This window comes from Lactuca virosa, chromosome 4, assembly GCF_052849685.1.
Source record: "Lactuca virosa cultivar CGN04683 chromosome 4, Lactuca_virosa_CGN04683_v6, whole genome shotgun sequence".
Lineage (NCBI taxonomy): Eukaryota > Viridiplantae > Streptophyta > Magnoliopsida > Asterales > Asteraceae > Lactuca > Lactuca virosa.
Window position 1 is genome coordinate 57,629,756 of NC_136429.1, and position 72,089 is coordinate 57,701,844.

The 72,089-nt window shown below is 36.9% G+C and overlaps 3 protein-coding genes across 4 annotated transcripts; all 3 read left to right on the forward strand.

Moving 5' to 3' along the window:
- The first annotated feature begins 1,035 nt into the window (after positions 1-1,035).
- On the forward strand, positions 1,036-36,336 carry LOC145104496 (uncharacterized). Its single transcript, XM_079041731.1, has 2 exons — positions 1,036-1,134; positions 35,617-36,336. Exons 1-2 carry the CDS (start codon positions 1,036-1,038, stop codon positions 36,334-36,336), a joined length of 819 nt encoding a protein of 272 aa, XP_078897857.1.
- Positions 36,337-56,376: 20,040 nt separating this feature from the next.
- Positions 56,377-60,019, forward strand: LOC145104534 (uncharacterized). Its single transcript, XM_079041762.1, has 11 exons — positions 56,377-56,534; positions 56,611-56,992; positions 57,223-57,400; positions 57,476-57,525; positions 57,625-57,717; positions 57,818-57,906; positions 57,994-58,072; positions 58,162-58,244; positions 58,318-58,396; positions 58,494-59,533; positions 59,617-60,019. The coding sequence occupies exons 1-11, from the start codon at positions 56,503-56,505 to the stop codon at positions 59,750-59,752; spliced, it is 2,241 nt and encodes a 746-aa protein (XP_078897888.1). The 5' UTR covers positions 56,377-56,502; the 3' UTR covers positions 59,753-60,019.
- A 6,925-nt stretch (positions 60,020-66,944) lies between these two features.
- Positions 66,945-70,791, forward strand: CCD1 (carotenoid cleavage dioxygenase 1). Of its 2 annotated transcripts, XM_079041764.1 has the most exons (14): positions 66,949-67,277; positions 67,972-68,042; positions 68,143-68,157; positions 68,391-68,502; positions 68,586-68,685; positions 68,797-68,859; positions 68,944-69,054; positions 69,132-69,316; positions 69,397-69,535; positions 69,622-69,739; positions 69,820-69,921; positions 70,003-70,254; positions 70,355-70,466; positions 70,570-70,791. In XM_079041764.1, the coding sequence occupies exons 1-14, from the start codon at positions 67,062-67,064 to the stop codon at positions 70,597-70,599; spliced, it is 1,626 nt and encodes a 541-aa protein (XP_078897890.1). In that variant the 5' UTR covers positions 66,949-67,061; the 3' UTR covers positions 70,600-70,791. The 2 variants fall into 2 exon arrangements, with proteins under 2 accessions (XP_078897889.1, XP_078897890.1); XM_079041763.1 differs by having other exon boundaries at positions 66,945-67,277; positions 69,820-70,254.
- The last annotated feature ends 1,298 nt before the right edge of the window (positions 70,792-72,089 follow it).

Consider the following 72,089-nt stretch of genomic DNA (forward strand, 5'->3'; position numbering starts at 1 on the left):
CAACTATAAACTCCCCTTTAACTTTCCCTTTCAAGAAACATCCATCTAAATCAATCACCTTACGACAACCTTTCAACCATCCTTCTTTTAAAGCCTTCAAACAAATGTAAATTCTTTTGAAATATTTTGCATCCGGATTGACATCGACTCCAATTTCAACAGTGCTTCCTGGGTTTGATCTCAAAACTTCATGACCATAATCCCATATCCTAGCATAGTGATCAGTCAACTTGCCATCAATTAGTGTAAATGCTAATGCCCTTGCCCTTTCACACTGACCTCTGCTAAGCTTTAAAGAATAATCCTGTAAAAAATCAGCTTTCATTTCTTTGACTTTCGTTTTGGGGTTGCGAATTAGGTCATTAAGATAATGGTTAGCAATCCAACCCGGAGTTATCAATGACCCGAGGCTGTATTTTCGTGCACAAACATGTTTCTTTTCCAAAGATTTCACTTGCCAAGTTAGTTCATTCCCCATCCAAGATACCCAACATCTAAATGGACACTTATTCTCATCACTTTTTTTGCCACACCGTACTAATATCCTAGAACGATCACACTTGGCAAACCTCAATTGGTATCCATTAGCCACCACATAATTTGTTAGACAAAGCTTGAACTGTTCTGGGCTTTCGTATTTTTCCCCCAAGTGGGGTTCCATTTTATTTCAGGGTATCCTAGGGTTGTGTACAAGATATTGGTCCCCATATTTCTGACCTATATTATCTCCTTTGTCAGATTCTTCATTTGAAAAGGTCCATTCAGCATCATCAGATGATATGTCAGGCCATTCCACTTCTCCCTTACCAAATCATTCAAAAAAGGATCCCATATTGTCTTGTCCATTGTAGAAGCAACATATTCTTCTCCATCAGACTCATCATCTGTTTCATTCAAATCCTCCATATAAACTTCAACTTCCACATTTGAAGTTAAAGTCATAGCTGTTGGAAATCAGCCTCTTAAGACCCAGAAGCACACGCTGAACACCTATAAAAACAACTATTTGTATTAACACTAGTATATTACTTTCAAATGGGAAACTTCTTCTGTTATTTCTTCTCATCTAAAACCAACGATTACATCGAATATGAACGTAAGAGGTTAGAAAGATGTAGCCCTATGTATGTTTGGGTTTGTTCACATGGATGTTCCAACAATAGTTGTTGGTTAAGATTCCTTAAAGAATCAATGCAGACAAAAAAAAGTAAATAAAACATGCTATCTATGGAGTTAAAGTCACAGTGAACGAGAATTTTAAGTCACAGCGAATCAATGCAGACAAAAAAAAAATAAGATTCCTTAAAGAATCAATGCAGACATTTGAAGTTAAAGTCAAAGTGAATGAGATTTTCAAGTCGATTACCTTTTTTCTTGTGATTAACCACTAATTTTATGGTTGATTCCAAGAAGTTTTCCCTAGACAAACCCTTTTTTTACAGAATGATCGATTGGAGGTAAAAAAATGTGACAACCCGAAACTTTGTCCGTTTCCGTTTCGTGATTTCCGTTAATAAAATTCAAATTCGTTAACTTTTCCGTCAAACTTCTTGGTTTAGAAAATAATCTAGTTATATTTAATTAAATTATTTACGAGTCGGAACCAAAAATCGCACGGAAACCCGATTATTTCGAAAAAATCAAGCATTTGCGGTCTAAATGAGATTACGACCGTAAACGTGTTTACGGCCGTAAACTCGTTTACGACCGTAAACCTGTTTACGGTCAGTAACGAGTGGACCCCCCACAACACCCCTATAAATACGATGCCTCCACCTTCATTAGAACATTTCTGGCCAAAAACTCTCTTCTTCTCTCTCTAAGAACCTTAACCGTAAACACTCAAAACGCCTTCAAATTTCGGAAATCATCGAGAAAACCACGTTTGGGTCGCTTTGGAACGTCTCAGGGCACTCATCTCTTCGAAATCAGCATTCAACTCTAGTGTTCTTGAGTTTACGGTCAGCCTTCAGAAACCGTGAGTTCATACCCCTACATTTTTCCATATTTTCAATGTTTTCAGGGGGGGGGGAAGTACAAGCTAAACATAAATGTTTTCAAAACTTATGCAAATCTCATACTTTAACCCTTTTGTACTGTGTTGAGCATAAGGGACGTTTTCACAAAAATTTGCATAGTTTTCCGGACACGCTATTCACTATACATGCAAACTATAATCGGTATAGTTTGGGATTTTCTAAACATAACGAGTACAAAAACTTTCACTACTAAACATATGCACTAAGACAGAAATAGTTTACAGTTACATCACCACTTTATCATGGTTTTTCATAACTGTAATTATCATTACATACGGTATACATACGGATTTTCACTACGATAGAACGCTACTACACTACATGTAAACTAGATTGTACGATACTGTGAGGCGCTACTTCACTATTGTACCCTTAGGTGTACAGGGATAAATCCTACCACTATATAACCAGAGTCTCCTGGAGGGAGACCGTGAGATTTGTGAATAGATCTATTCGGGACTGACAATCCCACATCTGGACTGCTAGCAACAGTTAGGCGGGCACGCCTGAGATGTACACATGTCATTTAACTCGACGCCTGAAGAACGTTGGAAAGGTCTCTAGTCATATCAAGCATGGTTATACGACTCACAATATGTATAAATCACCTTTAGTTTACAACTTAACACTCTTCAACAGTTCTACTTTTACTAAATAGAACTGATACACACTACGCATTCTGGCTAAAGCCAGGGTTTTTCAAACAGAACCGATTATGCAATGGGTTCACATATAAAATACTTACACTTCATGATTAGTTTTAGCTAGTCACATGAGGTAGTATTTTCGCATATCACTACAGTTTTCAGTAACGAACATTCATGGTTTTATACGAAATCGATAACGCTACCTTTTCACTAAAGAAAATATCGGATTTTCTTGGAAATATACAGATATTCATGGTTTATTACAGAACTGATAACACTACATTTTCACTAAGGAAAATATCAGATTTTCTTGAAACTATACAAATATTTTCCGAGCTCATCAATGATTTTCACTACAAACCATCGCTTATGAACTCACCAGCTTTATGCTGATACTCTTTTAAACTGCTTGTATTATCAGGAAATCAGTAGACAGGTACTTGCTGGATTTTCGAGGAACGGGAGCAATAAGAGTTTTAAGTTTATACTATACAAAGCTATTGAATGTAATTCAAACAACGTTTCAAACTGATGTAAACATTTTTATTTTAGTATGCACTGTACTGGTTGTGTTGCTATGATTGCTATTATTCATTGGTTGTGATGCTACACATGACGGCCTCCGCCCCAGAACATTTCCGCCATCGGTTTCGGGGTGTGACAAAGAAGGGGTCGATGTATTGGAGTCGTATGCCACGTACACTAAAAAGAACGGGTAACCTAGGTTTACCGAATAAAATAGATATATTACATGGTTTGGGAAACAATAGTGGTTAAATCGAACAAAGAAATAATATAATGGTTTTTTTAAGCATTGACCTATAATATATAGGGTTTTTTCTGGGATTTTCCCTATTTTATAAAAGCTTATAATTATAAACTTTATTTTTTATGTATCTAGTTCAAGTATAATATTTATTTATAAGTGTGTTATAAATATAATCTAATTTATTTAACATTGTTGTAATGTAAAAAAATAGATTATATATTTGTTAAAAACTAATTAGTAGAAGGAGTGTATTTAATAATTTATGTAAGTTGCAAAATGGAATATACTAGGAATATTCTTTTTAGGATAAAAAAATAGGGTAAAAGATGGATTAGAGTTGGAGATGAAACACTGTTTACTCCATTAATTCCTCCATAATTGGGGGAAAAATGGAAATGGATTGGAGATGGTCTAAGATTGCAATTTGGCCTGTAGCATTCACTCGGGTTGAAATAAACCCATTAACTGAAATAGTCTGTTGCAGGAGTGATTGTAAGACTATGATTTTTCCCAAAGCATATCACTTGGGATAAAATAAGCCTACTGGCTAATATAGGTCGTATTGTTATGTATATGGTAATGTATGTGTTAGGATGTGAAGCTTTATTTGACATTGCGGAAATGTAGAAGTGCATAATCGAAAAGAACGAATTAACGTTTAAGCATAATTGTAAAGATAAAACGGAGTAGAACAAAACTTGTAGTAGAATGTGCTTGATCCTACAATATTATCTCTCAAACTAATCTACTCATCCATACAAAATGGGAGCTCTCTCAACCTACAAAGAACAATGAACTACTATATATAAGGAAGCACTACCTATAAGTCACAAGGCTTCAATTTCCACACATTTCATAAAAGGGGTGAAGTCTTCAAGTCATCACCACCTAGAGAGTTTTGCACCCCCAACATTCTCCCCCACAAAGTTTGGAATGGATGACTCGACTTCTTGTTCCAAAAGAGCGACTAACAAATAAGACCTCAATCATGACAAGAATGAAGTAGTGATCAACAAATCTTCAAATCTTCTATATGTTGGATTAAGGTGTTTAAGCCAATAACTAAATTGGTATATTCTTGAATTTGAAGCGAAGTCATTTTTTGGTTGCCATCAAAACTAGTATTTGGATAAAATGACTTTTGGAAGAAAATGTTGAATTGCTAATTTATTATATGATTTATAAATTGGAATAAATAGTTTATTAAAATATTATATGATTAATATGTTGATAAGAAATAATAATAATTAATTTAGAGTTAATAAGAAATTAATTGAAATTAATTTTTGGATTAATTGAATTAATTAAAAGTGTAGGGACTGTTTGGTTATTTATTGAAAGTTGAAACAGGAAACTTCTAGAACCCCATGGGATGGGGTGAACAAAATTTGGCTAGGAATAACCTAGAAATTTCATTCATGAGGCTTAGGATAAGGAGATAAGGCAGTTTTATTATTATATTAATTAATCTTGTCCTTATCCCAAAAACCCTAGCTTTGGCCTCAAGTTTCCTTCAACTATATAAACTCCTCCCTGACTCTCATTATTTCGTCAACTTCTTTTTTGCCTTCATAGAGCCGAAATTTTTCTCAAGCCTCTTCTTGCTACTAAGGTTTGGGGTATAAGCCATTAGAGACATCTATTCCTTTGGTGCTAGTTTTCCAAGATCTAGAAGAAGGATTCTACTTTGATTATTTGCAATAATATCAAAAGTTATGTAACCCTAATTTTTTATGAATTTCGATTTTATATCCTCTCTCCTAGGGTTTCTTGATATTCATAGTTAGTTGCTATCAATAGAGAAAACATAGATCCTTTTTAGGTTGCATGTGAACTTAAGGGTTTAAGTGTTTTTTCCGCCACATGTAATTTTTGTTTATAACCTAGAAAACTCATCATTGGTATCAAAACCTTAGTTTTCTATTTGATTATACATTAAAATGGATTGATCAAAATCAGGGTTTATGGAAATTAAACCCTAAAGGCTTAAATTTCGACTTGGCTAGGGTTTTCTGAAACCCTAGCCACCACCCCCTTATTTTCGAAAATTGTATGTTTATCCCTAGGGTTTACAGTTTACTTAATTATTATTTTAATATGATTTAAAATTCGAATAATTAAAACATGATAAACCCTACCCCTTTTCGAAAATTAGAAGGATAAGGGATTAGGATTAAATTTGCATTATTTAAATTAATTGTTTAATTAGTAATAATTATTTAGTCCATGAAATTAAATTATTTAATTATTTGTTTAATTGGTAAATAATACAATTTAAATTTATTTAGTTAATTGTTTAATTAAGATAAAATATTAAATCATTATTTTAGTTTAAAATTAATTATTATTAATTGTTTAATTCGAAAGATTAATTTTAAACCCTAGTATTTTGAAAAGTTTAAAATACACTGATGTGCACAAATTATACCTATCAACTTTTAAATTTATAACCTAACAAACTTATACTAACTATACACCTATATGCAATGTACCTAGTCAAATTATAGTATAGCTTGAGTAAGTTGGGTGTCGAACACATGGAATAGTATTTAATTAATAAAATAATTACTAAAAGCTAAATTAAGAAAAACAACTAAAAGTGGGGGTTTTATCTGATTTTACAATTTCAGACAAACTTAATCACTTAAATATCAAATTCAATCAATTACTAAAAACACTTCTGTTTAGTTCGAATCCACATCTCCTCTATGGTTAGCTACTAATTATGGATTATTAGAATTGGTTACCAACTTTTATATTATTAGTAATTTAAGTCCAAATTTACTAATGTTTCACTAATTCATTTAAAACTATGTATGGTCACACACAATCAAACACATAATCAGTTATGAATTATGAATATTTATTAACAAACACAATTATGGTCATAATTTATGTTCTCCAGCACAGCTAAATTTAATTACTTCAATTACTTATCTAAGATTGAGTCGATCTTAGCTCTAGCAATTAAATGGTCACTAAATCACTAGGTGTCAAGTTCATGTAATTTAATAATCACTAAGCTACATAGAACATGAATTCAAGCAATTAAAGTATCACACCCCCAAACCAAGGATGGCGGAAACGTCCGGGGGTGGAGGACTTCATGTATAGTATCACAACAACGAGTATAATAGTGCTCAAAGTAATTACAACCATCATAAATATAATTGAAAAAGTTACACCATAATATATGTTTACATGTTTCAAAATCAATTACATTATGATGACAAAATGAACTGTTTGACGACTTAATGTCCCATCCTCAAAGTGCTGATGTTTTCCTGTTTCACTGATTTCCTGAGAATACAAGTAGTTTTGAAAAAGTGTCAACAATTAAGTTGGTGAGTTCATAAGAGTTTTGTTTGAGAAAGAAACCGTTTTCCTTGTAAAAGCGACAGGGTATGTTTCCAGAAAATCCAATATTTTATTTGTTAAGTATGAAATGAATGCTCCTATGTTATGCGATAATGAACCCTAGAAGGACCCATAGATTCCTTCTATAGTTGCCCAGCGTATATAAGTTATATAAAATTTAAGTTAAATAAACCGTTGAATATAATGGGTCTGCCCTAGGTCCACAACCAAACAAGGAACAGGAGATAAGGCGGGCCCACCAATTCTAAGTCGACTATGACTAGATTTTTATATAACTTTAGCATATACACTTAGCAATTATAGCTGAAGTCTAACAATTCTAGACGAAATGTAGTTTTAATAGAAATATGTTTCCAAAGAAAATCCAATATTTTCCTTATAAAAGTGATGTGTTGTCTTAAATCCCAAGACCGAAAGTGTACAGTACTTTATAAAAGTGATGTGTTGTCTTAAATCCCAAGACCGAAAGTGTACAGTACTTTATAAAAGTGATGTGTTGTCTTAAATCCCAAGACCGAAAGTGTACAGTACTATCCATACTTATTGATATAAAAGTGATTCTAAATCGACATAAAACCCTTTTTGATTTGAGAAAAATCCCGTAAACTTTATGTGTTGTTAACTCCCTATGTGAGTCGCTATAACCATACTATGACTATGAACCTGCCACGACGTTTCTCAGGCGTCGAAAAAGATAATGACACTTGTCACCTCAGACCTGCCGGTCTAGCTGTAGCTAGCAGCTCAGGTGTGGTTTGTCAAACCAATATAGATTTATACACAACTATCACGTTCTCCCTACAAGAGACTCTGGTTATAACTACCAGGAATTTTAACATGTACTCTAGGAGTACTAAGAGGAATATCTCATAATTTACGTTAACAAGTTTACGTGTGGTGTGCGTAAGTGTAAAACCTTTTTCTGTGGGCATAAAACCTTCCGAACTATGTTTGTTGTGTTAATGGAATCATAAACTATACCTATAATAGTTTATCATGTAATATTTGAAAAACCCATTTGTTTTTAGAGTAAAACATTTCTCATGTAGGTAAAAATCCATAAACTATGCTTATTATAGCTTATTATATGTGTTCGAAATGAATGAAGAATCCTTATCATGAATGACTAAATTTCAGTTTATGATGATAAACTAACAAGAAAATACATTCAATATTTAGAACTTATTGTTATACACTTTCCTCAACATAATACAAAGTGTTATGAAAGTTATAAGTTGTTGACTAGTTTTTAACCGTTCTGCACTGTTTTAGAAAAATCATACGAAGTCGAAAACTAAATCTGTAAATTCTGAGAGTTCTCAAAATGTGTTTAGTTTATTCATAATTTTTATTATGATTTTTAGAAGTCTTTAACATGGGTTAAATTGTTCATATTCACAGACTGGTCCGAATTCGTTTCTGAAATGATAGGCAGTTTTGTGAAAATCACCATAAATCGTAGAAAAATCGTATGGAGATTTGCAAGTAGTAATTTTAAAGGTATGAACCTGAAATATTTGCATATTAAACAGTTTTGAAAGATATTAAGTCTAAGTTGGTCAAAACAGTCCGTGAATAGGACTCAACTTTTCTGATGAAAGCTGTTGTTTGAGTTTAATTAAGTTGTTGGTGTTTTAACTTGTATGCCCCCCTAAAACTAGAATAAAACATGAAAATGTAGGGGTATGAACTCACCTTGAGTGATTTCATTGGATGGATGATGGAGAAAAGAAGTGTTCAACTCACGAACACTTGGGAGATGCTTGAAGATTTGAAGATCTAACAACAAATATGACGATATTTGTGTAAGCAATCTATGATTTGGATGAAGGATAGTAGAATATCTAAGTGTAGGAGGAAGATACTTACCAAATGTGGAGGAAAAACCCAAGACCAGCCTTTGAATCTCAAATTTTTAGAGAGAGAAAGTGAGAGAGAATGAAGTTTGTTCTTTGGTGGAAAATGAGAGAAATGTGAGGAGAGAGGAGGGCTTTCCAGCTCTTGACCAAGTGTGTGGCTGAACAATGGTGGGAAAAGTACTATGGAATGACTAGGTATGGGTGAATAGTGACTAGGGGTTGTACTATGAAGGTATGGGGAGATTGCTTGTGTCCTTGTCCAAAGGATAAGTCAACACTCCACCTAAATATCTCACCAAATAGATTTTATTCTTAGGCAAGGATTTTCCCCAAAATATAGATAAAATATGAATATTTAGGGTTTTATATGTCAAAATACGAGTTTGGGTGAAATCCCACGTTAAAATAATTAAAAACGGGCTTAAAATGCTAAAAATATTGAAAACCGGGTGGAATTTGCTGAAATCCGAAATTGGGGCCGAAGGTCGCGAAGGCTCGGTCTTAGCAGCACTAGAACCGAAGGTAGAAGAGGAACAGAGAGTAGGGTTCGGCTGCGCAGGATCGCCTCTCGGACCAAATGTGCAGTCTGTTGGATATAGTGTCTAAGTCCATAACTATATTTGGTATGTACTTGATCCGACCCGACATGGTCCATTTGGGTTGCACTTCACCCGAACAATTTACGGATAATCTTTTGAGAATAGTATAAGTTATGATTTATTAATATATTATAAGTTCTAATATATTAATATAAAATCATATTATTTAATTAGTGTTGATCTATAATTAATTTAGAGATCAAAAGTATGACTGATTAAATATGGGCTCTTGTATTTATATAGTGTGGACTAATGCTTATTTGGAATGGGCTAGGCTTGCATGGAAAGTCCATGGATACTCCATGGAGCTTTAACCCATGGATCTCATGGAAATGAAAAGACATGGGTATTAGGGTTTACATGGATGTAACCCTAATCCACCACACTATATAAAGGAGGCCTTGGTTCTTGAAATTGCACTAGTTGATGTGAGAAAACTAAGAGGGCCGATTTCAAGAAAGGTTGTGACTATTCTCTCAAGTTTCCAAGTTTGTGGTGATTTGTGACTTCCATTTGAGGCATCCACATTATTGGTGCTAGGCTCTCAAACTCCAAACAATCAACTACTACTACAAGGTAAGTAATTCTACTAGTTTTATTTGATTCAAGTACCCCATGCCATGCTAGTTAGGATAAGAACCTTGGAAAAATAATTATTTGCATTTATCTTAGTCAAACATAGATCCAAGGTTTCTAGGGTTGCATGTACACCATAGGAGTGTTAGAATGCTCAAAACCCATCAGTGGTATCAGAGCCAGGTTTGTTTATTTGATACTTGATGCAAAAAAAAAAAAAAAAAAAAAAAAAAAAAAACTTGAAAATCGAAGTTTTGTTCAAAAGCTCGTATCAAAATTTCAAATTTTGTATATGTACTTACGATTCTTGAAATTTTTGATATGAACATTCATAAACATATGAGTTTAGAAGATCATAGAAATTATGTGCTAATAATTGATTAGATTAATTCTTGATCTTTATGTGTTTTAATGGAGTCCATAACTAGTTCTTAAGTTATGGATAACCAAAAGTCACATTTATAAATAACCATTAAAAGAACACATAGGTTACAAAAAATGAAGAGTCTTCATTTTTAATAACCATTAACTCATAAGTTATGAGAAATGAAAAGTCTTGAAAGTTTACAAAACTTGCCCTCAAGTTTTGGAACATGTAAAGTCATATTAAAAACTTTAGTTCCAACCCCTAGAATTTTAAAAGTTAAAATTCAACCCTTATACTTTATAATATTATAAGTTTAATAATATTTATATATGTATAAGATCAAGTCGTCTTACCGCTAGTACGCCTCATTCACGAAGCCGGTCTATAAGGGGGGTATAAGGTTGTTGCCTATAAAATGGCAACTTAATGGGTGTCAACTCTCACTCACCGCTTCCTTGATCGGTGGAGGGTCGTTAGCCGAACGGGTAGGACAAGGACTTATAAATTCTCATTAAAAGTATAATGATAATACTAAAGTAACTAAACTTTATTGAATTCTCAATCTTAGTTATTTTAGGAAAATGTGAATAAGGTGCTAATCCATGAAATTACACTTTACACTTTGTTTAAGTCGTTAGTGGAGCGTGTGTGGTTAACCGGCACACTAACTTGAACTTAACAAGGTAGGTAAAGGGTGACTTAATGTTTATCATAGTATCGATGGAGCGTGTGTGGTTAACCGGCACATCGATTGAGGGGTAATACATTAAGGGTACCAAGTAATTTGCATGGTTACTTCACACCTTGTTTTGTGATCCTCGGCATCCCAGTCACAAAACTTGAAGGGCACACTCGAGATTCAAACATGCCATTGAAGAAAGTTCAATGAATCTCAAAGAATCTAGGAGTTTCTAAACCAATTAAAACCTAATTAAATATTTCGTTTTTCATGGTGGAAATTGGTGAATCGTCATTCACCTACCTTCAAATATCTTATAGCTTAGATTACGACATCCCTCTTCTAAGTTATAAAATATTGTGTTGGGTCCTAGCCTTAATATTACATTTGGGTGTTTTGTTAAGGACTATCTCTATATCTAATCTAATCTATTCCCTCTTCTTTTCAGATGTCTTCCAATAACAATGCTTCTGGCTCAAACCCTACTAGCTCCTTATCTCTCATGAATCTTTGTGGGAGAGTCATCTTTGATGGGTCCAACTTTACAGATTGGATCAGAAACATCAGGATGGTCACTCGGTATGAGAACAAAGAATATGTTCTCGACAAGGAGCTGAAGGTACCCGAGCCAACTGCTACTCCTGAAGAGCTTGCTGAATATGAGGTACATGAAAGAGATGCTACAAAAGTGGCATGCATCATGATGGCCACCATGACAGTCGAGCTCCAAAAGTCCTATGAGGACTATTATCCTTTTGAGATGCACCAGGACTTGATGGACCGCTACCATCAAAGTGCTCGTCAAGAGCGATATGAGATAATGTCCTCCATGATAACAACCCGAATGAAGGATGGTGAACCCATCACGGGCCACATACAGAAAATGCAAAGGTATGTGGACCGTTTACTGAAGCTGAATGTGAACTTCCCTGAGGAGTTAGCAATAGACATCATTTTGCAGTCCTTGCCATCGTGTTATGATCAATTCCGCATGACATATCACATGAACAAGGAAGAAGTCACCCTCAACAAACTTCAAGGACTCTTGAAGACCGCCGAAAGTGGTCTAAAGGGTAAGTCGGTTGTTACTACTCCTACTCCTACTCCAACTGCGGCCAATGTCTTGGCAATCGGGGTTGGCAAATGGAAGAAGAGAAAGAACCCTTCTAAGGGTACCAAGGGTAAGACCCTTGAAGGCTCCTCTTCAAGCAAAACCAAGAAAGGTTTTGTCACTCCTTCTGCTAACCCTAATGAGGCCGAATGCTTCTATTGCCATGAAAAGTCGCACTGGAAGCGAAACTGCCCAAAGTACCAGCAAGATTTGAAGGATGGGAAAGTAAAACCCAACCATGCAGGTATATACATTATATTGTCTAATAACTCACCTCATTCTAAGTCTTGGGTCCTTGATACAGGTTGTGGTATTCACATATGTTGTGATTTGCAGGGACTAAAAAGAAGTGAGAATGTGGAGCAGGGAAAGATAAACTTGATCATGGGAAACAGGAAAGCTTCACCTGTCACCAAGATAGGAGTTTATTCCTTAGTGCTAAATAGTGGGTTTACATTAGATTTGAATAAATGTTATTATTCGCCAGAAATGGCAAGAAATGTTATTTCCTTTCATGCATTGTATAAACAAGGTTTTACCTTTTATTTTGATAATAATAATGGTAGTATTGATGCTTTCTTTAATAATGTTCTTTATTTTAAAGCATTACCTTGTGATGGCGTGTATGAAACTGTATCTGTTGTAGATAATCTAGGAAATAATGTATTGTGTATTAACTCTTCCACTAGCTTAGATAAAGCATCCTTATGGCATTGTCGTCTTGGACATGTAAGCAAGAAACTCATAGGCCAACTCCAAAAGGATGGAGTCTTGGAGTCATTTGACCTAAAGTCAGATGATAGTTGTGAATCTTGTTTGCTTGGTAAAATGACAAAGTCACCTTTTACTGGCACTTGTGCTAGGGGTGAAGGTTTGTTGGACCTCATACACACGGATGTATGTGGACCCTTCAGAACCGCCACAAGAGATGCTAATCGGTTCTATGTGACTTTTACTGATGATTTTAGTAGATATGGATATGTCTACCTAATCAAGCATAACTCAGAAACCTTTGAGAAATTCAAAGAGTTTAAGCAAGAAGTGGAGAATCAGTTGGGCAGGAACATTAAGATGCTTCGATCCGATCGTGGTGGTGAGTATCTTAGTACTGAGTTCCTTGACCATCTTAAGGAATGTGGGATTGTCTCACAATTGACACCTCCTAGGACACCACAGTTGAATGGTGTAGCTGAGAGGCGCAATCGGACCTTGTTGGACATGGTTCGTTCCATGATGAGTCGAGCTTCGCTACCAATCTCATTTTGGGGGTATGCCTTAGAGACTGCCGCCCATATCCTTAATCTAGTCCCTACAAAGAAGGTTGCCAAAACACCTCACGAGGTGTGGACTGGAAAAGTTCCCAATCTAGACCACATCAAGATTTGGGGTTGCGAGGCTTTCGTGAGACGCGAGACTCACGATAAGCTCGAACCCCGAAGCGAAAGGTGTATTTTCATCGGCTACCCATAGAAATCCTTTGGTTACATCTTCTACAGACCCAGTGATAATGTGGTCTTTGTAGCAAGAAGAGGATTCTTTCGAGAGAGAGAATTCATGAGCCAAGGAGACAGTGGGAGGCAAATTGACCTTGAGGAAATTCAAGAGTCAAGTGGTGAAGGAACCTCAAACCCTAGCCCTCAACCTGAGGAGGAAACTCCTGTTGAGCCAACTGAAGAATCTATACCTCTGAGGCGTTCCACCAGAGTTAGGAATGCACCTGAGCATTATTATGGTTTTCATATTACTGCAGAAGGTGAGACACTTATCAATGATAACACACTGGTAAATCTGGATGAGCCTAACAGCTACACGGAAGCCATGGCAGGCCCTGAGGCTGCTAAATGGAAAGAGGCTATGGATAGCGAGATACAATCCATGTATGACAATCAAGTTTGGAACTTGGTTGACAATGTACCTGATCGTAAGATAGTTGGGTGCAAATGGATCTTCAAGAAGAAGACCGACATGGATGGTAATGTACACACTTATAAGGCACGACTGGTTGCAAAGGGTTATTCTCAAATTCCGGGAGTTGATTATGATGAGATCTTTTCACCAGTGGCCAAGATTAAGTCTATTAGGGTTCTGTTAGCCATTGCTGCATTTCATGATTATGAAATATGGCAAATGGATGTCAAAACTGCTTTCCTTAATGGAAAGTTGGCTGAAGATGTTTACATGGTTCAGCCAGAGGGTTTTGTCAGTACAGAGTACCCCAGTAGAGTGTGTAAGCTCGAGAAATCCATTTATGGATTAAAACAGGCACCTCGCAGATGAAATCTTTGCTTTGATGAGAAAGTCAAAGAATTTGGCTTTTCAAGGAGTGAAGATGAATCTTGTGTCTATATCAAGGCTAGTGGGAGTATAGTCAGCTTTTTGGTACTGTATGTGGATGACATACTACTCATAGGAAATGACATCCCAACCCTGCAGGAAGTAAAGTCCTGGCTTGGGAAGTGTTTCGCTATGAAGGACCTTGGAGAAGCTGCCTATATCCTAGGGATAAGGATTTTGAGAAACAGGAGTAAAAGACTAATTGGACTTAGTCAAAGCACCTATGTGGACAAAGTGTTGAAAAGGTTCAACATGCATAACTCCAAGAAAGGAGAGTTACCCATCCAGAGTAACGCCAGATTGAGTAAGACACAAAACCCTAGTACTGAGGCCGAGATAGCAGAAATGAGTCGAATACCTTATGCTTCAGCTGTAGGATCGATCATGTATGCTATGACGTGTACTCGACCTGATGTAGCCTTTGCTTTGAGCATGGTTAGCAGGTATCAGGGGAACCCTGGAAAGGCACACTGGAATGCGGTAAAGAATATCCTCAAGTACCTATGGAGGACTAAGGACTGGGTCCTTACCGTCGGTGGCAGTGAGGACTTGAGAGTTGTAGGGTACAGTGATGCTAGCTTTCAGACTGACAGGGATAATTTCCGCTCTCAGTCGGGCTGGGTCTTTACTCTAAACGGAAGGGCAATTACTTGGAAAAGTTCCAAGGAGGAGACAGTGGCTGATTCCACTTGTGAATCAGAGTATATAGCAGCAAGCGAGGCAGCAAAGGAGGCTATATGGCTAAAGAACTTCATCGGAGACCTTGGAGTTGTACCAGCTATAAAGGAGCCAATGGAGATTTTCTGTGACAACAATAGTGCGGTTGCCTTAGCCAAGGAACCAAGAGATCATGGGAGATCCAGACACATTGACATAAAATATCACTTCATCAGACATCGAATAGAAGAAGGAATCCTCGTGGCAAAGAGGGTATCATCGGATGAGAACCCAGCAGATCCCCTCACGAAGGGACTGACTCGGGCTAAGCATCTCCAGCATGCTCGGAGCATAGGGCTGAAGGATGATATTAGTTTTAGTAGTTAGATAATCTTGAAATTTGTAAAATGTAATTGACATTTTGTTGATAAATAAAAGTTGTTATTTATGAGTAAAGTGTTGCTATCTCTTGTCAATCGTTTACTATTATTTCTTTTTGCATGTTTTGACTTCCAGAATAATTATGTTATGGTTTATATCATATTATTCAAACTCTCCACAGTCGGTCATATGTTGGAAGTAGATATGAATCAAGACTGTCATGGGTTGGCTTGTAGAGGTCTAAGATGTTAGACAAAGCGGGGCTACAGCACTCATGAGTGCTCATAAGTTATGAGTATTGGATTCAACCCACGCTCACTTGTATCACTTCATGGAATTTATCTCGAGTGATCGTGAGACAGTAATATCATATAAGTCTTCAAACCTAGAGATATGATTTGTTGCCTATGAGTTGGTTATGCATTGATTGCACGAAAACGCATTGGTAACTCGATGTTATAAACCGTGCTTTTGTGTGTAATTCAACAAGTAGTAGAGCAAACATATGAGTCGAAGTTTATCTGTTCCTTCTAGGGTTTCGGTTCTGATGCAAGGTTTCGGTTCTCAGGAGGTTCGGCTCCTTAAGAGGGTTCGGCTCCTTAAGAGGTTTCGGTTCCTTAAGAGGGTTCGGCTCCTTAAGAGGTTTCGGTTCCTTAAGAGGGTTCGGCTCCTTAAGGCTGTTTTTCGCGTAGACTTCCGTTTTCGAGCTGTTTTCATCAAATTCGAGGGTCGGGATGCCCCGAGTGATTATAAAAAGTTGAGAGAGATTTTGAGAGAGATTTGGGCGAGATTTCACACTCTTGGAGAGATTTCTCATACAGAGAGAGATCTGGGAGAGATTTCACATTCTTGGAGAGATTTCTCATACAGAGAGAGATCTGGTAGAGATTTCACATACTTGGAGAGATTTGGGAGAGATTTCACATTCTTGGAGAGATTTCTCATACATAGAGAGATCTGGGAGAGATTTCACATACTTTAAGAGATTTGGGAGAGATTTCCCATTCTTGGAGAGATTTCTCATACAGAGAGAGATTTGGGAGAGATTTCACATACTTGGAGAGATTTGGGAGAGATTTCACATTCTTGGGGAGATTTCTCCTACTTAGAGAGTTTTGGGAGAGTTAGAGTGAAAGAGATTGGGAGAGACTTCTTTTGTGACCTTTTTGAGTGTTTGGCTTCGCAACGCAAGGTTTGTAAACCTCGTTAAGTCTCGTTATGATTGTTAAATGCCCCCGAGGGGTATGGAATAACGTTCTATCGAGTAGATTCTTCACTTACCCTGATTAGGGTTTAGATTTTCCGAACACGTGAAAACTCTAAGTGATACTTTGTATTAAGATTGCGAGATGCTCAATAAGAAACATAATGGAAACCCTAATATACAAGGGTTAGATGAGTTGACCGGTTTGACTTGTTGACTTTAGTTGACTTTGACTTGGCCAAAAATTGACGGTTGTCACATAAAGTATCAAATATTAACATGCTAGATAGTAATAATCAAACACAAGCACATAACCAACTATTAAAATCCATAATTAATTAAACTAATCCATAAAGTTTAAGCTTCATCTAGCTAAACACAATCAGCTAGATTCAGCTACTCATGGCTGAAATCACACACTCAAATTCAATAAATAAAGACATGATTAAATGTACCAAACTAAAGTGATGACTATAATCTTCAATCTCTAGACCTTTAATCAATTCTCCTTCCTTGAGTGCTTAAACTTGGTTTCTCTGATTAAATTTCCTCCATAAATCTCTTTCTCACCCTCCAAGTCTCTTCAAAAACTCCCCAATTCATAAGTTCCAAGGACTATATATAGTTTTCGTAAAAGCTCTGCTCACGTCGTGAGATAAGGCATCTCACGTCATGAGCTTAGTTATTATCCGTATCGAACACAGACTCTGACTTCCCATGTTAATCTTCTAGAATCTTGAGGCTCACGTCGTTAGAAGGATTCCTCACGTCGTGAGATTGACTTTTTAAGCTAGAATCCTCTCCTTTTAAGCTCCAATCCTCCAAAGTTCTATTTCTTATCGCTTTTGGTCCTTTATCTTCAAGAATGTTCCTTTTGGCTGCAAAATAAAATTCAATCTCATAAGTATCCTATATCTTTGCAAATAACCAAAATATTAATCAAAATGCATTAAAATATTGCCTAAAATGTGTAGAAATATGGCAATATCATACACCTTATACAATATATATGATTAAAATTTTAATATATTATGTGTATAAGACAAGTCAGTCAAATCGCTAGTACGTATCATTCATTAAGCCATACTATAGGGGGGGGGGGGTATAAGGAAGCGGCCTATAAAATGGCCGTTGAATGGGTGTCCACTCTCACCCGCTGCTCCCTTGTATGGTGGAGGGTCGTTATCCGAACGGTTTGATAGGACATAACCTCTTAAAAGTATGATGCTATTAAAGTACTAGAACCTTTTGAATAAATCCCAACTCTAGTTACTTTAGGACAAAATGTAACACCCAATTTAAAATTTTTAAAAGCCTTTCCAACCATAAAAATCATTACAATTTTGTTTCAAAATGTATACTATCAGAGTTTTTCCCAGAAACATAGACAAAACATGAGGAGCTGTACGATCACGCCTTCGCCTTGCCGCGATCCCCTAATGTACCTGAAACAATAAACTGAAACTGTAAGCCCGAGAGCTTAGTGAGTTCCCCCAAAATACCCATACCCCCAACAATACACATATAATCATAACAGCATACTATGGGTCCAGTCAACCATCGGGTTGGAATACCCCAGGCCCTCAACCAACAGGTTGGAATGCCAACACACTATGGGTCCAATCATCCTCGGGATGGAATACCCCAGGCCCTCAACCAACAGGTTGGAATGCCAACACACTATGGGTCCAATCATCCTCGGGATGGAATACCCCAGGCCCTCAACCAACAGGTTGGAATGCCCCGGTCTATTGGTCTCCGCACAAAGCAGGTAAACCTCAACCGCCAACAACATGTGCACATACAACAGATAATTACATAACAGTCTATAGACAGAAACTGATCTAACAGATCATACCACATAGCACATAATACTATCCTATCTACCAGGATACCGATCTAACAGATCATACCATATAATGTCATCCTACCATCTAGGATACCGATCTAACAGATCATACTACCTAACGTAACCATATAACAATTCAAAAGGGCCGGCCTTGGTGCCTTAGACCCTTGAGTATAGTGAGGATAACTCACCTCGCAAATGTCGACTCGGAAGATAAAACCCAAATCTCGAATCACTTGGCACAGGCTCCACCACCTAACACCAAAGCACAATATACTCATAAGTCCTTAACCATATAAGGTACTCCATAACCCACTAGTCAACCCCTGGTCAAAGTCAAAGTCCTCAGTCAAGGTCAACAGTCCATGTTGACCCCAACTCGCCGAGTACCCTCGACTACTCGCCGAGTTCCTTGAAGCACAATCCAACTCGCCGAGTCATCGGGGTGACTCGTCGAGTTGCTTCAATTCTCGTTCAAACTTTAAGGCCACCCGTCAAGTTCCCTCCTTGCAACTCGACGGATACATACGCATACATATCCTAGGGAAAACTCATCCGACTCGCCAAGTTGTTCTTAAACTCGCCGAGTCTTATGGTAATCTTCATCGGACTCGCCGAGTTTTTCATCCAACTCGTCGAGTTCACGGCCATCTTCATGTGACTCGCCGAGTCAACCTTGCGACTCGCCGAGTCCATTCAGTCCTTTTTCCATACAGACTTGTTTTTGAGCCATGCAGCGGCTCCAAATCACAGATCCAAGCTTCTAGGGCATGCTTATCACGTAAAGTTGCAAACTTTACGTGCATGCATGGCTATTAAGGCTCTAAATGCCTAATTTAAGTTCTTAATGGAACTTCATGCTCAAGAGGGACCTTAATCATGACCAAAACTGAAACTTTATGCTTATAGAATCCAAGGAGGGTCCAGATCTAAAGTTACAACCTCAGATCTAGCCCATAGCTCATCTTTCCAACTTAATATCTCACCTAAAACCCTAAAACTCAACCAATAGAAGAGATTCACAAAGAAAAGGCGATTTGGTTACCTCCAGAAGATGATAACTGAGATAAGAGTTGATTTCCACACTCTACTTGCTCCAATCTCCTTCTCCCTCCAAGGATCCTCTCTTCAAGCTTCAAAACACACAATGGGCACACACACACCTATTAGGGTTTTAAGGGGCTCTCAAAGACTGCAAAGAGGCCAAAGGAGGCTTATCATTCCTTAAATAGGGTGCAAAACCCCGGGATTTAGGGTTTCATCTGCCAGCTCCTACTCGTCGAGTCCCTTAGTGGACTCGTCGAGTAGGTCACTAAACACGCGTTCCAACCCCGCTGCTACTCGACGAGTAGGGCAACCAACTCGTCGAGTAGGACATTAAACCAATTAACCTTTTATTTAAATCCCTACCTGGAATCGGGGCGTTACAATTCTCCCCCACTTGAACTAGACTCCGTCCTCGAAGTCTGCTGCAGCGAATAACTTCGAGTAATGCTCCCGCATTTCAGCCTCCGTCTCCCACGTCCACTCGGATCCCCTTCGATGCTCCCACTGTACTTTCACCAGAGATATCTCCTTATTCCTCAGAATCTTCCTCTTCTTCTCCAAAATGGCCACAGGTCTCTCCACATAGTTCAGGCGCTCATCGACCTGAATATCATCCAGCGATACTACTGCCTCCTGGTCCATGATGCACTTTCGGAGCTGCGAAACGTGGAAAGTGTTGTGTATCCGACTAAGCTCCTCCGGCAGTTCTAGCCTGTAAGCCACCTTGCCAACCCTGGCAATGATCCTGAACGGCCCAATATATCGGGGACCCAATTTTCCCCTCTTCCTGAAGCGAATCATGCCTTTCCAGGGCGAGACCTTCAGGAGTACCATGTCACCCACCTGAAATTCCAACTCAGATCGGCGTCTGTCGGCATAACTCTTCTGCTGACTCTGAGCGGTCTTCAAACGCTGTCTAACCTGCTGGATCTTTTCGGTAGTCTGCAAGACTACCTCCGTACTACCCATCACTCTGTGTCCAACTTTACCCTAACAGACCGGGGTGCGACATCTCCGCCCGTACAACAGCTCGAATGGCGGGGCGCCAAGGCTAGAATGATAGCTGTTGTTGTAGGCAAACTCCGCAAGCGGTAGGTGAGAATCCCAACTCCCACCGAAATCAATGACGCACGCCCTCAACATGTCCTCGAGGGTCTGAATAGTCCGTTCGCTCTGGCCGTCTGTCTGTGGGTGAATGCTGTACTGAAGTGCAACCGCGTGCCCAACTCCTCGTGAAACTTTTGCCAGAAGCGGGATGTAAACCTGACATCCCGATCAGAGACAATGGAAACGGGAACCCCATGGCGAGACACGATCTCGCGAACGTACACTTCGGCCAATTTCTCGGCCGATGAGCTCTTCCATATAGCCAAGAAATGGGCACTCTTGGTCAATCGATCCACGATGACCCATATAGCATCAAACCCCTTCGTTGTCCTCGACAACTTGGTAATAAAATCCATCGTGATCTGCTCCCATTTCCACATGGGAATCTCCAGGGGCTGCAGCTTGTCATATGGCTTCTGATGCTCGACCTTGACCATCCTACAGGTCAAGCACCTCTCGACGTACCAAGCGATTTCTCGCTTCATGCACGGCCACCAATAGCTCAAACTCAAATCCCGGTACATCTTGGTGGCCCCCGGGTGAATAAAGAAATGAGACTTATGAGCCTCCTCCATAACCGTCTGCCTAACCCCACCAGACATCGGAACCCAAACCCGACCGCATCGGGTCAATAGTCCCTGACTATCCTGTATGAACCGGGTATTCTCACCCTTGATTCTCTCCAGCTTCCAATTCTCCGGTCGCATGCCCTCTACCTGGGCATCTCTGATCAAACTCACAAGAGGAGAATCCACCGCTATCCTCATACATACCGCGGGGGTGGAAGACCCAGCTAACTTGCGGCTCAAAGCATCTGCAACCACATTCGCTTTACCGGGGTGGTAAAGGATCTCACAATCGTAGTCCTTGACTACATCCAGCCACCTGCACTGCCTCATGTTCAGGTTCGGCTGATCCATGATATGTCTCAAGATCTTGTGATCCGTGTAAATGGTACAGTGGACCCCATAGAGGTAATTGTTGGATTAATGTCTAAGTCCATAACTATATTTGGTATGTACTTGACCCGACCCGGCATGGTCCATTTGGGTTGCACTTCACCGGCACAATTTATATGGATAGTCTTTTGAGAATAGTATATTTATGATTTATATTAATATATTATAAGTTCTAATATATTAATATGGAATCATATTATTTAATTAGTATTGATCAAGAATTAATTTAGAATTAATTAAGTGATCAAAAAGAACTAATTAAATATGGACTCTTATATACATGGAATGGGCCAAGTTCATTTAGGTTGGGCTAAGCTTTCATGGATGGTCCATGGAGCTTTTAACCCATGGATCCTATGTAAATGAAAGGTCATGGGTATTAGGGTTTACATGAATGTAACCCTAATCCTCCATAATATATAAAGGGGTCCTTGGCTCACAAAATTGGCACAAGTGTGTGAAAATAAGAGTGGGCCGATTTTAGTGTGCATACATATTCTCTCAAGTTCTTCCAAGGTGTTTTGGTGATTTGTGATTCCATTTGAGGCTTCCACACTATTGGGGCTAAGCTCTTAAAGCTTGAAGACATCAAGCTACATCAAAAGGTATGTCATCTAACTAGAACTTTGTAGTATAGGTGCTTCATAATATGCTAGTTAGGATGAAACCTTGGAATATTTAATATTTGCATGTATAATAGAGAAAACATAGATCCAAGGTTTATAGGGTTGCATGTACACCATAGGAGTGTTAGAATGCTCAAAACCCAACAGTGGTATCAGAGCCATGTGTTGTTTTCTGTTATATTGATGCAAATGTTTTATTTTCAAGTTGAAAAAAAAGGAAAAAAAAACATGACGTTTGTCAAATTTTAAGATAATTACTTGTTGTGTGAAAAAACTAATTATTTGTAAAATTTGAATCATTTGCTATATGAGTTGAATTAGGTCAAATTTAGTAAAAGATAAAATGATATGATTATTTTTAAAAGTTTGATCTAAATGTTTTAAGGAGTTACAAATTTTGTCATAAAATTTTGGAGCTCAAAAGTTTTTTTTTAAAGTTGTGATCTTAAGTGTTTTGAAACCTCCATAAGTTATGGATATGAAAGTTTTTTTAAAAAAAAAAGTGATTTAAAGTTTTTATGGAGTTACAAAATTTGGAGTTAATGTTTTAAAGAATTTCATAACTTGTTCTTAAGTTATGGAACATGAAAAGTTTCATCATAAAACAAGTATTTAACTCCATAAGTTATGGAATCCAAAGGTTTTCAAGAGTTACAAAACCTGCCCTCAAGTTTTGGAATTTGGAAAAAGCTTTTTATGAAAAAAAAGAATTGAATTCTAAAACTCTTGGGTTCATAACTTAAACAATTAATTAAATGGTTTTGATTTTGAATTTAATAATTGGAATTATGATGTTTTATTGAATAATTCAAATTAACTTTTATGGACTTTATTAATAGTTAATTAAAGCGTTTAATTAAAAGAGTATTATTAAATCCATAAATAAAGATATGGTTTGAATTTAATTAAATTAAAAGTTTAGTTTAATTAATAGATTAAACCACCAAGTATTTTAAATGTCTAAAATACACCCTTATACTACTATAATATTAAAAGTTTAATATATTATATGTATAAGAGCAAGTCGTCTTACCAATACTAGGCCTCATTCACGAAGCCGGTCTATAAGGAGGGTATAAGGTTACTGCCTATAAAATGGCAGTTTAATGGGTGTCTACTCTCACCCACCGCTTCCTTGACCGGTGGAGGGTCGTTAGCCGAACGGGTAGGACAAGGACTATAATTCTCCCTTCATTAAAAGTATTAATGATAAATACTAAGTAACTAAACTCTTCATAATACCCAATCTTAGTTACTTAGGAAAATGTGAATTTGGTGCTAACCCATGAAATTACACTTTGCACTTTGCTTAAGTCAGTTAGTGGAGCGTGTGTGGTTAACCGGCACACTAACTTGATTTAACAAGGTAGGCAAAGGGTAACTTAATGTTTATCATAGTATCGGTGGAGCGTGTATGGTTAACCGGCACATCGATTGAGGGGTAAATATTAAGGGTACCAAGTATATTTGCATGGTTATTCACACCTTGTTTTGTGATCCTCGGCATCCCAGTCACAAAACCTGAAGGGCACACTCGAGATTGAAACATGCCTTTGAAAAGTTCAATGAATCTCAAAAGAATCTAGGAGTTTCAAAACCAATTAAAACCTAATAATACATTTCGTTTATCTTGGTGGAAATTGGTGAATCGTCATTCACCTACCTTCAAATATTTTATAGCTTGGATTACGGTATCCCTCTTCCAAGTTATAAAATAGTTTGCTGGGTCCTAGCCTTAATATTTCATATTGGGTGTTATATTAAGGACTTTAGATCAACTATCTTGAATATCTCCCAAAAAGATGTCTGGTTCAGACATCTATGATCCTCCCAAATCTCTTGGAACTTCACTTCCTCCACCTCCTCCAATTATTCTCCCTAACCCACAACTTCAAGGTCACTCAAGCCCTATTGGCAAGCAAGGTCTATGTGTGATCGCATCTTGGAGATGAAGTCACATATTGACAAGCCGGGAGAGTTGGGTGTCAAACTCTTGAGAAAGTTGGCGGTTCAATCACTTTCTAAGTCACATAGTGAATTCCTTTGGGACTACTATGAAACAGACTATGACATGACCCTTAATGATCTTATCTATTTGCTTGGTGCTGCTGAATCAACAATAATTTGGAGCACTGGGAGAGCAAATTTGATTAGTAGATCAACTTCCCAAACTACCATGGACATTGACAATGGTAACATTGGATATCTAGAAAAGCCTTCTCTTCCCAAGGAAAGGGATTGACCATAGTCAACTAGGTTGACCAAGTGGTAAAGAGAAAGGCTAAGTCTGCGATAGTCCCATGTACCATTCCCAAAGAGTCCCTATGTTTCTCTTGCCAAAGGAAGGGGCATTGATTGCGAATCAGCCTATTTACTTGAAAGATCATAAGGTTGATAAAGTCAAGAAGATTCACTCTACTTCAGTTAAAGTCCACTATCTAACTCTGTTAAGTTTCTATTCTGAGATTCTTGTTACATGATGTGACTGGGTCACATGTTGATGTTTTAAGAATCAAAGAAAAGTGAAGAAACTTAAAGGAAGTATATGCTGATTCTGATCGTGAAGATGGATCTCGATCGCATGGTTTTGTGATAAGAATGTTGAGCTGTTGCTTAGGAGTTATGATATATTGCTTAGGAATAGATAACAACAAAGTTTTTCATGTGCTTTTGCACTGTAAGGATAGTTTTTCCGCAAAGTTTTTAAAATAAAAGAAAAAATATTTTGATTTTATTTATTTTAAAATATCCTTACAATGGCATTTGTGAAAAGGAAAAAAATTGTTGCTTATATGATTCCATTAATAGCAAGAGTGGAAATATGAATTTGATTCTTTCATTTGTGGTAGTGTCTAAATTTTCCAAATAATGAAAGATTCTCATCACCCAAGTTTCAGTTGGATAGAAACTTGGAATCATGCAAGTTGTATAGTATGATGAATGAGAACTTTCAAGCATTGGAAAATTAAGACTAATTACTTGTTCACATGGATGTGTGAGTCAAGTAAAGGACTAAGGGATCGAGTACACATTCTTGTGCACTGATCAAGCCCACCACAAATGTAACTTGAGTGACACATCTTAAAGAAGGTTTATTAACACTAGTGAAATGTAATAGTAAAAGGTTTTCTACTCTTGTACATTTGAATTTGGTAAGTTGTGATGTTTTGGATAAAACAAAGACCAACTTAGGCCAATTGTGTTAAGTGTTTGTCTTGATTAGAATCCACACTATCTCTTGAATATTTGGCAAGAAAGTCTTATAGGTCAAGGAGACAGTGGGAGTCTAAAAGATCCTGAAAGGGTTTCAAGAAGTAATCAAGAATAAAACATGTATTTCATCACTAGCACACAACTAGAGGTTTATAACCTATCGTGTTGACATTTCTGTGCCCATTCCAGTTAAGTTGGCTATATATATTTGAGTTCTACATGTTCTCAATTGTTTGCATAACTACTTGGAAGCAATGGCAGGCCCTTGTGCTGCCAGGTGGCAAGAGGTTAAGATTGCACAAGTTCAATCCATATGAGTTAGGATTTGTCACTAACCTAGTCTTGTGATTATGGTTTGACAAATTCACATGGATAAGAACACATACACCATAAAATCTAAGTGTCATAAGGTTTCTCTCCGATTCATGAAAATGATGGTGAGGAAATTCTTTCACTAAGTAGATTTTAAGTAGATAGCAATTGTGATATTTGCAGTTCTCAAAGTCGTTAGTGGAGCGTGCGTAGTTAACCGGCACACTAACATTGACTTATGAGAAATGGCAAAAGGTCTAAACAATTAAGACTATGATTATGGCATCCCTTTTCATAGTTCTGAAATTGTTTAGACACACCTGTGATCTATCTAAGATAAGGTGTATGATTTTGATAAAGTCTTATCAAAGCAATCTAGTATCAGAAATCTGAACTTTGGTAAGAATGTCAATAAAGTATTGACTTCTAGATGTCCAATTGTTTTCTGGATACATGTCAAAGCTAGTGGGAGCATGAGTGTTATGCTAATAATCATCATGTTAGTGGAAGCATGATAATTATGATAAGTATTGCAAGTTAGCAATGTTAATTATAGAAAACCAAAGTTTTAATTCGTGAGGTTGCAAGGGTTGAAAAAGTTGTTTTGCTATAATTAAGGGAGAGGATATTATAATTCATGTCAATTCTAAAAGGCTTAGAGTGAGATTTTAAGCTTAGATTGAGATTTTAATCATATTTAGTCAAGAATATATATATATATATGAATTTCATGTTGGATTGGTTCAACTTAAGGAAATTCTATATATTGCGTTCTCAAAATTCGATTATGATTACGACATCCCTGTTCATAGTCAAATTTTGAGAATATGGCAAACAAAAAATTATTATGGCAAAAGACTAGAACCATGTCTTTATGTGAAACATCATGAATCGTGTCCCATTTACTTTGGGTACAAGATCGATTACATGTGCTATAATATTTACCCTTTCTGAATTTTCCAAATGCCTTGGGGAATTAAGGGGAAAAATGTCTAGAATTAGATATGACTAAAGTGATTAAGCAATTGTCGAGGACAATCTAAGGTTTACCAAAGATTGGTTGCTCAAGGACAGTTGGAAGTATACTGTTTAATATTTGAAGGACCATATTGACATAGTCTGAAAAGAGGCAACTCTTGTTCAGAAGCGGTAGTCAAAATGGGAATATTGAGTTGTCTTCATAGGTGGAAGCAATCTGTGTAAGGTTAAAGAAACTTAATGCAAGAAGCATGTTCAAAGCAATGCGCTTTGAGTTTGAGACATCGTTTCCATGGAATTGATCTCCATTCGGATACTCTGTAATGATTGTTGCCAAGCCTTTGTGGCTTTGTGCATAATCATTACAAGAGGAACATTGCATATAAGTTTAAAATCTAAACAGATTTCGATAAATGATAGGAATTTGGAATTCTTACATTTAAGACAAGGATTTGGGAGTGTGAAAAGAGAATCATTGAAGTTATGTTCAATTGATCTAGTTCACAAAGAAAAGGATCATAGACAAACATAGAGTTCATACTTGGTGTATGGCAAAGCTATTGTTTAAGAAAAACATAGTGTACATGCTTGGTGCATGGGACAACTAGTGTTTTTAATTCAATTATAAAGTTGATAAAACCGAAACAATGAATAATGAGTAATCGGTATGGTGATAAATAAAAGTGTTTATTTATATTCATAGGGTTTGATACCATATTTGATTCATTTATTCTTGTGTTTCACTTTGCATGTTTTGACTTCCAGAATAACTAAGTCGCTCTTCCTGAATGATTAAGTTATTCAAACCATCCACAGTCGGTCATATGTTGGAAGTAGATATGAATCAAGACTGTCATGGGTTGGTTTGTAGAGGTCCAAGTTGATGGACAAAGTGGTGCTACAACACTCATGAGTACTCATAAGTTCTGAGTATTGGATTCAACCCACGCTCATTTGAATCACTTCATGGATTTTATCACGAGTGATCATGAGACGATAATATCTTATATTCTTCAAACCTAGAGATATGAGTTGTTACTATGAGTTGGTTATACATTGATTGCACGAAAACGCATTTGGTAACTCGATGTTATAAAACGTGCCTTTGTGTATGATTCAACAAGTAGTAGAACAAGCCATATGAGTCGAAGTTTATCCATTCCTTTTACCTTCGGGATAAAAGCGATATATGTGGGCCCCTCGATGATTTAGCGATGACACATGTGAGTGCTTGGCCAAGCCAGGACTGATTTGATTTGTTCAATCAGTCAGTCATCATAAATCGAAAATCGGGAAACAACAAATGGAAAGAGAGAATGATTATAATCCATGTCTCAGTCCATATGATATCTAGAATGGAGGAATATATGATCCCTTATCTAATGGACAAGTCATTGACAAGGTCAGAGTTCGACAGCGGCTTTAAGAGCTACGATTGCCAGTTTGGTTTTGAAGTCATACTCAATAATAGTTTTAGACTTATCCAAGTGGGAGACTGTTGGATTAATGTCTAAGTCCATAACTATATTTGGTATGTACTTGACCCGACCCGGCATGGTCCATTTGGGTTGCACTTCACCGGCACAATTTATATGGATAGTCTTTTGAGAATAGTATATTTATGATTTATATTAATATATTATAAGTTCTAATACATTAATATGGAATCATATTATTTAATTAGTATTGATCAAGAATTAATTTAGAATTAATTAAGTGATCAAAAAGAACTAATTAAATATGGACTCTTATATACATGGAATGGGCCAAGTTTATTTAGGTTGGGCTAAGCTTTCATGGATGGTCCATGGAGCTTTTAACCCATGGATCCTATGTAAATGAAAGGTCATGGGTATTAGGGTTTACATGAATGTAACCCTAATCCTCCATAATATATAAAGGGGTCCTTGGCTCACAAAATTGGCACAAGTGTGTGAAAATAAGAGTGGGCCGATTTTAGTGTGCATACATATTCTCTCAAGTTCTTCCAAGGTGTTTTGGTGATTTGTGATTCCATTTGAGGCTTCCACACTATTGGGGCTAAGCTCTTAAAGCTTGAAGACATCAAGCTACATCAAAAGGTATGTCATCTAACTAGAACTTTGTAGTATAGGTGCTTCATAATATGCTAGTTAGGATGAAACCTTGGAATATTTAATATTTGCATGTATAATAGAGAAAACATAGATCCAAGGTTTATAGGGTTGCATGTACACCATAGGAGTGTTAGAATGCTCAAAACCCAACAGTGGTATCAGAGCCATGGGTTGTTTTCTGTTATATTGATGCAAATGTTTTATTTTCAAGTTGAAAAAAAGGAAAAAAAAACATGACGTTTGTCAAATTTTAAGATAATTACTTGTTGTGTGAAAAAACTAATTATTTGTAAAATTTGAATCATTTGCTATATGAGTTGAATTAGGTCAAATTTAGTAAAAGATAAAATGATATGATTATTTTTAAAAGTTTGATCTAAATGTTTTAAGGAGTTACAAATTTTGTCATAAAATTTTGGAGCTCAAAAGTTTTTTTTTAAAGTTGTGATCTTAAGTGTTTTGAAACCTCCATAAGTTATGGATATGAAAGTTTTTTTTAAAAAAAAAAGTGATTTAAAGTTTTTATGGAGTTACAAAATTTGGAGTTAATGTTTTAAAGAATTTCATAACTTGTTCTTAAGTTATGGAACATGAAAAGTTTCATCATAAAACAAGTATTTAACTCCATAAGTTATGGAATCCAAAGGTTTTCAAGAGTTACAAAACCTGCCCTCAAGTTTTGGATGTATCACAGAACACCACAAAATCCTCAACTCCCTCCGGGAGTGTCAACACTGGTGCTTCACACAAACGCTGATGGAGGGTCTCAAACGCCCTCTGCTGCTCCGGACCCCACCAAAAATCCACCCCCTTCCTCGTCAGACGAGTGAGGGGTACTGAAATCTTGGAGAAATCTCGTATGAACCTTCGGTAGTACCCTGCCAATCCCAGAAAGCTCCTAATATCTGAGGGAGATTTCAGAATCTCCCACTGCATAACCGCCTTGATCTTGGCTGGATCGACCAAAATCCCCTCCTGGTTAACGAGATGCCCGAGGAACTGGACCTCTCGTAACCAAAACTCATACTTCGAGAACTTGGCGTACAGCCGTTCTCGTCTCAGAACTCCCAATAACTCTCGCAGATGCTCCTCATGCTGCTCTCGGGTCTTGGAGTACACCAAGATATCATCTATAAACACTATGAGCGAGCGATCAAGCATCGGTCTGCAGACCCGATTCATCAGGTCCATAAATACTGCTGGCGCGTTGGTGAGCCCAAACGGCATCACCACAAACTCGTAATGTCCATATCGAGTTCGGAACGCGGTCTTCTCCACATCCTCCTCTCTGACCCTGACCTGATGATACCCAGACCTCAAGTCTATCTTGGAAAACCAAGATGCGCCCTGCAACTGATCAAAGAGATCGTCTATCCTCGGGAGTGGGTAACGGTTCTTCACCGTTAAATTATTCAACTCCCGGTAATCAATGCACATCCGGTGCGAACCGTCCTTCTTCCGGACAAAAAGAATCGGTGCTCCCCATGGAGAACTGCTAGGTCGAATGAACTGCTTGCCCAACAGTTCCTGTAGCTGCGACGATAGCTCCTGCATCTCTGGTGGTGCCAATCGGTACGGCGCCTTAGCGACAGGGGCCGCACCTGGCACCAGGTCGATCCTGAACTCGACCTGCCTCTCCGGAGGTATCCATGGCAACTCCTCCGGAAACACATCTGCAAACTCCCTGACCACCGATACATCGGACACCGAAATCTGATCCCTGACTCGCGTATCTACCACATATGCTAGATAACCCGCACACCCGTGCTGAATGTACTGCCGAGCCCTGGCAGCTGAAGAAAACCCTGATCCCGCTCTGGTGCCCTCGCCATATATAATCAGTTCTCCCCCACTTGGGGTTCGAACTACTACTTGCTGGCCCTCGCAATCAATCATAGCACCGGACCGACTGAGCTAATCCATGCCAACAATCACGCACACCTCCCCCATGGGGATCGGAATCAAATCTATCGGAAAGGACACCCCGAAAATCTCCAAGTCACACCCTCGATACACTGAAGAAGCAGAAATCCCGTGTTCGTTGGCGATAGACACTCGCAACGGACACTCTAACTCGCCCACTGGCGCATTAAACTCCCTACTAAATAACTGTGATACGAAGGACCGACTCGCCCCCGAGTCAAATAAGACCAAGGCAGGTAAGGAGTTCACTAAAAACGTACCTAATCATAGGTACAACAGATAAGCATATAACAGATATAACTAAAGGGAGTAAGAATAGAAACATACCAGCAACCACATCCGGTGCTGCCCTGGCCTCCTCGGCTGTAAGCTGGAAGGCACGCCCCTGAGCCTTCGGAGGCTCTGCCCTGGCTGGTCTCCCATCCGTGATCCTCAATGTAGCCGGCGCTGGGGCCTGTGCCGGCTTGGCGGCTAGCAGAGGACACTGGGCCCTCATATGGACCACCTGCTCACAATGATAGCAAACCCTGACTCCGGAAGTCGGAGTCGGCTGCCTGCAATCCCTGGCCAAATGGCCCTGCTCGCCACATCGGTGGCACCCACTCCCTGTCCGACACATCCCTGAATGAGCCTTCCCGCACTTCCCACAAGTGCGGCCTGGCTGTCCCCCAGTCCTGGTATCAGCGGTCTTGGACCGTTTTGGCGCCGGCTGTGACTGTGCCGGGGCCTGCCGCTGCTCCCTCAACTGCAACTCAATCTCCAACTCACTTCGCCTAGCGGCCTCCTGCAACTCCAGAAGAGTATCACATCGCTGGGTGGCAACAAACTGACGGATGTCAGTCTTGAGCATGCTCAGATAACGGGTCATCTGAGCCTGCTCAGAAGCAAACTCCGGGCAAAACATCGCCCTCTCAGTGAACATACGGGTGATCTCCATCACCGAATCCCCATCCTGTCTCAAACTCAAAAACTCCTGCGCCAAACGTTCCCGCTCGACCGGCGGAATGTAACGGGCGCGGAACATGTCCCTGAACTGCTCCCAAGTAACAGCAGCTCTCTGTTCGTCAGTGTATGACCCAGTCGCAAGTCTCCACCAGTCCTTGGCCCCGGACCTTAGCAGGTTCAGAGCACACCTGACCTTCTGGTCAGTAGGACACGAGCAGGGGAAGAAACACCCCTCCACATCCGAGATCCACCTCATCGCCTTGATGGGATCCTGCGTCCCATCAAAGGTAGGGGGCTTCGTGTTATCGAAGTCCCTGTACTGAAAAACTCGCCCCGCTCCTCCCCCTGCCGCTGTTACAGCCGCGGTGGCTGCAGCGGCAGCTGTCTCAGCGAGGGCTGCATATCTGTCGTCGAAATACTCCATCATAGCGGCCTTAATAGTCCCGAACAACTCCGGAATCTGACCCCGGACAATCTCGACTACCTCCTCGTGGATGATCCCCCTGACCCGATCCTCGGTCAACATTGGCCCCTCATGGCCGACAATCTCAGGTGCTACTGGGGCCTCCTGATCACCCCGTCCTGATCCTGATCCGGACCCCGTCGTGATATGTCTCATAACTGCCATTCTGAAACATAACAGGAAGATGTCACACCATCCGCATAAATAACCGGGAACTAACTCCCGACTAATCCCTAGGGGTTGGGACTTCCTTGCTACGCGTATGGGTCTTGTGCTTTCAGTAGTACGGGCCCATACTACCTTCCACACCTACCCATATTTGTCTCAAGTATCACCACAACACCCTAACAACATACATATACATAGCGAGCACTCAATCCTCACTCCTAGAGGAATGCTAAATATCTCATAACTGGCCTCCCGGCCTCTCACTACCCACCCATCCACCAACTGCCACACGACCCTCCATTGGTGCCAGTTAACTATTGCATGAATACAATCACATACCACACGACTTAAACAATCTTAGACTAAAAGATTTAACCCCACAACGGTTGGACTCAGATAAGAGCTGCGCAGCAGGACCAAATCCCTTACCCTAAGACCATTTAACCCATGTAGCATGTGACTTAGAGTATTCACCCAATAGTTAGTTCACACGCGAAAGAGTCACAAACAATCAATTGAGGTACTCTACATAAGATAAGGCATCAAAGATCAGGCAATTCTATCATACGAGTCCTGAGGATCCCTATCTTATTACTAGCATGCTGTTCTAACATATCAAATAATATCAAATAACTTGTATGGTATTTTGGGGTCTACTTACTAACTTCGGCTGATCGTACACCCTGCATCCTCATTTACTTATTTGAAAATCATTTTAGAAAACATTTTGAAACCTTTCCTTGATTTGAGACTGGATTCACACGCATGTTCCTCCAATTCACTCAAACCAAGGCTCTGATACCAACTTGTAACACCCAAAATTTTACAACCAATTTAAAATTTTTAAAAGCCTTTCCAACCATAAAACATTACAATTTTGTTTCAAAATGTATACTATCAGAGTTTTTCCCAGAAACATAGACAAAACATGAGGAGCTGTACGATCACGCCTTCGCCTTGTCGCGATCCCCTGATGTACCTGAAACAATAAACTGAAACTGTAAGCCCGAGAGCTTAGTGAGTTCCCCCAAAATACCCATACCCCAACAATACACATATAATCATAACAGCATACTATGGGTCCAGTCAACCATCGGGTTGGAATACCCCAGGCCCTCAACCAACAGGTTGGAATGCCAACACATTATGGGTCCAATCATCCTCGGGATGGAATACCCCACGCCCTCAACCAAAAGGTTGGAATGCCAACATACTATGGGTCCAATCATCCTCGGGATGGAATACCCCAGGCCCTCAACCAACAGGTTGGAATGCCCCGGTCTATTGGTCTCCGCACAAAGCAGGTAAACCTCAACCGCCAACAACATGTGCACATACAACAGATAATTACATAACAGTCTATAGACAGAAACTGATCTAACGGATCATACCACATAGCACATAATACTATCCTATCTACCAGGATACCGATCTAACAGATCATACCATATAATGTCATCCTACCATCTAGGATACCGATCTAACATATCATACTACCTAACGTAACCATATAACAATTCAAAAGGGCCGGCCTTGGTGCCTTAGACCCTTGAGTATAGTGAGGATAACTCACCTCGCAAATGTCGACTCAGAAGATAAAACCTAACTCTCGAATCACTTGGCACAGGCTCCACCACCTAACACCAAAGCACAATATACTCATAAGTCCTTAACCATATAAGGTACTCCATAACCCACTAGTCAACCCCTGGTCAAAGTCAAAGTCCTCAGTCAAGGTCAACAGTCCATGTTGACCCCAACTCGCCGAGTACCCTCGGCTACTCGCCGAGTTCCTTGAACCACAATCCAACTCGCCGAGTCATCGGAGTGACTCGTCGAGTTGCTTAGATTCTCGTTCAAACTTTAAGGCCACCCATCGAATTCCCTCCTTGCAACTCGACGGATACATACGCATACATATCCTAGGGAAAACTCATCTGACTCGCCGAGTTGTTCTTCAACTCGCCGAGTCTTATGGTAATCTTCATCGGACTCGCCGAGTTTTTCATCCAACTCGTCGAGTTTACGGCCATCTTCATGTGACTCGCCGAGTCAACCTTGCGACTCGCCGAGTCCATTCAGTCCTTTTTCCATACAGACTTGTTTTTGAGCCATGCAGCGGCTCCAAATCACAGATCCAAGCTTCTAGGGCATGCTTATCACGTAAAGTTGCAAACTGTACGTGCATGCATGGCTATTAAGGCTCTAAATGCCTAATTTAAGTTCTTAATGGAACTTCATGCTCAAGAGGGACCTTAATCATGACCAAAACTGAAACTTTATGCTTATAGAATCCAAGGAGGGTCCAGATCTAAAGTTACAACCTCAGATCTAGCCCATAGCTCATCTTTCCAACTTAATATCTCACCTAAAACCCTAAAACTCAACCAATAGAAGAGATTCACAAAGAAAAGGCGATTTGGTTACCTCCAGAAGATGATAACTGAGATAAGAGTTGATTTCCACACTCTACTTGCTCCAATCTCCTTCTCCTCTAATCCTTCTCCCTCCAAGGATCCTCTCTTCAAGCTTCAAAACACACAATGGGCACACACACACCTATTAGGGTTTTAAGGGGCTCTCAAAGACTGCAAAGAGGCCAAAGGAGGCTTATCATTCCTTAAATAGGGTGCAAAACCCCGGGATTTAGGGTTTCATCTGCCAGCTCCTACTCGTCGAGTCCCTTAGTGGACTCGTCGAGTAGGTCACAACACACGTTCCAACCCCGCTGCTACTCGACGAGTAGGACAACCAACTCGTCGAGTAGGATATTAAACCAATTAACCTTTTATTTAAATCCCTACCTGGAATCGGGGCGTTACACAAAATGTAAAGTTTATGCTAGTCCATGAAAACGCACATCACTTTTTATATGTCGTTAGTAGAGCATGCATGGTTAACTAGCACACTAATTTGGGACTATAAAATCGAGTGATGGACAAATTGAAAATTATCATTGTTAATGGAGCGTGTGTGGTTTACCGACACATTAATTGAGATCATAAATGACATCGAAGTTGTCAAGTGGGTTTGCATGGTTGTTCACATCTTATTTGTGATCCTCGGCATCGCAGTCACAAATTTGAAGACCATAATCTGAGATTAAACATGTCATTGATAAGATTCAATGAATCTCAAACCATCTAGGAGTTTCATGCTAGATTGAAATTGTTAAATTTGTATTACCTACCTTGATAAGTTTGCAATTAGATTACGACATCCCTCTTCTTTATTGTGAATTGTATTTTGGATCCTAACCTTGAATATTTATTCTGGGTTAAAATATTAATAATTTTTATCACTGACTATAAATTATGTCTCTTTATACAGATTTCTGGAAACGGTGAACTCGCTACTACTCAAGTCGCTTCCTCCAACTCAAACTTCTCTCTACTCTCGATTTTGTTGAAAGAGAAGCTCACCGGCCCAAACTACATGGATTGGATGAGGATCTTGAAGATCACTCTTCATTATGAGGGCAAGGAATATGTCCTCGAAAAGCCTCTTGTTGAAATCAATGAATCCACCGCTACTCCTGAGCAGATTGCCTCCTTCAACAAATATTCTGATGATGCCATAAAGATCGCTTGCATCATGGTGGCCACTATGGGACCTGAACTATCCAAGTTCTATGCAGACTACTGGCCATGCGAGATGGCTCTTGACATTGCTGGAAAGTTCCACAATAAGGCGAGACAAAAGCGGTTCGGAGTGGTCAAAGCCTTCATGGCGTGCAAGCTCAAGGAAGGAAAACATGTTTGCCCTCACGTACAAAAGATGCAAAGGTACGTGGAGCAACTCCATAAGCTCAATGTGTCATTTAACCATGAGTTGGCCATTGATATGGTCCTTAACTCATTACCTCCTAGTTATGATCAGTTCGTTCTCACCTATCATTTGAACTATACGGAGACGACATTGATCGAGCTTCATAATTTGTTGCAAACTATTGAATCGGGGATGAAGAAAAATCATGTCTCTACTACAACAAATGCTCTTGTCCTTGTTATTGGATATGGAAAAGGGAATAAGAGGAAGGCTCCTTCCTAATCCGGAAGGAAAGGGAAGGCCCATTTTGGAGGGTCTAGCAGTGGGTCAAAGTCGAAGCCCAACTTTGATGTCCTCGTGGTCAGTGATCCAATGGAGGCCACTTGCCTTCATTGTGGTGAAAAGGGTCATTGGAGAAGAAGCTGCCCTAAGTACCTACAGGACTTGAAAGGTGGCAAGATCAAGGCATCCTCTTCAGGTGTTTACACTATTCAAGTTAGTAACACACAACTTTCTCATTCTTGGGTCCTTGACACGGGATGTGGTTCCCACATCTGTTCTGATTTGCAGGGACTAAGCGAAAGTGAGGAGGTGGAGCATGGGAAGCTAAATCTAATCATGGGGAATAGGAGATATTCACATGTTACCAAGATTGGAACACATGGGCTTATGCTTGGTAGTGGTGTTAGGGTTAATTTGATTAATTGTTGTTATTCGTCAGATATGACACGAAACATTATTTCATTTCATGCACTATTCAGACAAGGTTCTAGATATTCATTTGATAATGAAGCTGGTTCAATTTTTGCTTATCATAATGGTGTTTTTTATGTTTGAAGCTTTACCTTGTAATGGTGTGCATGAAACTGTGACTTGTGTTGATAACCTAAGCAATAGTGTGTTTCATATTGATTCGTCCCATGGTGTGGACAAATCATGTTTGTGGCATTGTCGTCTTGGGCACATAAACAAATAATGCATCGCCAACATCCAAATGGATGGAGTGTTGGAATCATTTGATCTTAGGATAGATGATGAATCTAAATCTTGTCTCTTGGGCAAGATGACAAAATCACCTTTCATTGGAATATGTGAAAGAGGTGATGGATTGTTGGACCTAATCCATACGGATGTGTGTGGCCCATTTAGATCCATCACAAGAGATGCTAATCAATACTACGTGACGTTTACAGATGATTATAATAGATATGGTTATATCTACTTAATCAAACATAAATCCGAAACCTTTGAAAAGTTCAAATAGTTTAATCATGAGGTCGAGAATCAATTAGGTAGGAAGATAAAGATGCTCAAATCCTATTGAGGTGGTGAGTATCTTACTATCGAGTTCCACGACTATCTTAAGGAATGTGGAGTTGTTTCACAATTGACTCCTCCCAGAACACCACAACTTAATGGTGTGGTTGAGAGGCGTAATCGAACCTTACTAGACATATTTCCTTCCATATGAGTCGAGCTTTTCTTCCTATTCATTTATGGGGGTATGCCTTAGATACAACCGCCCATATTGTGAATCTTGTTCCAACAAAGAAGGTTGCCAAAACACCTCATGATATGTGGACAGGGAAAGCTCCCTCGCTCGTACATATCAAGGTTTGGGTTTGTGGAGCACTCGTAAGACGAGAGACGCATGAAAAATTTGAACCTAGTGCCGAGAAGTGTTATTTCATTGGCTACCCACATAAGTCCTTTGGATACTTGTTCTACAGACCTAGTGATAATGTGGTCTTTGTAGCTCGAAGGGGAGTCTTTCGCGAGAAAAAGCTCATATTCAAATATGACAGTGTGAGTGCTATTGATCTTGAAGAAATTCAGGAGTCATCCAATGAAGGAAACTCAGACAACACTAGCACTCAACATGAGGAAGAGGTTCCAGTTGAACCAGTTGACAACTCGTTACACCTTCGTCGTTCCAGTAGGGTTAGCATGCCACCTGATTTCTATGGTTTCTATATTACTGCAGATGGTGACACGTTTGTCAAAGATTGTACACTGGTAAATTTGGATGAGCCTGCTAGCTTCAAGGAAGCAATGTCAGTCCCCGAGGCTTCTAAGTGGAAGGAGGCAATGGATAGTGAGATTCATTCCATGTCTGATAACCAAGAATGGAACTTGGTTGATCATGTGCTTGGTCGAAAGATAGTCGGGTGCAAATGTATCTTCAAAAAGAAGACCGACATGGATGAGAAAGTACACACCTATAAAGCTAGGTTGGTTGCAAAGGGATTTACTCAAACCCAAGGGATTGACTATGATGAAACCTTTTCACCAGTAACTAAGATAAATTCTATCATGATCATGCTTGCTATAGTTGCATTTCATGATTATGAAATTTGGTAGATGGATGTTAAAACCACTTTCATTAATGGGAAGTTATCTGAGGACGTCTACATGAGTCAGCCAGAGGGATTTGTACATGCCAAGTTTCCTGATAGGGTGTGTAAGCTTAAGAAATCCATTTATGGATTAAAGCAAGCATCTCACAGTTGGAATCTTTGCTTCCTTGAGAAAGTCAAAGAGTTTGGGTTCTCTAGAAGTGAAGATGGTTCATGTGTATATGTCAAAGCTAGTAGGAGTATAGTGACTTTCCTAGTCCTAAGTATATGCGAAGAACGAATGACATGTTCCTAGTTTTTGGCGGCAGTGATACGTTGGTTTACTCAGACGCATCTCGTAACTGGATTTATAAAGGGTACTTCCACATATGATTTGATGTGTGAATTTTATGACTATATAGTCAATGTAATTCGTTCCTTTTTCCTTAACAGGAAAAACGATATCATTGGGCCCCTCGATGATTTGATGTTGACTATATAGTGTTGGGCCCATCCATGACTAATTGATTGTTTCAATTTGAAGTCCAATTAAGTCTTTACAAATTGGGAAATTAGGAAATAGAATTTTTGGACAATTAGATTGATTCCGATCCATGTCTCATGTTCATACGATATCTTGAAGAACGAATGAATAGTTGATCACTTATCTTAGGGACAATAGCTGATTTGAATTAGAGTTTGAATGTGGATTTGGAAAGCACTTTTTGTTGTTTATTTCAAGGTATATACTTGCAATTTTATTTACATACTTGTTCAAGTAGGAGACTGTTGGATTAAGGCGTCTAAGCCAATAACTAAATTGGTATATTCTTGAATTAGAAGTGAAGTCCTTTTTGGGTTGCCCATAAAAACTAGTATTTAGATAGAATGACTTTTGGAGGAAAAGACTAAATTGCTAATTTATTATATGATTAATAAATTGGAAAAAAGAGTTTATTAATATATTATATGATTAAAATATTGATAATAAATAATAATAATTAATTTAGAATTAATCAAAATTTAACTGGAGTGAACTTTGGGATTAATTGAATTAATTAAAAGTGTAGGGACTGTTTGATTATTTATTGAAAGTTGAAGCACAAAACTTCTAGTACCCCATGGGATGGGGTGAACAAAATTTGGCTAGGAATAACCTAAAAATTTCGTTCACGAGGCTTAGAATAAGAAGATAAGGCAACTTGATTATTATATTAATTAATCGGGGCCTTATCCCAAAACCCTAGCTTTGGCCTCAAGTTTCCTTTAACTATATAAACTCCTCCCTGGATCTCATTATTTTGTCCTTTCTTCTTGCCTTCATAGAGCCGAAATTTTGCTTAATCCTCCCCTCTCCTCAATTCTTCTTGCTACTAGGGTTTTGAGTACAAGCCATTAGAGGAATCCATTCCTTTGGTGCTAGCTTTCCAAGATATAGAAGATGGATTCTACTTTAACTATTTACAATCATAATCAAAAGGTATGTAAACCTAGTTTTGTATCTTTTTCGATTTCATAGCCTCTCTCATAGGGTTTCTTAATGTTCATGGTTAGTTGCTATCAATAGAGAGAACATAGATCATTTCTAGGTTGCATGTGAACTTAAGGGTTTAAGTGTTTTTTTCCGCCACGTGTAATTTTTGTTTATAACCTAGAAAACCCATCATTATATTATTCTAATCCGAGTTCTAGGATGTAAGATATTATAATCCAAAGTTACAAATGGCAACTTCAACCTTGAGCATCCAAAACTCCAAGGGAAAATACTTATCCTTGAGCATAAAGCACATCCCAAAAATAATCAAGAAAATCCAAACACATCAAAGAAACTCACTTCGGAATATCAAATCTGAATCATTTCATAATCAATGTATAACGCCCCAAAAATACCGAGTAAAAACTTTCATTTTTAAATAAGTCAAAACCATTCATTCATTATCCCAAAGACGATCAGAGTAAAATTATAAACAATCATTGTGGAATAAATCTCCAGGGGGATGCAGTACGATCAAACCGAGCTCTTCCTTTGAAACTAGAAGTACCTGAAAATATTTAAACCACAAAACCATAAACACAAAGGTCAGTGAGTTTCCCAAAATACCACATACAACATATATATATATATATATATATATATATATATATATATCTATATGTATATATATATATAACAACATGTAGCTGTGTCGGGTCTGTAACAACCCCCTGGGTCTGTATCAACCCCGAGTCCATAATGACTTCGAGCCCATATCGGCTCCATGCATCCAACATACAATCATATCATCAATAGTCGAAAAGACAACAATCACATACAAGCATATCAACAACTGTCATAAAGACAACTATCATCATACAAACATAATCTAGTGGGCATAAATTGATGTCTTCGAACCACGAGTACAGTGAAGAGACTCACCTGACTTAGTGATCAGTTAAACTAAAACTCAAAGCCTTGAAACCGCTGCTACAACACACCTATCGCATCATACAAGGTCCAACCTTAGTCTACACACTAAAACCATCTATCTTGACCAAAAATCAACCAAAGTCAAAAGTCAAATATCAAATTCAACGGGCGACGTTGACTTCAATCAACCGCCTCGTCGTGGCCCTCCTTCAATCGAACAGACGGGTCATCTTTCTGCTGTTCCATGCGCCATTGTCAGTGCGCGTCGCGCTATACGCACCATGCTCTGCGCGTGCTCAGGCGCGCTCAAATTTTAAAACTTGTAAAAATCATATATTCTTCATATAAATTATGTTTTCAGTGTTCTTTATATCCACGCGTAGCTATCGACGAGATCTAAAACTTTCATTTAGACTCCGTCGGCTAATTCTCATTTTATTTTCAAAGTTATATTTTTAACAGGATTAGACTGTTAAAGTCCGTATAAAAATCACAACTCTCTCACATGACATCCGTTCTCGACTGCCTTTATATCGAAGGATTCCTAATCACGAGATCTTCAACTCTTGTTTAGATTGTTTTGCCTAACAATCATCCGATTTTAATTTTAATTTTTGTGTTAACACAGATGTGTTGAAACTTCGAAAAATCATAACTTCTTTGTATGAAGTCATATTTTAGAATTCTTTATATGTACAAAATACTTGTCACATCTACTATAACTTTGGTCACGATTATTTATCCTAAATAATCTTCTATAAAAATCATCTATTTATCTCTCGCACGACGAATAATTATTACTTATTATATCTTAAGTATCTAGCCTGAATCTGTGGGCGTTACAAAAATTTATGAATCAGATGACTGAAAATGACAGAGCAGTTATCTACCGCTCTTCAATAATAGTTTCCCCCTAAAAAATATACATATAACTATATAAGAGGACGTTTGATTTAAATCATTTGATGAAATATATTATTACTAAGGAATGTTGGAGCATGGAAATATTCTATAAATTATGAGTGATAACTAGGTTAGAATATTCCATTTATGTTTGTAAGATTTCCTTTTTATCCCTATAAATAGAGAGGGAACCCAAATCATTTAGTGTGCACCAAACATACAGTTCACTAGTTAGAGAGAGTTGATGAGGTCTCTCCCCATCTAAGAGAGTTCTTATTGTCATATTTGTACTCTTTATTTCTAGTAATTTATCAGATTACTCATATCTTTGTGTTCTTCATATTTTATAATAGCTAATCGTCAAGATTTCTTATTTCGCACAAGTCGATCATTCAAAAGTAAGATTCTACAAAGAAAAACAAAATATTATCCTGTTTTTTCCTATCATCTTCCTACACACTTAAGATTGTGACATTTGTCATATTTAATAAAATTAATAATTTTTATTACAATTGTCATCATTGATAGGAGGATTGATAGGAGGATGGATAAGAAGAAAAAGTATAAAGATATTTAATTTTTCTTAGTAATAATATAATTCATCAAATGATTCAAATCAAACGCCCTCTTATATAGAATAGGTATATTTTTTGGGGGACATTGTTATTGAAAAGGAAATGAAAACAATTTCAATTTTACGAAATATTAGGCCATCTGTAATGGGCATCACGACGAGCGTTGTGGTCTAGCTGGCCACGAACCACAACCGTACACACCATCCCGGTGCCTAGTCGTGGGTCGTGGTCATGACCTTCCATGGTGTGTTCGACGATCGAGAATGACCGATAGGAGCCGGTTGAAGCATTTCCTCGTTGACTTTAATTTGACAAGCCATTCAATGACTTTTTTTTGAAAATTATTATTATTATTATTATTATTTTAAAAACAACTATTTACCTATATAAACACCATAATACACAACCTCATTTTTTACACAATTCTTCTCTTTCTCTATAAACAATTACACACACAACTTTCTTATCAACCAAAAACCATTGATCCCAATCAAAATACCCCCCCTAAACTATCGAAACCGCAAACCCCGATAACGTTTTTGCGTTAGATATAACTACCCACCAATACTCGAACATGGAATCACCTCAAAGGTGGTTTTATGAATTTGCTCCAACCGGTTCCCCTATCCAACAAACACAACTTTTCAATCAATAATTCCAGAATTTCCCGCCCTATCAACAACCCTATCAACAATAATGTCAACCCGGTTTCGTATACCAAAAACCTTTCCAACCACAACCACAACCATCACAACCACAACAATCACAACCACCACCTTCACAACCTCCTATTTCGCCGGATTTTGTATCGGAAATACAACCTTCACCACCACCACCCCAACCAAAAAATAGGAAAAAAACCCGTCCGAGCCAATACAAACGATAGGGTGTCATGGACAAAAGTGGAAGAAAAAAAAAGCTAGCGGAGGCTTGGGTATCGACTTCTCAAGACCCAACTGAAGGAGACAGTCAAACCTTTAATTGTTTTTAGGAGAAAGTGCGAAGCATGTTCTAAGAGTTAATGAAAAGTAAAAGTCAAAATCTCGACCAAATTAGCTCGAAGTGGCGCGATTTGAGGCTAAAATTTACTGAATTTGGAGGAATTTACAACAAACTCAACAACCTACACAAAAGCGGGTCAAGCGATTTCAATGTGTTTAAGGCGACCTTGGATCAATATGAAAAAACAACGAGAACCACAAATCTTTTTAATATCTGGCTAAAATTGAAAGATGCTCCAAAATGGAAAGATCAGACTGAAGGAACTTCACAAACCTCTTCCGGTTAAAAGCGTTCAAGACACCCGATGCAATTTCCAACAATTGGACGGGCGAAAACACATCGATATCAACGATGATCCGATAGATCTTGAAAACGAGCAACCTATTCGTCAGCCCGTTGGAAGAAATAAAACAAAAAAGCGGGTTCGTCGGCTTCGAGATCTAACGTTATCGATCATTTTGGAGACAAATTTGATCGATATGTCCAAATACAAGAGACCAAGGCGGAGATGATGAGTCGGGTGAAACAAAAAATGCTAGAAGCGCAAAAGTCATTTCAAGAAGCACAAACAACGCTTCAAACAAAAAACCGACATGGAGATATTGGAAACGAAAGCGAACGACCTCGACAGTGAAGATTTGGAGATTTTTCTCGCGATGAAAAGTCCGTTCGGGTGATACATAGGAATAGGAGGTAGTTTTTTTATGTATGTTTGACATTTTTAGGTTTTTTTAGCATTGTTTTTTTTAATTAATGTAATTTTTTAATGTAATGTGGTATTTTAATTCAATGAAAAACTAGTTTAAAAAAATTATATGTTTTTAATGTATATTTGAAGTAAAAAAAATGATGTGGAGTGGTGTGTTAGTGGTAAATATATCATGTTTTTAGTGGTATGGTGTAATGATGATGTGACACCCACCACCATAGTGGTTAGTGGTGGGTATTGTGAATGACCTTTGACCGTCTGATATACTCTCAACCGGAGAGCCTTCGTTGCCACCTGGAACCACCACCTCGAGCGTCCACACCAGCCCGTCTGCTCTGTGGTACAAGGATCATGGTCGATTGTTGTCCCGACCACACACCACCAAGACCAATCATGTCTCTCCTCTTCTATCTTCCTCTCACTTCTTGTCTCATGCAAGTATCTCTATTCACCGTGGAGAGCATACCAGGTTTAGTGTAGAAGAGAGGTGGATGGAGATGGTGGTGACGTGGAGGTGGAAGCAGATCGTGGTCGTTGCCGGTACTACGGATGATTTTTAAATACAATGTATAATTTCTTTTACACCCCGTTCCCAAGTTTAATTTAACAAGAGAAAAGAAAGAAAATGCGTGGAAATACAAAAAAAATAAAAGAAATTGGTGTTCCCGAGTTTCATTAAAGGAAGGAAATGGAACGAAATGGAAGTATCACTTTCCCCCTAACTTTCCTTTCGATTCGAAAAGATTTTGAGAGAAAAAACAAAATATTAAATTTTTTTTTTCACTTCTCTCCGACTCGGAAACACAAAAGACAAATTTCTTTTATTTTTATTTCTTTTCTTTTCTCTCCTTGCTTTCTTTTCTTTTCTTTTCTCTACTACGGCTCGAGAACTAGGCGTTAAAGTCTGGACGGTTTTTGTAGCATTGAGGATAAAATCAAAATTTTAAGGATTCCAAAATTATGAGGAAATTTCACAAAATTATATGATTACTAAATATGTTAAAAACATTTTTTATAAAATTAGAATTATTTATAGATTATGTCATCGTCCATGGATTTTAAGTTTGTCAATACATTAAACTTTGAACAAATTACTAATATGGAAATTGTTTTATGTTATCCTTATACTTAAAATCAAAATTTTAAGGATTCCAAAGTCATGATCAAATTTCACAAAATTATATGATTACTAAATATGTTAAAAACATTTTATATAAAATTAGAATTATTTATAGATTATGTCATCCTCCAAGGATTTTAAGTTTACCAATACATTAAACTTTGAACAATTTACTAATATGGAAATTGTTTTATGTTATCCTTATACTTGTATATAAATCACCATTTCATAAAAACGATAGATTTTACTAATTTTACATTTCATAAAGCGAACCATTTCAACTGGATAGTGGCTTCGTTTCATAGGCATTTTTATATACATTTTTTTTACTATTTTAATTAGAAATCATGATTTCATTTTTATATGTAGTATGTATTTCGTAGTTAAGTATGATGTATATTTATAATTAGGTATTATTTTCATATAACTTTGAGTAATTTTCATACACAAAGCTTACTAAAACTGTTTGAAATTCAAAGCAGCTTTGATAGTGTTGATTACGTCGTATGGATGTTGCTTAGATTTGTTACAGAAACTATCAGACTTATAAATGTGTATGCTTACATAATTTGTTATATGCATCCATTATATTCACCATAAAATGGTCTTCTGTCATATCCTACTAACTAATATTTAATTTGCAAAGAGAAACATCAATAGAGAAAACACAACCAAAATCTTAACCATCAAATCCAAATGTGAAGTTAAGGAGGTAGAAGAAGATGCTAAAGCTAAAACTAAAAGTTGATAAAAATCCTATTATCCTAAAAACGGGCATAATGCAATCCTAGAGAATGCTATTAATTTATACTAGTAGTAGTTTGTGGTCCGATGTATATAAGTTAAAAAAACAAAATATTACATTTTTCATTAAAATTAGATTATAAAATTATAGTTGTTCAAATCAGATTATAAAATTATAGTTGTTCAAATCACTGTTATTTTTTCATAGTCTGTACGTCCCAAAATTTATAATAAATTTTAATTTTTTAAAACATCATAGGTTTAAATAAAAATCATAACTTTTATTAAAAAAGAGTTTCAAAACCAACTCTCCCAAGATCAAAGTAATACAAAAAGACCCATTGTAAACTATTAAGTTTTAAAATCAAAAGAAAACATAATCCAACGTATTATGAAAAACTTTGTCACTCCGACTCGAGCCAGTGTGTACCGTCACACCTTGCCATCCTGAGTACCTGTCGATCTTGAAACAATAATTTTATGGGAAAATGGTAAACACAAAGCTTGGTGAATTTCACACATACACAATATAATCTCATACAAGCTCTACCCCTAACATACAAGCATCAACCACGGTAACTACACAACTACACATGCAAGTTAAAGAACAAATCAGAAACAAGCATAAACCCATTGGGACACATCAGCTAAGCCCGATCCCCCTTGCTCGGTGCTTCGAGCCCTTAGGACATGTCGGCTAAGCCCGATTCTCCGAAACTAACCCCATTGGGACACATCGGCTAAGCCCGATCCCCTGTACCTAACCCCATTGGAACACATCAACTACGTCTGATCCCCCATGCTCAGTGTGTCGAGCCCTTGAGACACATTGGCTATGCTCGATCCCCCCGCTCATTACGTCGAGCCCTCCTATACGTATTCCTCGGTACTTTGAGCGAATACCATACACCTACTAGATACTAACCCAAACTTGTACTACCCGCATACACATCTTACAATCACACATGAGCTAAAATAAAGGATGCATAACATGACACAGTGTAATGAAGAACTCACCTTGAGTAGTAGAGTAAACCTCCAATTTTAGCCCATAAACGCAATCATACCAAGTCACTTTGCAACACTCCTATAATAATAATCGAGATTAAAATGGCTACCCTTTACCCTAAACATATAGACAAACTACTAAACTAAATTTCCATACTTCAACCCGAAACAACAACCTGTTCAAGGCCACATTAACATCACCAAATCCTGCCAAAGTTACAATATTTTTCCATATTCTTGTAGTTCGGTCTTTTAGATTTCCAAGGACTACTTGTACACGTCCATACAAATTTTCTACAACTTACTATGGATATTACAAGATGGGATATCCACACAGCTAATTCCAGACCAGTCAATAAAAAGGACGATTGTCACCTTAGTTGGAGCCAACATCAGGTCAAGGAAAGTATCATGAATATATTAGACTCAAAACCTGAACTTTGGGCATTGACAGAACCTAAATCCGACCATCCATGATTTTTCTATAATTTTTACAAAACAAGGACAAAATAGGATAATTTCATAAAATCACAGCTTTATTCTTTTAGGGTTAATTTGGAATCTTAACCCATTAAGCACTTATAAAAACGTCCTCAAAGCTGGATAATAATAAATTAAAAATCATTATGAGGTGTTATGACATAATGGTCATTTGATGATCAAACCACAAATCAAAGTACAATGTTCAAAAGAGAAAAACACCAAACTAGGGTTTTTGGGTTCTTCTCTTAACCCATCAAGATATAGAGAGTTGACACATTCAAGTACATTTGGGGTAATCACAATGAAAAAAAGTACTTACCTAGGATGAGTGAGATTAAATATTCCATAAGAAAACCTTGTGACAAAGGTAATCCTCTTTTCTTTTACTTTTCTTTTTCCTGCCCAACATCGCTCTTGATATATCGTCTCTCTCGTCGTATCTTTGAGGATTTTCTCCATTATTCTTCCTCCAAAAACTCCAAAACGTACCTTTACTTATAAAGTATCAAATGGGTTATGGAGATTTCGAAAATCACAACCCTAAGTCTATCGTTTCGCTTCTTTTGTGATCTGAAGATTCCGACGACGAAAATCAAGATTTTCCTCCCTTTTGCCTCTCTTTCTCACTCATACTCATGCAAGGAGTTAGAAGGAAGATTACATACCTTGAATGTGATCCAAAGGCAGACCACACTTGTTCCATTCCTCCTCCTTTTCTTATCTTTCCCGCTTTCTTCTTCTTCCCTCGTTTCTCCTTTGCGTCACACACACTCACAAAGAGGCTAGGGTTTAAGGGTGTACATATGATCATGAGGGAGCCATACACCTTGGTTTGGACTGCTAGGGAATTGAATCACGTATATCACAAGACCACAAGCACCAAAATCCGAAAATTACTCTTTAGGTCCTTTGAGTTTGCCATAATTAATAATTTGGTCCTTTTGACTAATGTTATGACATTTTAGGTTTTAGAATTGTTTGTTTTTAGCCCTTATGATAAAATTAATATTATTTTATGTAATATGCTTATTTATATTATTATTATTTTATAATTGTTATTTATTTGTAATAAATTGGCAATTATGATAAATAATTACATAACGGATAAACGGAGCGTTACATGGTCACACCAATCTATTGTGTTGCCTCCATCAAAACGAATGTCAGAAGCTGAAGTAGTATTCATAGATGTTAGACAGTCATAACATTATCATGTACTACATTCTCAAGTTAAACATATATGCAGGGTCGGGGCCGTTGCGGCAAGTGTGACAAGCCTCACAGTGGGGCTTGTCAAGCGATAGGTTTGGGATGTTTCAGTTGTGGTTAGCTGTGCCACGTGAGTAGGGACTTCCCCAAGAGTGCTCTGATTTGCTTTCATTGCAATCATACCAACCATAAAAGGCCGATTGTCTGAGATTGTCTGGAGGAGTAGTGGCGGTGCCTGTGTCAACCACCTTGAGGATTATTGATGGCCACCAGGGCAAGGTGGAGGCACCTGTGGTGAAGAGCAGGGCATTTCAACTTACCACGGATGAGGTCCGTGCAGCGCCGGGTGTGGTTACTGGTATTGTGACTTATCTCTATCTTTTATTGATTTCCTTATTTATGCTTATGATTATTTTGATCATGTATAGGGACCTTTTCGGTCAATGGTATGACTGCTCATGTTCTGTTTGATTCGGGTGCTACCCAATCCTTTGTATCTCTTGCACTTAGCAAGAAGTTTTGTGATGCTCTCGGTATTTTGAATTTCCTGCTGGAGGTTGAGATTACGGATGACCGTACCGTGAGTGCTTTGAGGGTTCATCGTGGGTGTGTTCTGAATCTGTTTAGAGAGAGGTACTCTATTGATTTGGTGTCGATTCCTCTACGGGGCTCGAAGGTTATTATCAGGATGGATTGGTTGGGTCCCAATGGGGCCATGATTGACTGTGAGAGGCATTTAGTGAGGGTTCGAACCCCAAGTGGGGGAGAATTGGTTATTCCTGGCGATGGAGCCTCGCATGGACCAACTCTTTGTTCAGCCGTGAGGGCCAGGAGATATCTTCAGCAGGGTTGTTTGGGGTTTTTGGCTTATGTGGCAGATTCTAGGGTGGAGGGCACGACAGAGTTGAGTGGGGTTCCCATTGTTCGGGATTTTCCAGATGTATTTCCTGAGGATCTTCCATGAGTGCCTCCTGAGAGGCAGGTTGAGTTTCGGACTGATCTGGTTCCTGGTGCAGCTCCGATAGCCAAGGCACCGTATCGCTTAGCACCATTGGATATGCAGGAGTTGTCTACGCAGCTTTAGGAGCTGCTAGACAAATGATTTATTTTGCCAAGTAGCTCTCCTTGGGGAGCACCGTTTCTTTTTGTGAAGAAGAAAGACGGTTCACACAGGATGTGTATTGACTACGGTGAAGAACCGTTACCAACTTTCGAGGATTGACGATTTGTTTGACCAACTTCATAGTGCATCTTAGTTTTCCAAGATCGGTTTGCGATCGGGGTACCATCAGATGAGGGTCAGGGATGATGATGTGCAGAAGATAACCTTTAGGACTCGTTATGGTCATTACGAGTTCGTGGTGATGCCATTAGGGCTCACCAATGCACCAACAACGTTCATGGATCTCATGAATCGAGTCTGCAGATCAATGCTGGATCGCTCTGTGATAGTATTCATTGATGATATATTGGTCTACTCTAAGACCAAGGAGCAGCACGAGGAAAATTTGCGAGAGGTGTTGGAGACCCTGAGGAGGGAGAGGCTTTATGTCAAATTCTCTAAATGTGAGTTGTGGTTGCGCGAGGTGCAGTTCCTAGGGAACATCGTCAATCGGAAGGGTATATTGGTCGACCCAGCCAATGTGGTGGCCGATGCTTTGAGTCATAAGGTCGTGAGTGCCCCTTTCACCGATGTTTGTTTGAGGATGGTTATTACTTCTCATTTGTTGGATTTGATCAAGAAGGCTCAGGTGGAGGGTTTGAAAAAGGAGATTTGGAAGGCGGAGCGAATCAGGGGCCAAGTTCCTTTGTTTGTCATAGACAATCGGGGATTGTTGACTCAGTGCGGTAGAGTTTGAGTACCGACTACTGGTGGGGTGAAACAGACGGTCTTGGATGAGGCTCGTAATTTGAAGTTTTCGATCCATCTGGGGGCTACGAAAATGTATATGGATTTGAAGTTGAGTTATTGGTGGGCCTGTATGAAAATGGAAGTATCATGGTTTGTCGAGCGGCGCCTGACTTGCAAGAAATTCAAAATCGAGCATCAGAGACCCTAAGGCAAGATGCAGTCGTTACCCATTCCTATATGGAAGTTGGAAGAGATTCCCATGGATTTCATCACAAAGTTGTCGAGAACGGCATGTAGAGTTGTTTCTATCTGGGTTATTGTTGATAGATTGACCAAGAGTGTGCATTTCATACCGATTTCCGAGTGCATATCTGTTGAGAATTTAGCTGACATCTACGTTCAGGAGGTGGTGGTTCGGCACGGGTTCCAGTATTGGTGGTTTCGGACCGGGATGTTCGTCTCACCTCCAGATTCTGGAGGAAGTTCCATGAGGAGTATGGTACTTAGTTACACTTTAGTACAAGATACCACCCACAAACCGACGGCCAGAGCTAGCAGACGATTCAGACGCTCGAGGATATGCTCCGGGCTTGTGTGTTAGATTTTAGAGGGAGTTGGGATACTTACCTTCCACTAGACGAGTTCTCTTACAACAATAGTTATCCTGCCATTATTGACCGACCGCCTTTTGAGATGTTGTATGGAAGGAGGTGTAGGACCCTAGTTTGTTGGGGGGAGGTCGGACATCGAGTCATAGGGATTACTGAGGTGATACTCAATACCATTGAGTTGATTCAGCAGGTGCGTGATAGGTTGTGAGTCGTGCAAAACCGGCGGAAGAGTTATGCAGATCGGAGACGTTCAGACCTCAAGTTTCAGGTGAGAGACTTGGTGCTTCTAAAGGTGTCACCTTGAAAATGTGTCATCATATTTCGGAAGCGGAGCAAGCTAGGCCCCATATTCATTGGTCCCTTCAGGATTTCCGACCGAGTGGGCAAGGTTGCATACCGACTAGATTTGCCTGACGAGCTCAGTCAGATCCACACCACCTTCCATGTCTCTCAGCTTCGGAAGTGTGTGGCCGATGAGTCCGCGATTGTTCCTTTGGATGATATTCAGGTTGATGATCGTCTGAATTATGTGGAGAGACCAAATACGATCTTGGATAGGAAGGAGAAGGCCTTGCGCGGTCCAATTAATGGCAGCATCGGAGGGGTTCCGAATGGACGTGGGAGCCCGAGGCGGAGATACACGAGCACTACCCAGATTTATTTGCGGCAACAAACTTCGAGGGCGAAGTTTAGTTCAAGTGAGGGAGAGTTGTAAGATCTTAATTTTTCAAGTATTATCTTTTAACCCTTTGAATGTGATTTGTTTGTAGAACCGGTCCCCAATGGCATTTTTGTAATTATTGGCCATGCATGAGTACGCTGGGCGTATGTAACCAGGGCGCAAACCTTAATTTTTAGGGTTTAGACCATATTTAAACGTCTTTATGGCCTCATACTCCCTCTTAACTCCATCCTCCTTCCTCATTTCGAAACCTTAAAGTGTATGAGTGCCTTGTGAAGCTTGAAGAGCCTTTTGGTGCCATTTTGGAGCTTTTGGAGAAGAAGGAAGAACCTTGAGCTTGTGGTGTTTCACTTAATGCCTTGGATTCAACATCTACATTCCTTTGTGCACCTTCTGGAGGTATAAAGCTCTAACCTTGATGAGCATTTCTTTTAGATCTAGTTTTAGCTTAAAGTTGGTTCCTTTTTGTCCCAAATCTTGACCTTTGTGAACATGGAATGCTCTAAGACGTTTGAGTTGTCCTTTCAGATGTTTAGGGGTGTGTTAAGTCATAAAAATGGGATCTTGGACATTGGTTTTTTCCCATGCATGATCTAGGTTGTCTTAGTGGGTCAAGAAGCTAGGGTTTTTGTTATTAAGGTCTTAATAGTCATGCAAAACCATAAAGTTGGAAACTTTATGGTTAAGATCACCTTTTAGGGTATGGATCTGGATTTTGGACGAAGCTGCTTAAGGATTAAGCACTTAATGGATTGAGTTGGTTGGCAGCCGCGTACGCTGGGCGTATGTGGTCAGTTCCTCGTTTTTTGGTCAAACGCGTAGTATGCCCCACGTACCTGTTGAGTACGCCCAACATACTCGCCGAGTTGACCTTGACTAGGAGTTTGACCTAGGGGTATTTTGGGTATTTTTGAGATGTAGTCTGAGTTTGGGTCATTATTATTCGTGAAGGTGAACGGTAGAGTCGATTTTGGGAGTAGCGTATTATTCAGTTTTCATCCGGTTGTGAGGTGAGTCTCCGTACTAGATCCATGGGTTGAAGGCACCAATTCCGACCCATTACTTTGTTGTGTAGAATGCTAGTTGTCTTTGTGATACTTACATGAAAGACCAGGATCTAACCCCTGACAATTGTATGAAAGACCAGGATCTGACCCCTAGCAATTGTATGAAAGACCAGGATCTGACCCCTGACACTTGTATGTAAGACCGAGATTTGCCCCTCGACATTGCAAGGAAAGACCATGATTTGACCAATGTTAGGAAATGATTGTAAGATTATGATTTGGCCCATAACATTCACTTTCTTATGTATGGTATGTGGTACTTTGGTGAACTCACTAAGCTTTGTGCTTACAATTTATGTTTATGGTTTTAGGTACTTATGGTTCGAAAGGGAAGGGCCCGACGTGATGGCACAACATCCTCCCCTCATGATTTCCGCAAATTTAATAATTGCACTATGATGTTTTGAATATTATGATTTAGTGTTGGGTTTGTAAACAATTGATAAATGATTTGATAGACTTTCAATGAAAAAATTTATCACCGTTTTTGGGCTGTTACAAAAACATAATGTTTTGGCTTGGTTTGTGGTCCAACTTTTTTTTAAGCAAATTCTCCCAAAAAAATTACGATTTTGTTTTCTAAACTTTTTAAGGCTGTTGTAAAAACATTTTGTATAAACATTTTTTTAAAATTTTTTTTACAACCTTTTTATGTATTAGACAATTTTTTTAAACTTTCCCTTACATTTTTACACAACTTTTGTACAACTTTTTACATTTTTATAACATTTTGCGGTCCCTTTATACGTTGTAATGCGTCTTTTTTATATATTTTTATATTTTTTTATACTTTATATATATATTTTTAATTTTTATGTTTTTTTCTTTGCGATTTTTCACATTTAACGTACGTTTTTACAAAAATAATGTTTTAAAAGATTGTAAAAGAAGTTTTAAAAATCTTTTACGGAATTATATAAAAAAAAGATTAATATGGTTGTAAAAAAGTTACAAAAAAAGTTCATTAATAGGTTAAATTTTTTTATAAAAGCTTATATAATAGTGTAAAAAACTTAAAAGGTTGCATAAATGTGTAAAAAAATCGTAATACAACTTTAAGAAAACTATAATAATGTTAAAAAAATATGGTAAAAAAATCCATGATTTTAGATTTAAAAAAAAAGGCTTAAAAGGTAAATTTAGAAAAAACATTAATTTTGAAAAAATTTGTAAAATAAAAAAAATTAGACCAAACTTATAATAAAATTTAAAATTTAAAATAAAAAAACTTAGACCAAAATCATCATAAAAATTTAAAACTTGGGTTAAAAGGGCAAAATTAAAATTTGATATGCTATATCTGCTATAACAAAATAAATATCAAGAAAATATATGTGGGTATTTGAGATTACTTTTTAAGCTCAAAAATTTCTATTTATAAAAGTTTTTTTTTGACTTTAGCTTTCCAGAAAACAAAAAGTGAAAAGTTATTTTTAAAAAGTATTTGGGTTGTAATTTTTGACTTTTAAGTGTAACTTAACTTTTAAAAGGCTAATAATCATAAAATTCACATTTTCATGACATTTGAAAACTCATGTTTTTCTTCTCTATAAAAAAAATTATTTTGAAAAGAACTTTTGTATTTTCCAAACATCTTGGTATTTTTTTGATTTTTTAAAAAAATTAAAAGCCAAAAATTCATTTCAAAAGTAATCCCAAACACCTTCTAAATATAATATTTTTTATATAACAAATTAAATTTATTGACAACTTAAATATAATCAAGATAGTTCGTCTCCTAAAAAGATTCTTAAGTTCTTAACTAACCCTAAAAAGATTCTTAAGTTCTTAACTAACCCTATAAGTATAAACTATCACTAAAAACTCATATTTATTGCATAAATGTGTAAAAAAATCGTAATACAACTTTAAGAAAACTATAATAATGTTAAAAAAATATGGTAAAAAAATCCATGATTTTAGATTTAAAAAAAAAGGCTTAAAAGGTAAATTTAGAAAAAACATTAATTTTGAAAAAATTTGTAAAATAAAAAAAATTAGACCAAATTTATAATAAAATTTAAAATTTAAAATAAAAAAACTTAGACCAAAATCATCATAAAAATTTAAAACTTGGGTTAAAAGGGCAAAATTAAAATTTGATATGCTATATCTGCTATAACAAAATAAATATCAAGAAAATATATGTGGGTATTTGAGATTATTTTTTAAGCTCAAAAATTTCTATTTATAAAAGTTTTTTTTTGACTTTAGCTTTCCAGAAAACAAAAAGTGAAAAGTTATTTTTAAAAAGTATTTGGGTTGTAATTTTTGACTTTTAAGTGTAACTTAACTTTTAAAAGGCTAATAATCATAAAATTCACATTTTCATGACATTTGAAAACTCATGTTTTTCTTCTCTATAAAAAAAATTATTTTGAAAAGAACTTTTGTATTTTCCAAACATCTTGGTATTTTTTTGATTTTTTAAAAAAATTAAAAGCCAAAAATTCATTTCAAAAGTAATCCCAAACACCTTCTAAATATAATATTTTTTATATAACAAATTAAATTTATTGACAACTTAAATATAATCAAGATAGTTCGTCTCCTAAAAAGATTCTTAAGTTCTTAACTAACCCTAAAAAGATTCTTAAGTTCTTAACTAACCCTATAAGTATAAACTATCACTAAAAACTCATATTTATTGCATAAATGTGTAAAAAAATCGTAATACAACTTTAAGAAAACTATAATAATGTTAAAAAAATATGGTAAAAAAATCTATGATTTTAGATTTAAAAAAAAAAGGCTTAAAAGGTAAATTTAGAAAAAACATTAATTTTGAAAAAATTTGTAAAATAAAAAAAATTAGACCAAATTTATAATAAAATTTAAAATTTAAAATAAAAAAACTTAGACCAAAATCATCATAAAAATTTAAAACTTGGGTTAAAAGGGCAAAATTAAAATTTGATATGCTATATCTGCTATAACAAAATAAATATCAAGAAAATATATGTGGGTATTTGAGATTACTTTTTAAGCTAAAAAATTTCTATTTATAAAAGTTTTTTTTTGACTTTAGCTTTCCAGAAAACAAAATGTGAAAAGTTATTTTTAAAAAGTATTTGGGTTGTAATTTTTGACTTTTAAGTGTAACTTAACTTTTAAAAGGCTAATAATCATAAAATTCACATTTTCATGACATTTGAAAACTCATGTTTTTCTTCTCTATAAAAAAAATTATTTTGAAAAGAACTTTTGTATTTTCCAAACATCTTGGTATTTTTTTGATTTTTAAAAAAAATTAAAAGCCAAAAATTCATTTCAAAAGTAATTCCAAACACCTTCTAAATATAATATTTTTTATATAACAAATTAAATTTATTGACAACTTAAATATAATCAAGATAGTTCGTCTCCTAAAAAGATTCTTAAGTTCTTAACTAACCCTAAAAAGATTCTTAAGTTCTTAACTAACCCTATAAGTATAAACTATCACTAAAAACTCATATTTGGTTGCTTTAGTAATTACATTCTAATCTAAGGGTGGAATTGTGGTCAAAGTAAACTACGAAGGTGATCTTAGGTAATTATCCCAAAGAACCAACGGTGTCGTATCAATCGTCTTCTTCTTTATTCTATTCATAAATTCACCCACTAATGGGAACTGTACATCGCCTTTTCTCCCCCAAATTTATTTTCAATTATATTTTCTTTTTCTAAAAAATCAAAATCGCCCTAAACCTTTAAAACCTCAAAAAATTCTCACCAAAAAAACCCCAAATTCGTATATCATGGCCTTTCATGTCGCATGTCCAATTACATGGTACTACTCTCTATCAATCTACCTCGTACCTCTCTTATTTTCTCACTCTAAATCCCTCTCTTTCTTTCGATTTCAGCCGACGAATCTGTAACTGTAAGCTGGGGTTTCCATCGGAGCTACGGAGCGAGAAGGGGCAGATTGAGTTCTTGGAGGCAGCGGCTAGGGTTGATGCGATTTTTAAGAATCCGTCGTTGATTTATGGTAAACCGAAGTCGGTTCAGGTTCTTGTACCGAAGGTAGTTGTTGCATCTCCACCCCCTCCTCCTCTTCCTCCTCCGATCCAGGCGATTGTGACTCCTAATGCTTCTGCGATTGTGGATGTGGGTGGGGTTGGGGATGCGGCGGAGGAGCTGTTGTCCGCTCAGACTAAGCGTGCGGCGATGCAGAAGAAGGCTGCTGCTGCATCTGTGGCGGCGGAAGATTTTGCTCGTAGATTTGAATCTGGGGATATGGCTGAGGTAAGTTCTCTTTTGAATTTGAGTTCTGGTGATCATTGTTGCAAAATGTGGTTGTATTGAGCCAGACAAAAGCTTTCGTTTTCTGTAATTTGGTAATTCTATGGGTTTTCAAATAGAGTCATTTAATAATGAGATGCAGTGATTGATCTGCTAAGGCCATGAATCAAGCTGTGTTACATGTTTCTACACTGAATCAGCATTAATGGATGTTGTGCATATGTTTTATGCAGGGAGTCGCTAAAGATCTTGCTGCAGATGAACAAGGCCTCTCAAATGCCAAAGTTATGTGTCGCCTCTGTTTCTCAGGTGAAAATGAAGGAAGTGAGAGAGCTAGAAAGATGCTACCATGCAAAACTTGTAACAAGAAATATCACAGAAGCTGTGTGAAGTCTTGGGCTCAAAATAGAGGTACAATCTCCTGTTGCTACTTGCTAACATGTTTCATAATTCTTGAATCTTGATAACTTAGGGTTTTTATTTCAGATCTGTTTCACTGGAGTTCTTGGGCTTGCCCTTCATGTCGTACATGTGAGGTATATTTTCAGTCGATCCTATTTTTTTTTCATTCATGCTATTGATATATAAATCATATATAATCATAAAAATATACTTTTTTTTATATAAAAAACCAGGTATGCAGAAGGACTGGTGACCCAAACAAGCTTATGTTTTGCAAAAGGTGTGATGGTGCGCATCACTGTTATTGTCAGCAACCTCCACACAAGGTAAATTGTAATTTGTAAAAAGTAAAAAACTTTAATTTCCTACATTGAACATCATGTTAGATTCACCATAATGTTATTTATATATATTTAAATTGTGTAGAATGTTAGTAGTGGACCTTATTTGTGCCCTAAGCATACAAAGTGTCACAGCTGTGCATCCACAGTTCCAGGAAATGGTTTAAGTGTCAGGTATGCTTATTTTCACTTATTACATTTAAATTTTTTAAAAAAGTACTTTTTTTTAATAAAATTAACCTTATATCCAACAATTTGCAGGTGGTTTTTAGGGTATACTTGTTGTGATGCTTGTGGGAGATTGTTTGTGAAAGGAAATTACTGCCCTGTTTGTTTAAAGGTATAACTTATATTCTATACTTTGAACATTTTACTTTATATAAACAAAGTTTTTTTATATATATATTTTTATAATAATAATAATTTCAGGTCTATAGAGACTCAGAATCAACTCCCATGGTTTGTTGTGATGTCTGTCAACGTTGGGTGCATTGTCACTGTGATGGAATTAGGTTTTCTTTTAACCCTTAACAAATGTCAATTTTCATTTTTTTTTTAAATAAAATTTGGAAAATATTAATGCAGTGATGAAAAATATTTGCAATTCCAAGTGGACAATAACCTGCAGTATAGATGTGCTACATGTCGTGGAGAATGTTATCAGGTATGAATAATTAATAAACAAACATGAGTTTTTACTTTTTACTACAAAATCTTGATAATTACGAAATTGCCCTTTTGTTTCTGTTTTATGTTTTCAGGTCAGGGATCTTGAAGATGCTGTTCAGGAACTGTGGAGGAGGAGAGACAAAGCTGACCGGGAGCTGACCGCCAACCTCCGGGCAGCTGCAGGGCTGCCCACTCAAGAAGAAATATTTTCAATTCAACCTTATTCAGATGATGAAGATAACAAACCTTCATCAAAGAATGACTTTGGACGTTCATTAAAGTTTTCTCTCAAAGGGGTAGTTGATAAATCCCCTAAAAAGAATAAAGAATCTTTAAAAAAATCTGGAAACAAGAAATCTGTTAAGAAAAAGGGACTCCATGGACCTGTAATTGAAGGTCATAGTGATGCTCAATCTACTGGCTTCATCACAAGTGATAACAAAGATGAAGAGTTTGATGGTGTATGTTCAATAAATCATACAGGGGTAAAATCGGAAAGAAATGTTAATAGAGTGGACACCATGAATGAAAATGGGAAGCTTTCTAACAACACTAAGGGACCAAAACTTGTTATACATTTGGGTTCCAGAAACAAAAGCATATCAAATTCTCCAAGATCTGATGCATCAAATTTACATAAAGATCAAGAGTTGTTAACTTCTAATGGCATTTCAGATCATCATCATCGTCGTCATCATCATCATCATGATCATGATCATGATCATGATCATGATCAAACAAAAGGGTTGAAATTGAGAGGAAAAGAAGGAAACACAATCAAGATCAGAAAGTTGAATCCAGAAGTTTCAGTAGGTGGTAAAAAGAATACAGAGAGGGAGAAGGAGAGGGGGAGGGCCCCACATACTTCAGAACTTAAGCCATTGTTGAGATTAAAGTTCAAGAATCCATATTCTGAAAACCAGACTTCATGGGGTGCTTCTGGTGAAGATGATAAAAGCTGTGTAAAGGGTCAAAGATCTAAAAGGAAAAGGCCATCATCATATGGGAAAGAAGATGAAGATGATATGATGATGGATGATGACATCATGGATGCGAATTGGATCATTCAGAAATTGGGGAAAGATGCGATTGGGAAGAAGGTTGAAGTTCATCAGCCATTGAATAACACATGGTAAGTAATAAATACTATTGTGATTTGTGCATTATCAATTTAATTAAAACATTTAAATTCTGAAATGGTGATGATTTTTGTAGGCATAAGGGGGTTGTGATTGAAGTGTTTGAAGGGACTTCTGTTGTGTCAGTTACTTTAGATGAAGGGAAGAAGACGAGTAATGTTGATCTTGAGAAACAAGGGATTCGGTTTGTTTCACAGAAGCAGAGAAGATGAGGTGGCATTGGGATTGATTTAGGTTTAGTTAAAACTTAAAAAAGGAAGTTATTTAGATGGGTTAATTGGAGTATTTAAATCTCACAAGTTGTAGGATTGTGGTTTATATATAATAGGGGATCAGTGTGTGTAAGTTATGGTGTAGTTTTTGTAGTTTGTAACTGTGTTTGTTTTTTGGAATGTGGTTGAGGATTACAAGATGGTGTATTTGGGTGTCGGATTTTGTTCAAATGTTGTTTTCAAAATTTAAATTGTAGTTTGTAGCGATTGTTGAATTTTCAGAAAACCTAGGGACTGTTTTTGAAATTTACTTCTAAATTTAAGGTGCTTTTGTTCATGGATTTCAAAGGAATATGATGGTATTGGAATGAATCGTTTTGGTTTAGAGGTGCACACATGGCTATTTCCCCTTGAAATAATTTTAGTTGGTTATAATAATATTTTGCAATATTGTTTAGTTTTGATGAAAGTTTAAGAGTGACTTGTTATACTTTGATTATATATCAAATGTTATATTGTGAGATTTTTTCTATTTAAACTTAAACTTTTGTCGTTTTTAATAACCCCTCTTATTATTATTATTTTTATTATTTTTTTTATTCATAATAGACAAATTAAGACGGTTGGTTGTTCTTATGGTTTCTCTCAATGTTGATTAAATACAAGTATTAAAATCGTCTATAAGGTTGGTCCCTACGGTTTCATTTCTTACGTGCTAGTCCTTATGTTTTTATTTTACAAAAATGGTCTAAAATTACTATTTTACCATTAGTTTAATTTTTTATTTATTAATTTTTGATTTTATTTTCAGGTTTAATACATATTTTTAAAACTAATTTTAATCACCAAATAATAAACAAACCTTATCTCTAACCTACTAACACTAATATGAAAAAACATCCATCACCACCAGCATCGTCCGCCACCGCCACTAGCGCCACCATCAACTACCCTTTTCAATGCAATCTCTCTCTCTCTCTCTCTCTCTCTCTCTCTCTCTCTCCACTTTGATCCTAATTGGAGATCCAATAGATTCATCGGAACCACCACCGTCCTCAACCCATAACCCCAACACAACTTGCTGCTTATGTTCTCTTTAGAGAACCATATCCGAAGCTCTCCATTTGTATTCTCCCCATATCAAAACATCGGGTAGCTCGCTGCCTCTCCAAATCAAACCATCACCACCCTACTACCTTATCTTTGCGACGACCCCCTAGCCTTTGTTGAGCAAACCCTAGTCACTACTGTTGATTTGGAGATTTACATGTGTGTGTGTGTGTTGATTTCAAGGTTTATAGGTATCGATTTCAAAATCTAATGTGTGTGTTGATTTTCAGGTGTGTGTGTGTGTGTGATGATTTCTAGATCTGTAGGTATGTGTGTGTGTCGATTTCCAGATCTAGTGGTGGTGGTAGTGGATGATGGTGACAATGAGTGGTGTGTGTTGTAACACCCGTAAATTCCGCCTTTATCAGATGCACCAGATGCTGCCACGTGGCAGCTAGAGAAGCCTCAACCCCAACAACCACTGATGATAAGGCAAAAGCAGAAGGCGCTGTGTAGGGCACGCCACGCTTTTTGAAAAATTTCTTTATATATAGATTTTGACATCCTCATTCATTCCTTGCTAATTCCGATCAAATTCTCTCTCAACCCTTGAGATTTCAATCCCTCATGATTTGATTTCTTCGTTCTTTTATTATCGTTAGCAAAGCGCTGAAGTGTTGGAGAATCTTTTCAAAAGAAGGATTAAGCGTCAAAATCACGCCCGCAAATCTTTCACCTTTAATAAGGTGAGTGCGTAGTTACTTTCATGACACACGATATTAATAAAAGTATCCGTTATTTAAAAGATTAAATGTCTACCTTATATAGCGAGTACTTGGTTACTTTCTTATCACTAAATCTTAACAAAATTATTTGTTACTTAAAAGATTTAATATATACTGAATGCTTAATATTTGTATGTTGTGTTAAATGTATACCCTCTATTGTGATAATATTGCATGAACAGAAAATTTGTATTTGAAGTTACTTATAAGTATTCTAATTTTGTCTAGTTATAAACCAAGACTTATTTAGGCTTAGTTTAAATTAAGTTGATATTGAGTAGTCTCATTTTGATATGCTTAGTTTATTTAAGTTGGATAATGAGTAGTCTCATACTGGGGGTGTGTGTGAGACAGGAACAAAAAGAAGAGCTTTGTTCTGTGACATTATTACGTGATGGTTTTGTGACATTGTTACGTGTTGGGGTACGGGTTACGTACCGGAGTGCAGTACGCACTAAGTCGTCTAACCGAGTAAGATGAGGACCACTTATTATTCTAGATAGTCTTATGGTACATTATCGGGTGTCCATTCCCGTTGGTGTTTTGTACTCTATCCCCTATGGTTGTCTTTATCCCCAATGTAACATATGTTTGTGATATGATTATGATATCCTTAGAGTTGTATTTTTAAACATGATTTGATATCCAAAAATGTTTAAGTTTATCTGGGACTTTCCGTAACAGAGTTCTATAAAAGACTACCATTTTCAAAACATAAAATAAAAGTTTTTTTCAAGCATTAAATTAGGGGATGTCGCATGTGTTATTGAGTGTGTGTATGTGTTCATGAAGAACAAACCATATAGGTGGAGAAGGTTGGGAGGGAGAAAGAGGTTTTTTTAACCAAAAAATAAATAAGTAATATACAAAAATGTAAAAAGAATAAAAATAATAGAAATGTCATTTTAAATGCGGTTCCAAAAATCTGTCGTGGATTGGTGATTGTCGATTTGTTGATCTTTGAATATAAATATCCAAGCTCACGTTAATGTCGCTTCCTTGTCTTTGGTCCAATTCCTACCACCTTTGTTTGCTTTCATGTTGTTTTTTCTTCTTGATTGTTTTGGTTGCTATTCTGGTATCGATTCGTCATTGTCGTGGGAAGGTTGTACTTGAAATGTTGAAATTAAGAAGGATGAAATTGTAGGAATTTGTTTGGTTGTTGGATTTTTTGGCTGGTGGAAGTAATTCCATTGAGATGGATGTTAGAAAAAGGGTTGGTGTTTAATTAGCGAGCTTCATAACATGTTCATGAACCCACGTTGGATGAATCGAAGCGTGTGTATTGTCGAGGTGTGGTGTTTAATGTATATGGACATTTGTGTGAATCGAAATTTGGTGTAATAAACTAAAGGATAAATAACTGATAGTATATGAATAAATAATTTGTGGTTATATTGCGATAGTGTGTATATAATTAGTTAGTATTTTTAGGTAATTTTTTTTTTATATTTACTTTTGTTTATACTCCGTTTGGCGTCTTCTCTCTTTTCTGTAATGCTCAATAGCTCTATCTACGACATACCGCCATCAAAAGGCATAATGATGATGTTCACGTATAGAGATTTAAATGAACCGAACGAACGCGAATGAGGGTTGTTCATGTTCGTTTGCTTAAGTTAGCCGAACACACGAACCAATACGAACAGATAAACGAACGTGTTTTCTTGTTCATGTTTATTCGATTAACAAATTATATTGTTCATGTTCGTTTGTTTATGTTCGTGAACATGCCAAACGAACAAAGATAAATAAACATAATTGAACATTTATCAACATAAACAAACATATAATATAGTAATATAATCAAACACAATTGAACATATATTAACATAAAATGAACTTAAATGAACAAAAACATAAACGAACATAATTCGTTCATTTAACTAAACGAACGAGAATTTGTGTTCACGTTCGTTCATTTATCAAATAAACGAGCATAGACTAATATTTCGTCGAATGGTTTACAACAATTTGTTAAACGTTCAATTCGTTTACAATCATTTTCACATAAAAAAAAGTGTCACATCACCAATACACCCCACCTCAAACCCACTCTACATGGTATAATTCCATTTATTTTTCTCAATTAAGTCCTTTAGTTATCATGGTGGGGATGGGTTTGATTTTTATTACAATATGTCTGCCAATGAAAAATACAAATTTATAAAAATGAGACGTATACGGATTTCTTACAAGAAATTGAAATAAGTCACAATTATTGAAAAAAGGCAAACAATTTTCGTTTATTTATTGATTTTTTTCTTATATTTTATTCATAGAGATGGTTTGGTTTTCCGTAGATAATCTTATTTCTTTTCAATGATATTTTTTTTCCACTAATTATATCCTTAATAATTACTTTTTTGGTATTAATATCTAACTGTATCAGTTTAACTAATCATTAGGGTATAACTATATGCACCACTATCATTAATTTGGCTTAATTTGGCTATCCAAAGTGGGTGCCAAAAAGACGTGTGAGAGCTGAGTTGGATAGTCAAGTTACGCATAAACACCACCCTGATGTCCGGTGGCTTGGCTATGATGGGGTTGCTAAGACGAACGGAGACTACGAATAGGAAGCAAACACATTCAATGGTCCATTTTTGATCATTTTCTTTGTATGGTTGGACCCAAAATTTTTTTATTTAATTTTCAATTTTAAAAATACAAACTACAGCTATAAATACCACTTTTTTTTCTAAACATTTCACACTACAAACACACACAACTTCTTTCTATTTTCTTATTTTTTCTTCAACCCATAGATCCAAATCAAAATATCTCACCCACTCCAAATGATCAATTTGCAAATCTTAGCTACATGTAATTCATAACATCTTAAATCCAACAACCTCTCATTAATATGGAAGGCTCAATTAATATTCAACCTGGAAAAAAAAATCAAATATAATATCGATTCTTCCAAAGATCAATGTTATTCCTATTATTCCTATTTAGAGGACTTTTTTAATCAATTTCTCTTTCAATTTTACAAAGGGAAATCTCCAAAAAAGTCCCAAAGTTTTGGGCCAATTTATGATCTAGTCCTAAATTAAATTTCATTAATGAAAAATGACAGGAAACCGGCCATTGTAATCAATTTAACTGTTTTTACCTTTTGTAGCAGGTTAATGCTGATGTGGCATGCCAAATGGATTGTTTGGCTGAGGTGGCATGCTATTTCTTTATAATTTAAAAAAACTGATTTTTTGGAGAAAAAAGGGGAGGGGACTCGAACCCATGACCTCCCACTCCCAAACCTTATATATTACCATGTGAACTAGAAAGTTTAATTGTTATTATTTCATTAACTTTATTTATAAAGTTCTATAACCTTCGTCTTCCTCCTTACATCAGCCCAACAGGACCATTCGATATACCTTTAGTCTTGCCTCCATTTTCTTCCCCAAAACCCTGTTGAAACTCGAATTCTTTTTCTAATTCATCAGTACGTCCACCAAAACCTATATGAAACCGACACTGATTGAGATTGAACAAGAAGATGTCCAACCCCATAAAACTTCGCTTCAAAAACAATATCTTGAATCTCAAAGCTTTTGGCTTTTGATGGAAGACTCCATGTTCTTAATAGAGATAAAAGAATCGAAACCAATTCAGAGTCTATCAATAAAAGTGATTGTGCGGTTGTTCAGAAGAATTGAAGAGGTTGGAGAAAAGGTTATCGGACTAGCCAGGTTTAGGATTTGTATGGTTGTTTGAAAGAGTTCACCACCTACATCAATGGTGACTATGTTTGTTCCGGTGAAATCATGACGATTCTTGGAAACCCACTTGAGAGGGCTTTGACTGTGAAAAGAGTGGTGTGAGATGAGAGAATCGAAGTTAGAAGAAAGATTTGGGGAAGAAGAAGGGTTAGAGGGAGAAAGATGCGAATATTCAGATGGTAATTAAGGGTAAATTATCAAGACTTTATAAGTACATTTGAAGAAATAATAGCAATAAATGCTTCTAGCTCACATGGTAAGGTAAATGGTTTGAGAGGGGGAGGTCACGAGTTCGAGTCCCCTCCCCTTTTTCCTCCAAAGAATCAGATTTTTTTAATTATAAAAAAATAGCATGCCACCTCAGCCAAACAATCCATTTGGCATGCCACATCAGCATTAACCTGCTACAAAAAGTAAAAAGGGTTAAATTGATTACAATAGCCGGTTTTCTGTCCTTTTTCATTAATGAAATTTAATTTAGGACTAGATCATAAATTGGCCCAAAACTTTGGGACTTTTTTGGAGATTTCCCTTTTAGAAACTATGTTATGCTAATCGAATATATATATATATATATATATATATATATATATATATATATATATATATAATTAAGCCCCTTTTATCGAAAAATCTTAGCTCCGTCCTTGGTCGTATACGAATAACGTAAGGGAGTTAGAATGGTCAACATACGAGAGAGTAAGGAGACTATTCTCGTAAAATACACCCAACTATTAAATGAAAATTCAAATAAAAATAAAAATATCATACTAAAAATTATGCATGCATGCACTAGATGATCCCTTCAAACAAAACACGCAATGAAGAACAATGATGTGCAAATATGAAACAAAAGTTGACAAATATGAGAAAGTAAAACATGGACACACTCACACAAGTAGTTAAAGCCGATACTTGCAAAACCTGTTAATAGAAATAAGTAGGAGAAAATTAACCTATTAGCATACACACACTTACAAAAAAAAAAAAAAAAAGCTAGACCATACACTCGGCCCTACAACTATCATGCTTTTGTACTCACCTATTTAAGATCATGTGTTTGGTAAAAGCTAAATTTTTCTGGTTCAACCTCACAATATCTTATTATTATGTAATCACAATATCTTATCATCACATAAGGTATTTGAGATTGTTTATTTGAAGTGTTTATTGAGTTATTTTGGTTTGACATCGATAACAAAGAGTTTTTAGTGTTTAGATAAAAAAAATTCATAAGTACTTGATGACTTAAATATAGAGTATTTTATAAGTCATTTCTTATTTACTCATTGATTTATTTAAAAAGTTTTTGATAAGTTGTTTTATTATTACATATAAAATAAGATTTTGCTAAACACTAAAAATAACTTTTTAGAACTTATTTTGTTTTTATACAGAATAAACTAACATTATCAAATCAATAAACATTTTTATAAATAATCATAAGTTAGCTTTAAATAGCTCCTTCTAGAAAAAAAGAAAAATCCGACGTTTAACATCATTAAATTAAAAAAGAATTTCAGATCACATGTTGTTGATGGGTTTATCTGTAAGTGTACGTCGAGGCATCTTCATGCGTTTCAGCTGTTTGAGTAACGACATACCCTACAACATATTCTAACAGACGGCCAACGTGGCCGTTTCCTTCGCCAACAAAAATTCCCACTCGCAAAATCGGCCACATAATAAATAACACCTCTCTCTCTCTCTCTCTCTCACACACACACACACACACTGACACAGATGGGCACCATGGAGGCGGAGATCCCCGGAGGACCGGTGGTCGTGACACCCAAACCCAAGAAAGGCTTTTCTTCCAAAGCAGTTGATTGGTTGGAGAAGCTTATAGTTAAGCTAATGTATGATTCCTCACAACCTCATCACTGGCTCTTCGGTAATTTTGCTCCGGTTGATGAAACTCCTCCTTGCAAAGATCTCCCTGTAATCGGTCACCTACCGGTTAGTTTCGTTTTATTTTATTAATATTTATGCAGTCGTATAGCCATGTAGGTATTCAGTTATGCACTAATCACTGGTCAGTTTGAATCAGTAGTTTCTGTTTGACTTGTATTAATTGCAGTAATTGATTTGTTCTCCACAATCATTTTTCAGTTATTTACGTTTCTTAACCTCAATCAATCAGAATGGTTGAATCGCAGTAGAATTTTGGGTAATTAATCAAGTTTGTTGACTATTTCAGTCTGGAGATGTTTCCTTTTCTCTGTTACCTTTTTTTCTTCTTCTTCTATCATTTTACTCCATGAGAAACGCCGATGGCTGCGCAAATTTCAGGCGTCCCAACGATGGGGTTTTGATAGCGTCTGGTGCTAAGCCGACTCCTAGGGTTCGAGGAAATCGGTACTTGATCACTATGCGGTCGATATACTTTATATGTGCAAATTAAGTAGTAATAGCTGCAAAATCAGATTGTCGATGATTGAAAATTCTATCAAAATCATATTGTTTCTTCGAGTGATTGTAAATTTCTGTGTTTTTCTTTTGGTATACTACCAACTTATGTTACAGGATTTCACTTTCCTTCTGCAGAAACAGAGATTTTAGTGAAAATTGTTTTGTAACTTCTTTAACTTTCTGTCATATAACGTTCTTCTCTTTAGTGCTAACAAACATTTCAAATTCTTTGTAATTACAGGAGTGTCTGAATGGAGAGTTTGTTAGAGTAGGTCCTAATCCAAAGTTTGCGCCTGTGGCTGGATATCACTGGTACAAAAACAACCCTCTTGCTATCCTTCTTTTATTGATTATCATCTTTCTAATGCAACAAAAAACTCTTACTAATATCTTATTGTTTCTTTTGTTGCAGGTTTGATGGAGATGGGTACATGTTCCTTGTTCCTTCATCACTGTTACAAACTGTTTCTCCTTGAAAGCTAAAAGAAAGAAACTGATTTAAAATGGTTTCACATTTTCACTCCTTAGATTATTAAAGCAACCAGAAAAACTGTATCAGTTTCTTAAGAATACAAGTTATACATTTGTTTTAATTACTCAATGTCTAGTATTCTCTACTTTCAAAATAAACTGTATAATCTGAACTACTTATCCTCACAGCATGATCCATGGATTAAGAATCAAAGATGGAAAAGCAACATATCTCTCTCGTTATGTAAAGACATCTCGTTTGGAACAGGAGGAATATTTTGGAGGTGCTAAGTTTATGAAGGTATTCCTCTAAAACAATCTTTAATCTTTTCTGTTATCTCAATTTGTTATCATTTTATAAACAGTAAGATATTGTATTTTCAGATTGGAGATCTTAAAGGGCTGTTTGGATTACTGATGGTGAATATGCAAATGCTTAGAACCAAGTTGAAAGTGCTTGATCTTTCATTTGGTCAGGGAACAGGTTGGTTGATGAAATCCATTTCATTTCTTTTTTCAAGATATTATCCAAACAATTTAATTTCCAATTCCAAAAATATATTTCTTGCTAACTATTCATATCATCTTCTTATAGGAAACACAGCTCTCATATATCATCATAAAAAGCTCTTAGCACTATCAGAAGGAGATAAACCATGTAAAGCTTCTCACTTTTTCATGATAAGGAAATATCATGATAACTGGATGTGTAAATTTATTAACTTTTTTAATATTATTTCAGATGCCATTAAAGTTCTCGAAGATGGTGATCTTGAAACACTTGGGTTGATGGATTATGATAAGAGACTTTCTCACACCTTTACAGCTCATCCAAAGATTGATCCAGTCACTGGTAAAAATTAAAACCCTTTTCCCCTTTTTTATGTAATAATATCATATTTCATTTTATAAAATAGGTTTTGATTTCAGGTGAAATGTTTACATTTGGATATGCACAAGCACCTCCATATGTTACATATCGTGTGATTTCAAAAGATGGTGTCATGAATGATCCTGTGCCAATAACAATTGCAGAACCAGTCATGATGCATGACTTTGCAATTACTGAAAATTATGCAATCTTCATGGATCTACCTTTGTACTTTAGACCAAAAGTATGCCATTCTTTTACATTCTTTTCACTTAATTGTTTATGCAACAAAGTTGTTTATTTATTTTTAATTTTGTAACTTAGGAAATGGTGAAGGGAAATAAGTTGATTTTCACATTTGATTCAACAAAGAAAGCTCGATTTGGCATCCTTCCACGCTATGCAAAGAATGAGGTCCAAATTAAATGGTTTGAGCTTCCAAATTGTTTCATTTTTCACAATGGTAAGCTTAAGTTTCTGTGTGTTTCCTATTCTACCCTTTCTTGAAGCATTTGATTCCCTTTTTACCCCTCTCTCTCCGTTGACCAGCCAATGCATGGGAGGAAGGAGATGAAGTTGTGTTAATCACATGCCGCCTTCAGAATCCAAATTTGGATATGGTTGGAGGAGGTGTTAAGGAAAAGCTTGACAATTTCGCTAATGAGCTGTAAGTTTCTACAAACAACAACCTTCAGGGGTGTAATAGTAATTTTTATCATGATTAAAAAATATATCTATATTCTTCAGGTATGAGATGAGATTCAACATGGAAACCGGTGTTGCTTCTCAAAAAAAGCTATCTGAGTCGGCAGTTGACTTTCCTAGAGTCAACGAGTGTTACACTGGCAGGTCAGTCACTAATTTAATTTTAATAATAATGATTTTGGTCACTGTTCCACGTAAAATGACTTTTTTACCCTTTTACTTCAGGAAACAACGATATGTGTATGGAACTAGGCTGGACAGCATAGCAAAGGTCACTGGAATTGTTAAATTTGATTTACATGCAGAGCCTGAAACTGGAAAAACAAAGCTTGAAATTGGAGGGAATATTCCAGGAATTTACGATCTTGGCCCTGGTAGATATGGTTCAGAGGCCATTTTTGTTCCTAAAAAACCTGGATTTGACTCTGAAGAAGATGATGGCTACTTGATCTTCTTTACACATGATGAGACCACAGGGTATTATATAATATACACATCAATATTACATTTTAGTGAGTATTATAAAATATGATGTCATAATGTCTTTTTTTTTTTTTATTTATTTATTTATGTGCAGGAAATCAACAGTAACAGTTATTGATGCAAAAACAATGTCTCCTGATCCAGTTGCAGTTGTTCCATTGCCCCATAGAGTTCCATATGGTTTCCATGCTTTCTTTGTGACAGAGGTTAGTTAGTGTATGATTAGATTTCTCCATATTTTCCCTTTTGGCCCTTTTAAAATGGATGATTTCTCAATGTAGTCCTTTTTGTTTTGTGGTTTTTAAACAGGAGCAAATTCAGGAACAAGCGAATTTGTGAGTGTTTTGGGAGTAAAAGGTACTATGCATACTTGTATGAGAAGTGAAGTTTGTGTCTTAGCATTTATATGAGATATATGCTTCCGTAGTATCATCTTAATATGATTACAGTGTATAAATATTCATACAATATAAGTGATATACAATTAATACAACGGTATTATCAATTATATCTATTTGTTTCTTTTTTGAATTTGTAATGTTTGTTTAACGTACGAAACTATAGGGGTAAAAAGCTGTTGTGACATTGTTTTCAGAATAATAATACATGGATTTGTGAATATTGATAAAAATCTACTTCGTAAAAATTTAAACATTATGATTCATCTAAAAAAATGTCAATATCAGATAATCCAATAAATGGGAGGCACATTTATACCTTATAGATACAAGATACAGATGAATGATGATCTTCTTGTCAATTTTAATTATTTAAATCGTGGATATAATAACTCAAAAGGTGACTTACTCAAAAGATAAGGGGTCTCTCTATAGTTACTCGAAGAAGAGTGGTCTCTTGTAATTACTCAGAAAGAGCAGTGGTCTTCCGATAGTTATCTCAAACATGGGTGGTCTCATTGTATGCTTGATAGCTTCTAGGCTTCTACCCGTTTTTAATCTTTTGCTTAGGTAAAACTACATAAATGCTCCCCATGGTTGTCTAAATTTGCATATATTATAACTTTTTTTTTTCTTGACAAGGATGATCTTGTGGTTTCAATTCATTGTAGGGTTGATCCTTATGATTTCATTCGTTATATTTTTTATATGAAATTACTATTTTGCCCTTTAAGTTATTTTTTTACATTATTAATTTTTTATATCTATTAATTTTTATAAATAAACCCAAATAGATACATAGTCACCCTATAACTCATCATTCATTCCCTTTGTCTATCTTGAAACATCCCAAATTTCCAACCAAAATTTTCATTTTAAAATAAAAATATTTATTCAATTTACAACCAAAAAGATCTTTAGCTCAAACCATTTAATTCAAACATTTATCAGAGTATCGTCAAAGTTATCATGTGTGGAAAACCTCCAATGGATGTGATGCAATCAAGTCATGTCCCTCCTTTAGTAAAAGAAAACCTTAAAACATTTAAACAATAAACTGTAAGCACAAAACTTAGTGAGTTCCCTAAAATACCACATACCATACAAGTAACGGGTCCCGCCCAAAGAGTATATTGGGCCCCACCCTAACTTGCATAACAGGCCTCGCCCAAAGAGTATAACGGCCCCGTCCTAACTCGTATAACAGGCCCCACCCAAAGAGTATAGCGGGTCCCGCCCTAACTCGCATAACGGGCCCCGCCCAAAGAGTATAAGGGCCCCGTCCTAACTCGTATAACATGCCCCGCCCAAAGAGTATAACGGGCATCGCCCTAAATCACATAACGGGGCTCGTCCAAAGAGTATAAAAGGCCCCGTCCTAACTCGCATAACGGGCCCCACCCAACATACAAAACTTGCAAGAGTCACAAA

Excerpts from the sequence above, each read along its gene's own strand:
- LOC145104496 (XM_079041731.1), top strand. The coding sequence starts at position 1,036 with ATGGGAAACTTCTTCTGTTATTTCTTCTCATCTAAAACCAACGATTAC. Across the intron at positions 1,135-35,616 it reads GTAGCCCTATGTATGTTTGG|ATTTCTGGAAACGGTGAACT; the intron begins GTTTGTTCACAT and ends CTCTTTATACAG.
- LOC145104534 (XM_079041762.1), top strand. The coding sequence starts at position 56,503 with ATGGCCTTTCATGTCGCATGTCCAATTACATG. Across the intron at positions 56,535-56,610 it reads GTCGCATGTCCAATTACATG|CCGACGAATCTGTAACTGTA; the intron begins GTACTACTCTCT and ends TTTCGATTTCAG. Across the intron at positions 59,534-59,616 it reads CAGCCATTGAATAACACATG|GCATAAGGGGGTTGTGATTG; the intron begins GTAAGTAATAAA and ends TGATTTTTGTAG.
- CCD1 (XM_079041763.1), top strand. The coding sequence starts at position 67,062 with ATGGGCACCATGGAGGCGGAGATCCCCGGAGGACCGGTGGTCGTGACA. Across the intron at positions 68,686-68,796 it reads TTCATTTGGTCAGGGAACAG|GAAACACAGCTCTCATATAT; the intron begins GTTGGTTGATGA and ends ATCTTCTTATAG. Across the intron at positions 69,055-69,131 it reads AAAGATTGATCCAGTCACTG|GTGAAATGTTTACATTTGGA; the intron begins GTAAAAATTAAA and ends TTTTGATTTCAG.